Source organism: Phalacrocorax carbo, chromosome Z (genome assembly GCF_963921805.1).
Source record: "Phalacrocorax carbo chromosome Z, bPhaCar2.1, whole genome shotgun sequence".
NCBI classification, from domain to species: Eukaryota; Metazoa; Chordata; class Aves; order Suliformes; family Phalacrocoracidae; genus Phalacrocorax; species Phalacrocorax carbo.
In genome coordinates this window covers 48,958,279-49,023,325 of record NC_087548.1, presented here as the reverse complement: position 1 = coordinate 49,023,325, position 65,047 = coordinate 48,958,279, and the positions used below count along the sequence as shown (strand labels likewise).

General features: G+C 37.7%; 1 protein-coding gene across 1 annotated transcript; it reads left to right on the top strand.

The window, feature by feature from the left end:
- The first annotated feature begins 14,840 nt into the window (after window positions 1–14,840).
- Window positions 14,841–33,547, top strand: DIRAS2 (DIRAS family GTPase 2). Its single transcript, XM_064438682.1, has 2 exons — window positions 14,841–15,171; window positions 29,414–33,547. Exon 2 carries the CDS (start codon window positions 29,453–29,455, stop codon window positions 30,050–30,052), a length of 600 nt encoding a protein of 199 aa, XP_064294752.1. The 5' UTR covers window positions 14,841–15,171; window positions 29,414–29,452; the 3' UTR covers window positions 30,053–33,547.
- Window positions 33,548–65,047: the final 31,500 nt, after the last annotated feature.

Genomic DNA, 65,047 nt, shown 5'->3' with positions numbered 1-65,047 from the left:
CGCTTTCTTGGCTTTGTTTCTGATCTGTCACAATGTTGTTTCTGCAGAACATTGCAGGTTAATTTACACAACAACTAGAAGGCAGATCAAAAGAAGAAAAAATTCCTCTACTGACAAAATCAAAGGTTAACAGGGCACAAGTCCTGGTGATAGTATGGTGGCCTGGTGTCTAGCGATACCATCTTGGGGAAAGGTTGAAGGAGCTATTCCCTTAAGTGTTTTCTATATCTTATTAAACCTACCTCACAACTAGATTTTTTAAACAACTCTTAGTTATTTTAATTAGTATATTTTTATTCTATCATTTCTACTGGCTACGTAAATTCCTTTTTCCAAACTTTCACAAACATTCACCAGCATATTACTGTAGTACTTTATTACTATGACTTTGCACAGTACTGGAATTTCTACTAAACTAACAGACACTATAAGGTCATCAAAGTTCAGTGGAGAAGTGTTCATAATAATGACAACTGTTTGGTAAACCATTATATGACATATCACAGTCCAAGGAGACATCAAAAATATGTAATTCCAGCAATACATTTCTGTGCTTTTCTTATTCAAAGTAATTTTCTTAATTATGCGTCTGGTTAAACATTTATCTGATAGATTTCTAAGACAGCGTCAGTGCTTTCATTTTTGTCTATACAAGGTGAAAATTTACAAAAACAAACCCCAGAGTCTTTTTTTAAGCCACTAGAAGTTAAAGTTAGTCTTACTGATACTGAAAGTTTGATGAAAAGATAGACTGTAAAATGATCTGGATTTGCCTTTCGGATTCTGATTAATCCTTTGGATAATGGTAGATATTTTTAAAAATCTATTTAGGCAATATATCTTATAGGATAAATTCATTGTTGGAGTAAATAATTTTAACACCACTGGTTTCAACAGGGCTGCAAATGAACTGCTCTGTACATTGTCCTTTTAATCCTCCCTTGGAGAATTAGAACCAAAGTGAATATCTTCCCACATATAACTTAGCAATTTAAAAAAAAACCTATTCTCCCCCAGGCTTATTCTGTTTCAGGGTGGGATATTTTTAAATAGATTTTTTTTCACAGCTGCAGCAGCAGGGGACATACTAGGTTGCTATTATTGGCTAGTCAAGTGCTGAAGAAGTGCAGAAAATGGAACAGACAGCACAGTTTCAGTCTGAACTCCTAAGAAAGTGTAATCTAAAATATGGTATAAATCCTCCTTCACAGCTCTTTTGGGGGGGCCTGATGAGGCGGGAATCTATTCTGGTGACTAACCTCTCTCAGTATGGCTTTCTGTACTGGATTTCCAGATGGGCTGCTGAATAAAACGGCCCTGGGAATCTCACTGAGAAGCTTCCTCTTTCTGATTCCTGAGATAAATGCCTGGACACTCTTTCTGGAAATGCCTTTAACAGAAAATTTAAAATAACTTGTGTTGAACCATGTTGTGAAACCTGTCTAAAAGATTCAAGTAATCAGCAAAGTGAGGCCACCTTGACCATCACATCAAAAGCAGCTGTCCCTGAAGCGACTTCAATCAGTTGCTGGGGTCAGCTTTTCCCTGTTGTGAAAAGAAATATGTCATTTTCGTATAACGTTAGGGATCATGTAGGCCATTCACAGTATAACATTCATATCCTGAAAGCAGACCAACAGGTTGGGAGGGAAAGCTTTTCATCTGCTAAACTTACACTACTCTTGCACTGAGGATATAAGAAGTTTGTTGGATTTAATTGTAGAAGCTGTGTCTTAAACCCTTGTTTTCAGCTGTTGAAGAGCTGTGAAAAGCTCAGGCCATTTGTGGTGAAGCTTGTTTCCTTTGTATTGTACCAATGTTCACTACAGACCTCATCAGAACATTAGATCATGTAAAGGCTTCACTGAAGTGAAAGATGCAGGACTTTTGGGAAATGTACATCAAACATGCATGTCTTTTGCAGACTTATGCATGCTAATGATGTCGGGGTTTGGTGTGGGGTGCACAGACCCATCCAGAAGTAATCAATATAGGCGAGAGTAGTGAGCGTATGGTATCCTACCACTAGTAACACGAGGCCATGACATAAACACACAGAACATCTTGGTAAAAGATGCCAGCTGGTTAAAGACTGGAATGTTATTTGCAACTTGTTTTGATCAGTACAAACTCTTTGTTTCGTTACTGTAACCTCTTATTTTGGTCATTTCATATAATGACAGGTAAAAGAATATATAATTTTACTGGCTCAGGAGTTGGTTTTTTGGGGTTACTGCCATATTAGACTGAGGATGGAAGTCCTGTGCCTTGCTGATGAGAAATCAAAAATGCACTCCTGAACTGAGCTCCAGATCTTGCTGTGTGGAATAAGAGCAATGCCAGCACCTCCTGGCTGTTGGCACTGTGACAAGGTCTCCAAATCTGATGCTACTGGACTAAAGTTTAGTTAAAAAAAAATAATATATCATTAGGAAGGAAGAACTCTGGTGATAGCCAGGTAAACCTTTGTCAATACAGACTTAGTGAGGGATTCAACAGTTGTATTTCAGGTTATTTTGTATTGACTGAAGATGAGAAGGTCATGCTGATGTTTTGCAAAGTAATAATACTGCACCCAAACCAATAGAGAAAGAAGCAGGATATTGTATTTAGTCAAACTCCCCAAACCAAGCAGGCATATAGAAGTAAAATTTGGGGTTAACTGAAGTAACAAAGTGCACATCTATATAGTCTGCCATAATGAATCTCCTATTGCACACCTACGCAAATGAACCTTCAACCTCCACTTTGCAGCTCAACCTGGGACTTTCTGGTAATGGAAAGCATCAGTCTCTGCCCAGAGGAAATACCATGGTTGTCATGTTTGTTAGTAATACTTATAAAGTTCACTATAATCAAGTTCTTTTTAAAGAAGAATGTGAATCTCAGCACAGAGGCCTCTTGCAGTGAAATAAAAGCTATGGGAAGGATTGAACAGTTTCTCTCTTGCTTGGAGATAGGTAAAAGACTTGAATGAAATATCCTTCTTGCCTTCTTTTGTAGCTCTGTTCCCTAGGGAGAACCCTTTGTGGTTAACTGGAACAGATTATCAAACCATCTCTAAGCAAATCTTTTCTATCCATTAGTTTCCATCCAAAATTTGATTCAACAAACAGTTTGTCTGTTTCCAAACTGTGTGCATCTACATAGTTCTTCCTGAAATTTTATTGAGAATGTATTACAAAATGAAATATATAATGTCCACACAGGAATGAATTAGAATGATCAAGTTTATCTGTGAAAGGTCAGCAAATATAGCAGGGAAAGAACATTTGCTAGATTTAGTGAGATTGTGTTACTCACAGAAAGATGATGTGCTAGCAGTTAATGCAAGTGTATTCTCCTTGTCTATGCCAGCACAATTGATTTGGGCAGAATATACCTGCATTCATACTTGTTCCAGGACTGCAGCAGTGTTACAGAATGGAAAGGGCTCATTTATTTAGAACCCTCTTACACAGAAAGGTCCCAATTCTTAGCTCTGTAAAGTGGCACATCTTGAAGTCTAATTTCAGTGGAGCTAGATTTTCACCCACTGAGTATTTGGCTTAAGGCTGCTTACTTCTTACAAAAAATATACTCTGGAAAGGGCAACAGCATCAGCAGCCTTCTCTGAGCTACCCCTGGCGTATTTTACAAAACTGGCAAGAGATAAGGCACACAGGCTTTGCTATGCTATGTAAGAATATTCTATATAAAATGTCAGGGTTTTTTCTGAGAAATTCCATTCCTTCAGTACGTGCTATAACAGCAGAAATAAAAAAGTCTACTAGCCAAGTTCTGTCTTCAGCTGAAGTCTGCAAAGCCCCAGTGTAAAAATGATGAGAATCTGACCCCACAAGAATTATTATTATTATAGCCATGTCATAACTGTCTAATATTTAGGCGGGCTTTTCAGGAAAATTATTTTCTTGAATACAACATTTATGTATTTGAATGACTCCCTCAGCATGAATATGGTAGTGTTAGTGATTGCCTTGCTGCGCAGTAAATCAAGTTCTTTAGTCTTACCTCTGTCAATACAAACCGTTAATTTAATTTAAACCTTGGCCACTGTATAGGCTGTGGGGTCTTTGGACACATCTATATGACCATACATCTGTGCAGCACAGGATCCAGGTACTAGCAGAGGTCCCAGATGTACAGTCATCGTGTCTCTGAAGGCATCATGCTGCACTTTTCAGTAGAGCCAATTACTTTGAGAGAACTGCTGAGCCAAGAGGGTTGGTTTTGATTTTGGAGCTAGTCTATCTGGCACAGGCTCATGTATCTCTGCACAGTCCTCATTGTGATCTTTAGACATATTCTGAATGACCCAGAGCCTATATACAAAAGTCATACACCTTCTTGCATCCAAATCTACCACCTTTCCTCAAAACAAATGTTTAGAGGACTCAAGTTTTGATTTAACAGGTGTCTAGCTGGTTGTCTGCACAGAGAAACTTATGACCACAGTTAGTCCAGGTCTTCTGAGGCCTGTAATGCTTCAAACAAAACCATGTTCTTGCATATTAATAACCTACAGTACAGTAACAGTGGCAGAGAAAAGGGTAGAACTCACTTGTAGAAATGGTAAAATTTTTAAAGTTTTTCTTAATTTTTAAGAATTGATTTTTTTTGAAATAAACATGCTATTCTGAAAGCATTCTAGGTTAGCATTCCTCATGTCTTTTAGGGAAAGACTATATATTCCTTTTATGTTGCACAGTATAATAGCACACAGCCCACACTGCGGGTAATTTAAATGAACAGCAGGCCTTCAGATTACACTGAAAGGGCTGTTATATTTCAAGCAGGGAACATTTTTATTACAGTCACATTCCTGACATCCTACAGGATGCACACACTTTTTTTCTTCTTTCTTGATCTCAGACCAACAGGCAACCAGCTGGGATAAGTGGGCATCTCTGAGATACCCATGAACAGTTTATAAATACAGGTACCTCACCTTTTTGATGCTGGAATATTTTGTACTGAGGAAAACTGTGTTTTGTACTTTGGAACTGTAGCATGAATTGCATGCGGGAAGCCTCATCAGATACAATCAGCGATCCACAGTTTCACTGAGAGCAGACAGCTACTAATGGCATTATCCAGCCCAGTGAGCAGGGATTTGTGTCACAGGGCTTCCCAAAAGTATTAACACAGCAGCAAAGGAGGTATCAGCTCAATATTTTCTGTTTGTGTTTGACCTTTTATTATGCTTTGGACCTTGATACAGCCTTGGCTGCTTTACTCTTGGTTTCAAATGAGCCTGGTCATTTTTTTCTGTAGTTGCCCTAGGACTCCAACTGATGGTAGTCCTACCCCACAACTTTAATCTGTGTTTGTTTTCTCACCTCATTAGCTTCCTCCTTCCTCATCCTCACTGTCTCTTTCAATTTCAAGGCCACAGAAGCTGTAGTTCATTGTAATGAACTGTGGTTTATTAGTGGTGCTCTCCCAACTCTGAAAATTCCTCACCAATGAGCTGCCACCCAAATAAAGTGAACTAAAAGACTAGGAATTTTAGTGTTCAAATGACAGTTTTGCAAGATCTCTATCACCTCTAAAGGAAAATGGGCACATCTGGAGATTCATAAAAAATGCATACATTTTAATGCTACTAAACACAAGGGTGTATAGATGTCTAGGCATCAAAAAGGGAACTTAAATATTTTTGTTGATCTTTCCATGTGACTCATATTGTGTCTTTATTGCCCACTAATGTTCAGCATACAGATATCCAAGAGTGCTATCCATAACCTGCTGTAATTCTGGAAGCTGTCCAGTCAAAAGGACTCACAATTCCATATAAGCAGATTTGCCCTTGCCCATGCAGCCGTGGTAAGACTGCTTCTACCCCCTTGACTAGCAGTGATGGTGTATCATCAGAATCCAGTGAAAATCAGTGAAATTTATGCCTGTGAATGATCCAAGTACTTTTAAATACCCTGATCCATGAGACTACAGCCACATTCTCATAGAGAACATAAGGAACTAGCAGGAGGGGCTAGTGACGATAAAGCTGTGCTAAGACTCAGCAGAGTCTATTCTTAGCCCTGTTACTGCTAGACCAGATGACCTTGGATGCATGAATTCACCTCTCCAGGCCTCAGCTCCACCCACTGAAGTACAGTGATATTGTTCAGAAGGGTAAATAACTTCTGTCTCCCTCCAAATGAGGATTCACAATTTCTGCCAAGAAATTTTGCTTACCCAAAACTGTCCTTTGGAAGATTGTTCCTAATACCTTGGCTAATATTGTTTCCAAAGTGGCTTTGAATTTTGTAATGTCCACTAAACAACCTTCACTTTGCATTCCCTAAGGCAATTAATAACTAATAAACAAAAAAGTAAGGAATTTTTTTACCTGATCAAGTATTTAATACAATAATTCAGGCAAAAGAAATTCAGTCTATTTTGCTGTTGTTTTCCACTGTGGCGACTCCATATTTTTGTGTGGCTAACAAGCTTCATTCAAGATCATTTATTTTTAAGGATAAGCAGAGCCATTCGAGAAAGACTGTCTTTGTATGGAGGATAAATGTGTCTGACCTACTGGATTCTGCAGTGAGTCCACAGTGACAGGATGAACATGAAGCAAGGACAGTTGGAGAGAAGGATCAGTTGTTGATGCCAGGACATTTCATATAGCTCTGCAGATATGAGTAAGTCTGTAGATGCCAGCAAAGACCCTAAAATTTTTAAGATATTTGAAGAGAAATATGTAGCAAGAACCACAGAGAGAACTGAAAAGTCACCAAAAAGTAAAGGGCAGATAGAAATACTCCCATTGTTTACAAGGAGCCCCAATGAAAATTTGGGGAAGTGGTGACAAGGGGGAATCTGACAATAATATTATCAACAGGATTTCTTATTCCCATTGTTTACTCAGTTTTCATATCTGAAAATGAGTGCAACGTTTTTGCCTGACTTTGGTTGGTTGATGTAGGAAATCTTAGATGGGGGAGGAGGCAGATCCCTGTAACACAAGGTAGCACTAGGCTGCTGCCATTGCTGTTACAAGCCCTTCTGATCAATGGCAGGAGGAGGATGTGTGGAAGGGGCAGTCTGCTCAGCTTTCACTCTGACAAGCTGTGTCAGCTAAGCAAGCTGCCCTTCAGAAGCGGAGGAGAACACAACCTGATTTGTGCACGAGGTTGTCAGAGCTGCCATCGTAGGCTGCATGTCCCAGTCACCCCGGGGAGATTTTAGCAGACTCAGCCAGCCGTGCTGGAATGCAGGCAGGTGGCTGTGGCATTCAGTGCTCCTCCTTTAACCTTGACAGGTAAAGATGAATTTCAATGTTGGTCAGGTAAAAGGCAGCATTTCTCCCAGCTGAGAGGGAGAAACCTGTTAAATCCTTAGCTATTCTTGACAAGGTGATGGAACATTTCTTGTTAAAACATTGCCAGAGACACATAAGATCTCCGTGATGACAGAAATACTGATGAGAGGATTGAATCAACAGAGTAAAGGGCTGATGCAGTGGGACAGGGAAAGTGAAGCAGGTCAGTTTATCACTGTATTACATGACAATGAAAAAGAATAGACATGTTCTTAAACTTGCTTCATACCAGATATCTTATTCAGGAAGTAGATTCTGGTTGATATTGGTACCAAAAGGTTTGTACACTGTGTCAAATACCACTGTAGTATTTAACATTTCATGACAGGGTTAGAAGAACAAACCAGTTGGTGGTCAGGGACTTAAAGACCATAGGTCTCAACTTAGCAGAGTCCATTGGCAGATATATGGCTTTACTCCCTGCTGTGAACATCCCCAAGAAAGAGGCGAATAACAGCAGTGCACACCTCTGAATACATCAACCATGTGGAGAGTAGTGGAAAGGATTCTTGCTACACTAACTCTCTGCTTCAAATCTAGTTGGTAGAAGTGAGAGGTAATAAAAGACTTAGCCCAGGGTCAAGAGGAGAGCATGAAAAAGTCCTGCTGATTACTGTGTATACTGCAGAATCTGCAGAACTGCTAACAATGTGTGAATTTTGTGCATCTACACTATAGGGCTTCTAAGACAAACACCATTCTTGTCCTTGGACATTTCTGCAAAGGCATGAGATTAAACCACTGATACTAGGAAGAGTTTCAGATTAGTAGAATTCATTTCTAAATAGCAATTGGCTATTGTTTCCTGCATTGTTACCTTGATAGTACCCTTTATCTGGAAAAAAGTTTGCTAGTAATTGGAAGAAGCAACCTAGCAAATGATAGAGAGTGCTTTCCCCCTTACTACTCACATCTGATTATTGCTGCAATGAGGGATTTGAGCACCAATTAGATCTGTGATGTCAAGACAACCTATTATGAAAGTTTCCATTTCAAATAGGCAACAATAAAGTCTGAAGAGAAAATTGGGGATTGTGACTGCATAAATAATGTCATCTGCAAAAGGTGTAATACAATGTCTATAACTAAAATGGTATGACTGTTCTTGAAATGTTGGATGTAATCCAAATATTTGTTACAGAATACTTCTAGCTAACACTTCAACCATTTAGCCATAAATGCAAAAAGTAACAGCAAGTTTCAGACTCTGTTGCTTGTCAACAAATGGGCAGTTCATGACTGGGATGTTATGAGGTATTGAAAGTGCAAAATTAATATGATGATTGTATGGAATCACAGAATCATAGAATCATTTAAGTTGGAAAATACCTCTAAGATCATCAGGTCCAACTGTTACCCTAACACTGCCAAGTCCACTGCTAAACCATGTCCCTAGGCACCACATCTATACAACTTTTAAAAACCTCCAGAGATGGTGATTCCACCACTTCCCTGGGAAGCCTGTTCCAATGCCTGACAACCCTTTCAGTGAATAAATTTTTCTTAATATCCAATCTAAACTTCCCCTGGCACAACATGAGACCATTTCCTCTTGTCCTGTCACTTGTTACTTGGGAGAAGAGACCGACACGTACTTTGCTACAATTTCCTTTCACATAGTTCTAGAAGGAGATAAGGTCTCCCCTCAGCTTCCTTTTCTCCAGGCTAAACAATCCCAGTTCCCTCAGCTGCTCCTTAAAAGGCTTGCTCTCTAGACCCCTCAGCAGCTTCGTTGCTGCTTTTTGGACTCGCTGCAGAACCTCCATGCCTTTCTCGTAGTGAACACAGAACTCGAGGTGCGGCCTCACCAGTGCTGAGTACAGGGACACGATCTCTGCCATGCTCCTGCTGGCCACACTATTCCTGACACAAGGCAGGATGCTGTTGGCCTTCTTGGCCGCCTGAGCACACTCCCAGCTCAGGTTCAGCTGGCTGTCAGCCAGCGCCCCCAGGTCCTTCTCCGCCAGGCAGCTCTCCAGCCACTCCTCCCCAAGCCTGTAGCGTTGCATGGGGTTGTTGTGACCCAAGTGCAGGACCTGGCACTTGGCCTTGTTGAATCTCATACGGTTGACCTTGGCACATCAATCCAGCTTGTCCACGTCTTCTGTTATAATTTATACGAATAATAACAGGCAATATTTTTTATATTTATGTATATGTGTTATGTGTACTTACAGTGGTGTAAAATTAATGGCATTAATATATAAATGGTAAATAATTATATTTTCTTATAGAGCATGAGTTAACTTCTCTCTGGTAATGGTAAATGAAGGTCTTTCTGGATGATACTGAGTAAAGCAATTATAACTCTTTCACCAATCACTAAGTCTTTGGTTTATGCCTAAGATCTGCTGTAAAACCTGAATGGGGCTATCCTTCTTTTAAGGGATACAAGATAAAGGGATGAATTAAAAAAAATGATGGGCTGCAGAGTTATGGCATCTTGTCCTTTTTTAAATTTTATTTTCAGGTGCAATGCAAGTAGTTCACATAATGTGTGAATTTTTAAGGCATTATGCTCATAAGAATTTAAGTCTTTGACTACCTAAAGTATCAGTTGTCCTCCTGTGAGCTGTAATTACATTTGTAATAGCTTGGCTGTCTTTGCTGATTCTTAGTCCCATGTAAATGTTGAAGAAAAGGGTAATCCTAGTTCTGAAATTCTCTTCTCCTTTGTTTTCACTCATGTCTAAATGCTTGGTACAAAAACATTTATGCACAGTAATATATTGGCATCCATGAGTAGCAGAGTCAGGATCAATGAATGACTCTTCTGGTTAATGTCACTCATCTACATTTACCAAGTCACAAGTCTCTTAACCTTCCTCCTTCACAAAGGTTTCCTTCAGTATCCCTGGATGACTATGGGTGAAACACAGCATGGGGTTTAGGGTGAATATTGATCAGCAAATGGAAAGACTGTTCTTAATATACTAATTTATATCCAGTATATTGTGTGATGGGTGCTTATACAAATTAACGAAACCAGAATTTTTCTGTTTTGCTATGAACGGTTCTTACCAGTTTAGAAATTTTACAAAGTCTTCTTAATAGTATTAAATATTGTTTATGGATTCATAATACAGCATAGTCACTTTTCTGTATTTACAGTTCTATGCAATTTATTGATGTTGAGTCACTATTTTCTGTGTACATGTGTTTGTGTATGAGCGAGGTGTATCTCTGGAGAAAAAGGAAAAAAGGCCAGTTAAATGTGACCCTTTTTTCTTTTCACAACAAAGATATTTTTTTTTTCTGTTCTTCTTTGGCTACTATAAATGTTATCAGCATACTTTTTGGAAATGATCGTGTTAAATACTGAGCACTCTCTTCCCATTTCATGGAAAATCAGGTTAAATGCAGTTAGCTACAAATTTTCAGTGTCAATAACACTTTCCCCTGGGTACCTGGACAGATATTAGAGAATGGAGTCAATGGCCTATCTTCTTCCATCATCTCTGTGGTATCTGACATCCCAGAAGCTAGTGAGTATTAAACCCTATCTTGCTTTCCCTGTAAATCAACAGCAACCCCCTGCTTGCTCTCAAGTGTGCAGAAGTGAGCCCTGGAATTATGACCCTCACACAGACAATAAGACAAAAATGTCTTCTTGTGCCATTCCCTTCACCAGGAACCAGGTGAAAACCTGGAAGCGGTTTGTTCAGAGTAATAGAGCCAATAATGGAAATTGCTGGTCTGGAGGGTGTCTAAAGGCCACTGCATTCATCATATTACAGGTTTGAGTAAGAAAGCCTGGGCTGAAAACCACTAAAATCTAAAGGAGAAGAAAACTGCAGTCTGTGGGATCTGGCAATATTTTCTCCAAACTAACAATTCCATCTACGGTCTGTAGGAGTGACATGTCTTGCAATTTTGCTGGAATAGCTGCTTTCTTTTACTGCAAGCTAAGAGCTAGGCAGGGTTTTATTGCAACAATATTTTTTTTTGTTTATTTTTAACTTTTGTGTGCAGTACAATGTTACCTTGTAAAGTGATAAACTAAAAGGGCATAGTTAGCAATGCCAATATTTCATCTATGTACTCCCAGGGCCTGAAAATATTACAGCGGAACATAACCTCCTCCAGAATAATTGCAGTTTGAGCTTTTTCCACAACATTTTGCAGAACAACTCTGGCTGTCAGATGAGGCTCTACTGTTAAAATATATTAGATAAGGATCCATCTTTCCAACACCAATTGAATCAAAAGGTAGTCTGGAGTCCCTTCCACATAAGTGAGAACCTTAATTACACCCAGGAAGAATTTGGCCCCATCATCTCATGGCATTGGTGTAGACGACTAACTGCCTGATACACTATGTACGAGTTTTAATCACATTTGCTTTATATGTAATTCTATCAGAGAGTCACACGCTCCAATGCATTGTAAATGGGCTATGATGCACTTAGCCAAATTGTGAAAGTACAGTAAATAATTTTATTATTATATTTTAAAAATTATATGCAGTAGTGACTTGCTAGTTACCTACTACTTTTGAGTTTTCAGGTTCAAAGCAGTGTTTAGGCACTAAAAAGACCATTAACATTTTATGCTTCATTTACAAAATGGTGGGAATTGCCTAAGATTCAAATGTAGTGCCCAAATACAAAATACAGCCTTTGTGATAACCTGTCCTGTAGCTACAGTCATATCATATTCACAGAGTAGGAGTCTAACTACTGTACCAATTATAGAGTGTTAACAGATCCACTGCTGACCATCAGCTGTCCTGGAAAAAACACTCTTAATAACATTTTTTTCTTAAGGTTAATTTCTTCCTATGGGACAAAAATTGCGCTTTCTGAAAAGAATAGTATGCTAAGATCTTTTGTAATGTCCTAATACTGCTGATGAAGACAACCCTAGCTCATTTTTGAGCACAACTAGGAAATACAGTACAAGAAGATAACACAGTATTATAGATTTATGGTAACTATTAACCATTTTTAAGGATAGTTTTAAGGAAGAACTAGGTTTCTTTAAGACATCGCATAACTAAGACAATAGGCTTCCAAGTACGCAAGAGAAAAGGGATGTATTTTAGCCAGGGTGTGATTTAGTGAAAGCATTCCAGGAAAACAGGTTAACAAGAGGAAAACCATCCCAGGAAAGACAAAACAGAGCTTAGCCCTCCCTCTCTGCCAACCGCTCTTCATCAAGATTACATTCTGCCTTGCAGAGTGTAAATCTTTATAAGTAGGGAACTGTTTCACATCTTAAACTTTTACAGAGGCACTGAAGACTCCCTCATTTTTCCGTGCTGTATATGGGCCATGGAGTGAAATTTGGCTCAGAAGCTCTGCTTCCAGTGTACATGCAGGTTTGTGCTAAATGTGCATTCAAGCTTTAGGCAGCTCATATTTTGCTAAGGAGGTCTTTTGTTCCTTAAATGCCCTCTCTAGCTGGGGGTGCAGCACAGAAACCTAAAAATCATGTAGCTTGCCTAAGACTTTTCTTTGTGAGGGAAGATTGGGATAGAAATAGTCTTGTGGGCCTTTGTGCCTTTGCTGTCTGCACCTTCCCTTCCACTTGGCAACATGTGAAGCATACTGGGACATATTTTGGAGTTGCAGAGTGGAGGTCCTTCGTGCCCCTGGGAGAAGGGCAATTCTTCACTGTGAGCAGACCCTATCCACTCTGCCCCATGTTAACATCAGCATTCAGAGCCATGCAACCTCCCTGCAGCTTAGGACAGGAAAACCTTTACCCTGCTGTGCTGCTGCTGGCCTGTGTGAGACTGGCCTGGGTTTAGGTCTGTGGGATTGGCTGCTGGGACTATGTGCGAATAATCTGTACTTATGATGAGGCGACATGGGATTTTGGAAGACTGCCTTGTCTGGCACATCTGAACAACACCATTGAAAGCAGCAGCATTACAAAACCATTGCCATGATAGTAAGGTAAATCCCATACAAGTATCCTTTACAGTGTGTACAGTGTGATGACCCAGTACTGTGCTTCTACTCGTAAAGATCTCATGGTGATCTCAATGGGAGAAAGCCCAGGTGGAAGCTGTAGAACTGCACCTTGTTGGTGCAGGTACATATCGGTGACCTGTAAATGAAAGATTTCTGTTCTTTGGACAGATAAAGAAAGAGTTACAGTGGGCTATACTGATACTCATAATTGAAGTAAATTCAATTTTGGAAAGAATTAGGATTTTGAAAAGGTATGTTCTTAAAAGTTTGAACATCTGTCTTGTTGGAATAGGGTTCAACAACTAAAATATCCCAGACTTGTAGTGTAAACGGAGTGAGTAAAAGTTGTGGCAAATCATAACTGTACCAGAACCACACACTAGTAGAAATTACTTCCTTGGCTCATATTGGCCAGGTCATCATGTATCCTAATACACTTATACTTCTGTAAGACACATCTGTAGAGGAGAAACATTTTAACTTCTGTGTTCAGAAAAAAGTTAAGAGAGTGAACGAATCTTCCATAAAAAACATGTAAGACAAAGCCATCCTTTACCAAGAGTGGCATTTAATAAATCATAACAGCTTTTGAGAGATAGCTGCTTGACCCATGCTTCTCCCAGCAGTCCCAGCAACCCTAAAAACTGAGCACTTTTCATGCTGCAGTATCTGGGTGCTGAGTGCCACCTGTCCTCTGCAGGGCTGTGCTCCTCATGATGAGCCCTTCTATTTCATGACTCAACCCAGCTACATGTTGCAAACTTAGAGAAAATACGGTGCTACATACCCCTGCCAGTATGTTATGAAGATAGCATCTCCCCACACTTTCTCTGGGGATTCACAGAGAGACCCTGTACTTAGACTTGCTTTCTGCATTGGGAGTTCAAACATTTCCAGTGGACTACACTTCTAGTCTGGAAAGAAAAGCCCTTTCTGAGCATTTCTAGGAGTTGCTTTAAAAATAAGAGGCTGTAGGAGCATTAGAACTTGCCTTTGGATTTTTCACCAAAAAAAATCACCATTAAAGGTGGAAAAAACAATGTAGATTCTTAATTTATGTTTGCCCATAAAACTCAACAATCCTATTTTACACTCCTGTCAGAAAAAAAAAGTCTTATCTGTTTCAGATGAGTGAAATTCTGAGGGGCTGTTTTGGACAAAAACTATTTTCTGACACATTTTTTTTGTACTTGATATCTACTGTATTTTTGCAAATAAATATTAACCTAAAGGATGCATTTCTCAGCTAGTATAAATCAGCACAGCTCCACTGATTTGAACAGGGATATGCTGGTTTATGCCCACTGGGGATTAGCCTAACCAAAGGCTTTGTAAGCTTTTTAAAGTTAAAGGAACGGTCTTGTTCTGTGTTTAGGTGATGAAAGAGAGGGAGAATTATGAGCGCAGATTAATGTAAACTACAGCCTTAAATTATAAACTATGGAGTATTTTGAGGGCTTAAAGACTACTACATTTGTTGAGAAAGCCACAAAATTACAGCATATATTATATATATATACACATATTCCACAATTATTCAGTAGGTGGCAGTTAAAAGCCTAGTTGAGCTTTGCAGTCGCCATTTAGGCAGTAGCACCAGCAGAGGCTGGAGTCAGTCCATCCGTAAAAGCAGAAAGAAAGAGAGAGGCTGCGATAAAGCCAACAAAAGCATTAGCCACGGCCCAGGCACTGGGGAGAAAGCGGGAGAAGAGCAGAGCTGCCAGAGCATTGAGCCTCCGAGCACACAGCAGGCAGCAGCCACCACAGGGCGCAAAGGAAAGCAGCAGGCAACAGAGCTGCAGCCCCCTTGACCAAGACAGGGACTTCTTTCTGGTGGAGGAAACCCCGGGCAGAGAGGGTGAACAACTGGTGCGATGACAGAGAGAAACTGAAGAGTGCTTGGAGCTTTCTGTTCCTATACAGGTAAATTTTTTTCCATTGCTTTTCTACCTCACCTCATACAATGAACATATAGCTTCGCACTGAGATTAGAGATCTTTTTTTCCTTTGGCCAAAATCCACAGTCATCACTCAGGCAAAATTTCCACTGAAGTCAGAGTTTTGCATGAGTTATGACTGCAAGATTTGATCTAAGCATATATCTTATGTAGATAACATGGCATGCTATAAGCTGGGGCTGATGAGGAAGCCAGAAGCTGGTCACATGCGTACTGCCCAGTTAAACAACATCATTCTTCTGTGTGCTGGGATGGTAGTAATGGCATCATAACCTTTTATTTTAAACTGTCTTTCATTAAAACTCAATGTGCTGAATTTTGCCCTAGTTTATACTGCTGCCACCACAGTGGTTTAAGGAGCAATTGATTTTTTTTTTAAAATGAAAGCTACATTCTAACTTATGTGAAGAAAGAATACAAAAATGTTGAGTCTGAATAAAATAACATCAGATGTTGCTTTCTTTGAAACATATACAACTTTGCAGCATTCCACTGACAGGCGGACAATATTTTATTTGTTCGGTAGATTGTGCCTCTCTCAGTTGAATGAAAGAAAATAAATCATGAAAGGCCATTCTCAAGTGTCTGTGAGTGACATGAATTCAGAGTTGATAATACTTCCTCTCTTGCTATCTTCCCTGTGAAATGTGGGATGCTCTGTATGCTGCAGCACTCAGTCACAGCTGGGTGAGCCCAGAATGGAGCAGCAAGATTTGATGTATTTTATTCTTAAAGCATTTACTGAATGTCTTGTTTTCATGAGTATGTAGTCATACGTGAATACATATATGCCTGTTTATAAATGCACACAGGTGTAGGTATGTAATGTGCGCATCCCCATATCTTTCCATGTAGAGAAAGCTGTTGTAAATGATTGCTGTTATTTCTTTGTTAGGGTTACAGTTTACTGTATGGGGAATGTTTGCAGGACTCTCAATTTGTAATTCTGGGTCAGAGGGCTATTTTGGATTCCCCTGCCCCCACCCCCCCCTTTTACTTTTCTGACTGATGGACTTCACTCATGTTCTGGGGCTGCCCCCTGGGGTCCAGCTGTGCTTACTAAATGCAGTAGTGTCTAATTCTCACCAAAAGTCACCCGTGACATCCTTCAGTGGCTATGAAATGTGGTATCCATCCATGTTTCATGCTCTCTGTCATGCTGCACACCACATTCCTGAGGCTCTTGCATGACAAACTGTCCAAACATGGAACGGGTTCAAATACACAGCTGCAAATCAAGAACCCCATAGAACTGGGGCAATGTTTGCAATGTACAGATATTTATCTTCATCCCTGGGACTAGAGAAGGATGAATGGGTATAAATGGACAGTGAAAACACTTAGGCCGGAAGGTTTCAAACCATTACGGCAGCAAGTTTCTGAAGTAACCTTCTCATTGAAGTAGTAGAAAGAAAGGGCTCTAAATGCTTTTCAGTTAGAACTTGATGGAAAGGATTATGTGAAATGGTTGCCTGCAATGGCAAAGAATTGGATTTGATAATCCAGAAGGTCTCTTTCAGTACTAAATACCATTCTTATTCTTCACTGGGAGTTGCCTGCATTAAAAAGTCTCTTTGCAAATGGGTCAAGGTCTTTGGAAACACAGTTTTCCACACATCTCACATCAGAGCCAAATGAAAGCATATTTATCTTCTAGGTTGTGCTGCACTGTTGTTTACACCACTGTGGCCAAACAGCAGACACACACGCCCTGATGGTCATCAGTCTGAATAATACCCCCTTCTCACAGTGCAGAGCAGAGCTCTTTGGAAGATGATTGGAGTTCAGAGGCCTGGCTCTTTCTGGCCAAGTGGTCAAGATTATATTACACCAGCACTGCAGTCTGTAGTACCAACAGAAATAGTAGATAATATATAAACTGATAATGCTGCTCCTGAAGTTGTTACTAGTGCTGATTCTAGTTTCCTCTGAGGATCACCTGATAACTTTTCTTTGTGCCAACCATCACACCTGCCCATATAAAGACCCCACCGTCATGTGAAAAAGCAAAGGCTCACACTTTCATTGTGACAGTGTGCATTATTGCTTCAGACTTAGCTTATTTTAAAAACCTGCAATACACAGTATTCTGTTTCAAAGGTGCTCTTACAGAATGACAGCATTCAATCCCATGTTCCCTTTTCCTCTACTTCTTTCTTTTATAACCTGATCCTTTTCTTGCCCTCTTATGGTTTTGATCTACATACTACATTGGATTGTTTTCAATTCACAGTGTACCTCAGTAACTGTTCTGTAATACCTAATAAGCTGCATTTGAATGTTCCAGCTCCCAGATTGCATGTGAGATCAGGCAATCTGTACACGTAAACTGAAACAATATTCACTGTGGGAGATATGGTTTAGTATGTAGGGCTGATTCCAAATATTTGTTACTTCCCCTATAATGCTTTGTATAACTAGGCTTAATTGCGAAAATTTTAATATTACATACAAGAAGAAAAATGGCAATTGTGTGAAACACGAATATGTAATATTAGCAATATTAGTTTCCTTTTTAAATGATCAATTTCCTTAAATGTTGCAGGGAAAAAAAAATCTTGGAAAATTTTTTCCATTTATTATTTTTTACTTTCCTCTCAAAGGTTTTTAGCTATCATCAAAAAGATACTTTCAGTGCATTCTTATTGTTGCACTAAAATTAAAATGTGCATTAAATTATCTTATCTTAATGCCAGAAAGACATTGGAGAAGACCCACTGAGTGACAATGCAACTGTATGTATTAATTAAAATAGAAGACACTTTTTTTGCCTTTTTGAGAAACCAAATATTGATTTGTTTTCAACCACAAAATATTGATTACTGTATAATTCTTGAAATTATATCAATGGAAGACAAGAGCAAAATTTCAAAAAGAGTGTGTCAAGTCTGTGACAAACACACCTTCCCGCTCACGCTGAGATCAGGAGCACTTCCTCTCGAGCAAATAAATTTGAGTTAAATATTAGACTTCATCTGAACTGAAAATCAGTCTCTGATTTCTCTGACTGTGCAGGGCTGCAGTACACTATGGCAGCAAAATGCTGCATTACCTGACTGCAAGTAATGGAATTGATTTTAGCTGAATCTGAATAAGTTTCAATGAAGTTATGACAGCTTCTTAGTATCCTCATTTAAAATAGGTATGTAGAATAGCAACCATAATAAAAGAACAAATCCACTCCTGGACTGGAGATGTTTTCTTCCCAAAGTGTCCAGTAGTTCTGATTTAAAATTAATGCAAAGCTAAGAAAAGGCGACCTACCCTATTTTACTTATTGTGATGTATTTTCATATTCTCCTCTGAAAAACAGCTTTTATCTGTTCTGAAAAAGTTAGATATTTAAATAATCAAATATTAGCTAACATCAATAGCTAAATATTGTTGTGAACTCAACTAAAAATATTACAGCTTTCTCAATTTTTTTTTCTCTAACATTAAAATGCTACTATGTGTTACTGCAAAAGTAATTTTTAATCTTTAGAATACAGTCCTTATAATTTTGTCTACTGCAACAAGAAAAAGAAACATGAATCAAGAATAAACTACTCTAAAGGCTAAACCTACCTTTCTTACTTCAGAACAGAATGCACTGAAAGCTGAGGCAATGATGAAGAGTACTATGAAATTGCTTTCCTGTTTAAAATTTTTTTTAAAATTTCAGTAAGAAAAGTATTCAGTTTTGTGAAAGTCCTGAGATGCAGATTTGCAGACTAATTGTTAAAGAAAATGCACTTTAGAGTAAAAATATATATATATATATAATTTTCCCTCCAAACCAGATTGTGGTAAATTGCATATCATAGAAAGCAAATAGCTTCTTGTGAACATTTAGAAACTCCAATCAGAAAGCTGTCATTCCTGTATCATACCCCACAGTTATACTTTAATTGCTGGTTTTCAACTGTTTCCGATTTGCAGACAATCTTTAGTGGAAGCACAGGCTTCTTACTAGTGCCTGGAAGCATATCAACAATGGGATTGTATTACTTAATTACTTGTCAGGGATCCTTCTGGGTCCTGAAACCCACTGTATTAACCTCTTCACAAGTTATTGCCCAACAAACAACTTGCAAAATATATTGTATTGGCTGGTAGGGTGTTTGGAGGACTTAACATGCACAGCTAGGACAGCAAGACAGATATTGATATTATCAGTTTAAGCAACATTGTTTTGAATGGGCTATTATTTGGGCAGTGGAAGAGTGTTCTAGTGGTCAGGATAGCAACCAAGCTATCCTTTCCAGCCCAGCAAGGAAAAGTATCGATAGCAGTTATAAGAATAATTCAGAAGCCCTTAACATTTAATAATTCTGCTTCTGTAGAAGACTTGCTCAGATAGACTCAAATTAACATTACGGAGTTGAGGACTACAGTAGAAAGGCAAAAGGGCCACTAGCCTTTTACAGTTTCTACTGCTGAATTGAAACCAGTCTTCCACGGACGCGTGATCCTTCTGTGCAAATACACACATTTATAGGGAACTAGCTTGTTGCCTGTGCTGGGATTTTTAAAATGAATCTCACAATTACGCAATTTAGCATCCAAAGCCTCTAGAGCCAAATGATTATCTGGGGAACTTTCCTTCTTTGTTTGGGTTTTTGTAGTGTTTTGTATGTTTCTAACTTTCTCCATTCAGGAAAACTTAAAAGCAACGGAGATGCAGAGTAAAAAGTCACCTGTTTTGGCTAGTGGATATCTGGAGAAGCAGAGTTTCACTACAGTGTGTGAAGTCATAGCTAATTGCCATAAAAAGTATTCTGCTATTAAAAAACAGAGGGGCTGAAACATCACACTGTGCCTCTGATCCCACATTTATGAGAGTGACAAATTCCAGTTAATAACCCTGCTGCTCTACCCAGTAGCATAATGTCCTACATGTTGAAGGTGAACATATAACATTGAAAACTGATCTTTCCACCTTTACTCAGGTAAATTAAATCTATTGAAAACTGAGCAAAAACTACAGTATTTGGTCTGTTAAGCTGGGGAGAAAACTCTAAAGAATCAGTCCCATAGGTAGGTGAATATAATGCTGTTATCTTGACATTTTTATTTCTATAAGTGAATTCACAAATACTTAACTACACATATGCAAAGGCTTCTGAGTAGTTTCTCACTGAGTTTTGACCCTAAGCGCTTAAAAGATTAAGATACAAGTTTACCATAATGCTTGAATACATAAATAAGAGTAGTTCCATTTAAGTCAAAGAGGTATCTAACATGCCTAAAGTAAAGCCTGAATTTAAACAGGAACCGAGCCATGAAATTCTCCTTTTTTAATGTTAAGATTAGCTAATGCACTGAATAGGAAATGACAACCAGTAGGACACCTGTCCACCCTGAGTAAACAACCTATTACTGATGTTTCTGCATGAAAGGAATGGGTTTTTCTGTGTGGTAAGTGTGTTCAATGGTGGTGAATCTTGTTTTACGGTAACGGTTCATTAGTATATACATGCTACTCAAGGGTTAGTTCTGAAAGCTCTTGGATAACGACAGAGCAAATCATTTAAGTGTGCTCCTAATTCTAAAGCTCTTTGTTGGATCAGGTCCAGCGTCTTCTGCATTTTCTGCACATGAACCCCAGCAGAGAAGAGAATCAACAGACCCCTCTGCATCCTTCAGTATTCCATCACCAATCCTGCCTTCTTCTTCAACAATCAATGCCACTTTGGTTAAACCTGGTTTCAGAAATCTGTGACACCTATGGCCCCTGCAGAAAACTCACCTAATTCTCTCGCCTTTCTTTTACCAGTTCTTTCTTACCTAGTGAAACTATTTCTGCCAGGATGTCTGCTGGCTGTATCTTAGCCCAAGACCTAGTAAAGATTTTCTTACTGTGACAACTATGTGTTTGGTTTTTTTTTTTTTGTTTTACCAAGAGATCCATTTGGTATGATAATTTATAGGGCTTAAAACAATTTTGAAAATACATTGTTTTAGGAATGAGGTTTTTCAACTCAAATTCTAAAATTGATACCCTGGCTTAATACCTAGACCATATCTGTAGTACAGCAGATACATTTGTAATATAGTGAAGAATCTGTCTCAAAACGCAGGAAATGCTGCAGCCAACATTAAAAAGATTGAAAAAATGAATTTTTATTTTTCTTCCCTTTTCCTTTTCAGATACTTGAAAGCAAATGCTAAGATCATCTAGGCCAAACTCCCCCAAAGCACACCCTTTGTTTCCTGACAGTCTGGTCACACAGGACAGTTTTAGCTTTCTGCTCTGTCTCAGTCCCATCCGGTTTTGAACAGACGGAGCCACTACTTTCACTTCACTTAGAAAAGTAGTTAAATATACTAATTATATAATTAACTTAATTATATCTTTTAAAAAATAGTATAGAGCAATAGAAAATTCTAAGTGATTAATTTTCTATGCAAACGTCAGAGAAAAACAGCAGATTTATGACACTTACCTTTATTTATTTTTCATTTCCATAGAAGATGCCATTTTCTCTGTAACTCAGTCTGGTCTGCTTCCTTCTGGCTGTTGATATAAAATTTTAAGTTGGTATTGCTTTTCTGTAAAAGTATAGTTGAGAATAACTCTGTCATTTTCTGCCATGGCCTATTATGCCATCCAATTTTTGTATTGACTCTGCAAATAAATCTGGAACTCCAAAAGCCCGTGTTCATTCAGATCATTTTTTTAGCCACACTTGGTAAGTTTTACACAGGTCTTAAAGTTAGATCATTAAGTTGCTTTCAGTGTCCTATAGTTGAATGCGGTTTGGCCAACATGACTTATTATATTGAAAAATTCCCATGACATTTCTAACTGCTGCATCTACATCGACCTACCAAAAATCACCCATTTTCTTAGTCTTTCCTCCACTGTAAACAGCCTTTATACCACGACTGCTATATCCGCAGACTTTAAAAAAAATATTCGGTTAGGCCACAGTTAAGCCCAGATTGAAAAAACAGAGGAGAAATATGTACACTATTTAAGCACTTTCTTAAGGACTTTGCTGAACTGGGACCTACAGGTCACATGAACAGAGCCCATGTTCCTTTTCATGATAACAGTTGTTTACATGACACTAACCCAGCTTTCTTTTAGTAAAGCAGTATGTTAGTGCTTGGCCATTCCTTGCTGGGAATCTTGAAGTAGATTTAATCTTCACTGATCATGGAGTATTGTCATTATTTTGAAACACCATTCTTCACCATCCTCCAATGTTAACCGAAACCAATGTTAACATTGGGCAAAATTCAGTGAATAATTTTATAAACTTAGGTCTTAGAGGAACTCCTATCACAAGATTTTAGACTAATGCAAAAACCAAGCTATTACTATGAAAAAACCACAAAATTAGTGCTGCAGTCTGAGAAGTTTCTGGAAGAAACTGATTTGAGCAATTATCAGCACTTCAGCAACAGCAGCATAATCACCTTTCCTAAAGCAATGAGATGCTTTTCGGAGAGTTATCATTAGGTGGAACAGCTGCAGGCAAAGAATTCCTTTTAGGAATAAAAAAAAGATACTTTGTTCAAACTGCACTGGAGACAGTGAAAAATCCAGAGAAATCTTAAGTCAAATGGCTTAATGATCTCTGGCATTGCATAAATATGTTGGCCAAAATACAGTCAATTGCTATTTTCAAATCCCACTTCACACTATTATGCAAAGACTTTTTTTTTTGCATTTCAAGACTTCCTGTTTTCTTGTAGGGAGAAGGTATGATCCAAAATATCTGACACACCTCCCTATATTTTTGGCTTTTAAAGGAATCTAAAAAGTTATAACAATTATTAATAAATATTATTTTGCTAATATTTGTTATCCAACAATATCTGGATAGTATCTGCTAACAAAAGCATCAGAGACTTAAATTCAAGTGCAAGGAAGTCACCAATATATAGATAAACATTTTGAAAAGGCATGATGTCACAATTACTTCTCAAACTGAAATTTTGATATGGCAAAGAAAATTCAGGAAGCACTTTTACTCTAAGTGCATCAAATAATTTTAATTAGCCTCATTAGTACTGTCAATCCATGCATAGCTACTCATGTTGATGTGAATTGGCCAGTCTTCCTCTTATTTTATATAAACATGCAAAGCAAAAAGAGGAGGTATTTTGAACAGATACTTATCTCTGACCAAGGTTTTGCTCAAATATCAGTGACACAGGCATTAACACTATGAAAATACTCTCCTCTGTTAACAAAGATGGCAAGAACCACACCTGCATAAAAGCCAGAGCTGACATAAATCAAAATTGCTACAGCATTTATGCAGTGAAGAAGTCACTATTTACACTACGATCATCAAGAAGCAGATTTTCAAAGAATATTTTGTTCAGTATGAGAATAAAAAGAGTGCCTTCCACAGGGACTAGAACCTCATGTTGCAAGAAAAAGCTGGTTTAACTCTTATAATTTTGTCTTCAGACATGTCCAACTTTCTATTGATTTTAAAAGACCAACGCAAAGCAAGCAAAGAAAAAGAAAGAAAAAGAACAAAAAAGCAAGTCGTGTAGTAAAAGATGAAGACACTAGAAGTAGGAAAATCCCCATTCTTTAAGTCCATCTCCTTTGGCAGATATGGTGAAAGCACCCCCCAAGAAATGCCTGTTTATATAGACAATGGACAACAAATAAAAACTCCTTGTAGATACCTCTTTCCCTCTTGTATGTAAATAATATGTACCTTTTTCACTTTTGATATGGTAAAATGGCCATTAACCTTACAACCATTCTGAAATCCACCTTTTCTATTACTACATTTGGTGCTATTCTTCACCTTGCACCTTGTATCTTTGCATAATAGCGTCATCACTGGATAGCCTGATGGACTGTTAATTTAAATTGATGCAAACTTTTGAGCTAAAAGCATTACTTGTACTTTATTGGATTTTCATCATAACAATGACAATATAAACAGAGACATATCCTTAGACTTTAAAAAAAAACAAACCGTGGCTGACATGAGATGATTTCACCTGAGGAAAAATACCTTTCAGGAAATTAATGCACAGCATCTGACAATTGTTGCATTGCGTATCAGACTGACATCTCAGTAGGACGTCATAAACCCTCAAGAACTGAATCAGTTAAGACACAATCAAAGCCTCTGACTCCAGAGAGCAAAGGTAGTATCAGGTTGTTTTATAAAATGAATGCTACCCTAAAAGAAATCATCTAGCCAAACAATTTCATAGAAATTCGCAACCTGTTACATTTCATGTAAGTCTAACAACGCAAACGTGGTAAAAATCTTTTCGCAGCAAAACCAAAACTGTGAAAAGAGAGTGAACGATTTTTTCTATACCCACTTTAAAGTACCAACTGTAAGCGCTCACCAGCTATGAGATTCTAATCTCATGTTACTCTAAGGGTAAGTATTAAAGTAGATTAAATTTCTGCAGTTATTTTTTGGCCTCCCTATGCCTTTTGCCCTTTATTGCATTAACTATTAATGGCTTGAATACAAACATAAGACGCAAGTCATAAATACAGTTGATAGAAAAGTTAGACCATAAAAAATTATTAAGATAGGTCATAACTCTGGAGATCCAGTGGCTAAACAGAGGATCAGTAACATTGATTTAGTAAGTAGTGACACACCCACATGTAATTAGTCACCCAAAGAACATTAAGAGTTTGAACTGTTAAGTGTGTAATCTGTAATGCAAGGTACTTTGTTTAAACATTTTAAATGCATATTTTTATCATTATATAAGAAAATAACTGATTCTGTAAAAAATTACTCAGTGTCTAAACTGTATCCTCCTGTCAGAACAACCCTTCAGTTCTTTTACTTCCCGTGTCAGAAACAGCTGGGGAAAGAATACAGGCCAACGTAAAGATCTGTAGTTGAGGTTGAACTGGAGGCAGCCTTTTGTCCCAGTGACTAGCCAGCAAAACTCACCCGCAGCAGCTGAGGTAGATCAACTCAAGCCTGGTGCTAGTGGAGCATCTGCAGAAAACAGAGCTGAGTCAGCAGAGGTATACTGAGACTCATTAACTTGCTGAACTTCGCAACCAAGCAATTTAAAAATTGAGGTTATGGATGTATGTTACGGAAAGTGCTTTGCCTTTAGGTGAAGATAGTTTTGTTGAACCTGACACTTCAGAGGAAGAGAGTAAATTTTCACTGATGTAGTTTGTGAAAGCAGCAATGGCAGCAAATGAGGCTTTATTACACAAAAAACCCAGAATAAGTCAGTTCTAAAGTGTAAAAAGAAACTGCTGTTTTCTACGTGTAGATATGAAACAGGTTCTCAAAGTAAGAATCAGAGAGGATATTGTACATCTGAAAATTCAGGCTTCTTTCAAGTTAATTTTTCCATACCCACATTGGGCAGAATATCAAAAGCTGATGAAACAATATGGTACTTTATTTTGTCCTGTTGTATGTTTTATTTAAGGTATTTTAAGACAAAATAAAATCAGTATGCTAATAGGGCAGTACGAAAAGCATTAACAAATGTACAATTGGGTGCAAGTGCACCAGTCACACAGCATTATTTTCACTGCAGAAGAATCTCTGACCACATCCACACAGAGAATAAAACCACATGGTAAAAAATATTTAGGGAAGCCTTTCTCTAGTATAATTCTTGTTTTGTTTGCTTCCAGCTCCTAGGCAGGACAAAAAGTAAAATAATCTGTATTTTTTATCTTGGTAAAACTGAGGACCTTTTAGGACTAACAGACCTGCATGTGAGACAAACTAAACAGCAACTAAGGTTGCTGCTCCTTTGCAGCAGCCCGGGCTGGGGAGCAGCTCAGTGGAGAAGGCGCTGGGGCTGTGGTGGGCAGCGAGCTGGGCATGGCCAGCGGCGGCCTTGGCTGCAAGGAAGGCCCACCGTGTGCTGGGCCGCATGAAGAGGACCACGGCCAGTCGGCTGAGGGGGGTGACAGTCCCCCTCTGCTCAGCACTCATGGGACAACAGCTACGGGGTTTGTCCGGTTTTGGCACCCGCGGCAGAGGAAGCACATCAGTGAACTGGAGCAGGTGCAGATGAGGGCAGCGAGGTGTCGTCACTGCATCGCTGTCCTTCCCTGCAGGCTGAGGGACCAGGGCTGGTTCTGCCTGCAGAAGACACAGTTTGGGGGGCACCAAGCAGCAGCTCCCCAAAACCTACAGGAAAGCCACATAGAAGATGGGGTCAAACTTTTCACAGCAATGGATGGGAGGAGGAGAGAGAACAGGTATGAGTTGAAACACAAGTAGTTCAGACTAGATATAAGGGGGAAAAAATCATGCTGAGTGTAATTTAGCAGTGGAGCAGGTTGTCCAGAGAGGCTGTGGGAAATGTCGGAGGTTTTCAAACTCTGGCAGGACAGAACAACCTTGTCTGGTCTCTTGGTGACCATGCTGTGACCAGCAAGCTGGACCAGAGACCTCTTCAGGTTTGTTCCAGCCTGAATTACCCTGTGACTCTATGGTCATTTCTAAAGGCAGTCTGCAAAATCTCCCTAAGCAATAGATGTGCTCTTCTTACCACTGTAAAGTTTTCCCATTGTCTAAAGTGAATTTATTCTACAAATTAAGCCCGTTAATTCCAGTTTTTTCCACTACAAATATACACACTCTTTGCAACAAAATACTCTGTATCTGAGGACTGTTACCATGCCATTTTGTGTCCCTTTAGAAGCTTTTCAAATGCTTAATACTTCATGCCATCAAGTGCCACATTTCAATTTGTTCTAGCTTTTGGGCAACCATATGTGCCAGTTTTCTTGGAGACTTCTGAGTATACTTAAAGCATGAAGTTTAATATTGCAGGACTACACCCAGCTAGCTTTTAAAATTTTATTTCTGTACTCCGTATTTTGCTGATTTTCATGGTAAAAATTTTCATAGTGCATTTTTTCTCATCCTCCCATAGTTACTAGGCTATGTATTATCTCATTGTGCAACGCTTAAGCTGCTTCTGAGGTGAAATAGCCATGTTTTTCTCTCCTGCCTTTTTTCTCACAAAACTTATTAAATTAATTAAATTAATTAAATTAATTAAATTAAAAACTATAATTTTTATGGTAGCTCATACTTTGCGGTTACCCAGGACCCTAAGCTCTATGACTGTTCTGAATTTGCATGTTTGCAGCTCTTAGGTACAACTTTATTCTCAGTGGAACAGCATCCTGCTAGCTTCCTCTGTTCTCATTTCTTGCTAAATACTTTGGGGGTTTTTTTGCTTTCTCAACAGCATGAGCTTCTCGCCCATTTTCCTTGCTCCTCGGAGGGTTTTCCCTCTTACATAAACACATACACCAGTGTTTTCTGAGTCTACTTTTCTTTCCATTCCTTGATTTCTTCTGTCAGAGAGAAAAAATTATGCTTCAGTGCCTCAGGATGAACACTCTTATTTATCAGTCTTTCCTATATTTAAACAGGTCTCTGAGAATGACAGTGACTGCAGCGTAGGAGAGATGGAAGGGGCGCAGCTGCCTTTTGCCTGAAGCCAGGCTGGGTAGGCAGAGCTTTGACAGCTCACCACTTTGCCTCAGAATCAGCATCCCCTGTTGCGCTGGTTATTCTGCCTACAGTGTGGCAGATGTGGAAGTCCAACTCCTTCATCCAACACATTATGTAAAGACAAATGTTTTGAGCATACCCAGACATTAGAATTAGGACAGAATATGATGCCCTGGACAAGGAGGGTAACAAAATCAAGGTATGGTTGTCCAGCAAGATGAAGACATTAGTGCAGCATGGGTAGCCATAGCTTTAATCTAACTGGCACAGGCAGCAACAGCATCAAAGATGTAGAAGCACAAAATGCTTGTGGACTGGCAACTGTGATAAGGTCATCGGGGCTCCACTCATATCCATACCTCTACAGCATCACTGCTATTCTCCCCATGCTAGACAGGAAAAGGATGACTTAAAATCCTGTCCCACAATGCAATCACTCCTTCTGCTGCAGTGAAAATAGCTTGAAGGTTTTCCTTATTCAGCAAGAAATCCCTTTGGGTTGCTCTGGATTAGCTGCTACCCAGGTAACACTGACACGGGCAAATTCAATAGCCTGGCACCAGTAGGGCACTTGGGCAAGATTTCCTATCAAGCAGCCCATTTTCCTAAGAAAAAATATGGGTGCAGCAAATTTTGCAGTTTGTTCCACATGTACTTTTTACATATCTAGCTTTGGTCTGAAAAGTAACAATATCCTAGACTCTCTTCAACTTTTAGGTTCAATTTTTTAGTGTTTATTTGCTTAAATCTCACTCAATATATAAAAAGACTTGTACATGCTGTGTACCTAATGAACTGCTACTGATGGGAGGACAAATTAATCTTCAAGTTTATTTGGATGAATTCTAAACCAGCTACAGCTTGTAATCCTGTGAAAGCTTACCATTTCTGTTATTTAATAATGATTACAGTTTTTGTGGTCCTACTGTTTAGAGACAGGTTTTGTCAAGGAGAACTGACTTCAGGGATCACAGAGTTTTGTGACCTTCAACACGTGCATTTGTCAACCTCAACAATATAAGCCACTTTAAAATGTTGTGATTTGCCTGCACAACCTTTCTGATAAGTATAGCATGTCTCCGTTCAAATATCATCTGCTGTGAAATAAAGAGTCAGTTTACTAAAATGTACTCTCTGGCCTGAAATGCAAGTGGAAAAACACATTGAAGTGGGGCACGTGCTCCCAAAGAGTTAGAAACAAAGCATAGCTGGTGCTGTTACTGAATGACCTAGAAACAAATCTTAGGTGTCACTCAGGAGCGTTGTCCAGTTGTACTGGAGATAGTTTCCCTTACTACTGAAGAGGTATGTTTAGACTAATTGACTGTCATACACACGTATACCGGTATGTTTCAACAATGATTTGAGGAGGCTTGTTTTAGAGACAGAAGAATAATTCAGTTCCTGCAACTTGTTCAGGTCTTGGCCTTGCTGAAATGCCATTTCTCAGGTGCAGTTTTTATTTCTGGAGATATTAGCCCTGTAGGAAGAATACTTAAACTCACAATGTTAATTTAAAATAAGTCATGAAATGATAATGATGGTCTTTTGTTACCAGTCCAGGCTGGACTGCAAATCCTAAATTTACTACTGAAATAAATCACTCTGCAACCCACTGCAAGTCTTCTTAAATTATTACAACTAGCATGCCATCACTTACACCACATTAATTTCTCTTACTGGGAAAAATATCACAAAGTGCACTCCCCACATGTACCTGTATTAATGTCCGTCTTGTTGTTTTTGTATTTTCTTTCCCAGATTTTCCCCTCTAGCTGAGCAACAGACACACCAAGAAACATGCCTGAGCAAAGCAATGATTACAGGGTTGTTGTATTTGGAGCTGGAGGAGTGGGCAAAAGTTCTTTGGTCTTGAGATTTGTGAAGGGCACTTTCAGAGAGAGCTACATCCCTACCATTGAAGACACCTATCGGCAGGTGATCAGCTGTGATAAGAGCATATGCACTTTGCAGATAACTGACACTACAGGGAGCCATCAATTTCCAGCCATGCAACGTCTTTCTATTTCTAAAGGACATGCTTTCATTTTGGTTTACTCTATCACCAGCCGACAGTCCTTGGAGGAACTCAAACCGATCTATGAACAAATATGTCAGATTAAAGGAGACATAGAAAGCATTCCAATAATGCTCGTGGGGAACAAAAATGATGAGAACCAAAATCGAGAGGTGGACAGCAGTGAAGGAGAAGCCATGGCTAAGAAGTGGAAATGTGCCTTCATGGAGACCTCTGCCAAGCTGAACCACAACGTGAAAGAGTTATTCCAAGAATTGCTAAACCTAGAGAAACGCAGGACTGTGAGTTTACAAATTGACGGCAAAAAAAGCAAGCAGCAGAAAAGGAAAGAGAAGCTGAAAGGCAAATGCGTGGTGATGTGAAATTGCACTGGCAGGAGTCAGTCATACAGTCTCACCTGTTGACAATACCCATGTAAAACCGATAGACAGCAAACAACCATACAAGACCCTATTTATCAGTATCTGTTTTAAAAGAAATATTTGCGATTTAAAAAAATGAGTTACTGTGGTTACTATGAAAAAAAGCCAACAACTAAAAAAACATGTACTCTAACTATCAGCAAAAAAAAATCTGGAAGTAAAAGGTAGATGGACCAGGATATAATATTTTGTAGTTTACAGAAGAGAAGAAATTTCATCCTTAGCATAATGTGGAAGATTTGGGAAATCAACTTCATATTATTTATGTTTGCATATAAATGCAAGAGAAGGCAACATAAAATCTTAGAAGAAAAACATAGAAGTGGACAGGAAGAAACCTAGAATGTATAAATGCCTGCGGGGTGGCATTATCACACCCTTTAAGAACACTGTGGACAGACAATTCTGTGCAATTTTCTTCACCGACTGGTGGGGCAGTATGCATAAGGTAGTCTCTGATCTGCTGGATAAATGAACTATTTCAGACTAAAAGGAAGTACGGGGATAGCATATTTCATAGGAACAGATACTTTCTCTACCCTCCCAGCATGAGATTTCTTTCTACTATGATGGGGTGTTTGAACTGAAGGACGAGGAAAGGCCAGCCCCTGTAGGAGATATGGGGATCATCTTCTTTTATGGACCCACCACTTCAAGTATGACCTGTACTTATCACCCCAATATACTTCAGAAGAGCAGATGCGTGCCTGCAGAAAACATCAGACTGTATAAAAATGGTGTATATATACAAACAGAAATGTTCCTCAGGGAGGACTGGCTGGGGAGTCCCCTACAAAAGCCTCTATGGGAAAGCCTCAGTTCAAATGCTGCTGATGGTTAGAAGAACACATGGTGTGATTAGTGAATGAATGGAAAGTCTACTGAACTGGTGGTACTCTTGGAGAGGGGTCTGTGTAGTATACAAAATTTTAATCAAATTACAGATTAGCTGAGAGAAACTTCTTTACGGTACTATATTCCAAATAGAATGGTTTTGCATTCATGCACTACTAGATCTATTGCCTTTATATTGTGTGAAGTGTTTTCTATTTACCATTTAAACTCATTGTTTGAACTGCTGTAACTGTTTATAAAACCAAATCCTATATTTGGAGTTAAGGCCCACAGGAGTCTCTAAGATAAGATTTGCTGGGATAAGTACTACAGGATTTGGCATATTAAGAGTTGCAGTCAGTACTGCGTTATAATGCAATACAAAGTTCAGAATAGAAAAAAACTGGTTCAAACCGCTCTGTCAGGGGAAACTGCTCTTCTCAAAACCTTTGGAAGGGGAAAATGTGTACAAAATGTGAGATTTTCTGGATCTCCAAAGCTTTTTTAAATACAAATATGAATGAATAAAGTGTGTATCCGTCTGATAACAAAGACCATCTAAGATAAAAGAAGCACATACATTTTTTAAAGGACACATCAAAATTGTATAAGCTACAATTTGCACCTTAGGAACAGCTTTGAAATAATAAAAACAAACCACCATATTTTTGGTAAATGTTTATGTCAAAATCATACTATGGGAACATGCAGTCAAGTACTAGTATTATTAGTACACATGCTGTTGCATTAAAGGTATCTTCTAGGAGCTATTCAAATGCAGTATTTGCATTTAAAAATGTTACCTTTTTGCTCTTGGAGGTATTGCTTTCTTACGTTCCACCTTCCAAACAAAACTGCAGACATTTCACAGGTAATAGCTTTATTTGAGAAAGAATTGCTAGAAAGGAGCACAACTTTTGTCATTCACTCAGAAGAAATTCTGGTGTCATTAAAATCAAGTGTAAAGTTCCTACTGGTTTCAAAGAAGACAGAGTTTTATGTGTCTACTTCATTGCATTAGAAGAGAAAATTGGAGGGAGCATGAAAAAAAGTTAAGGCTTAGTAATAATTTCCTGGCTCTTATACAATGCTCTTTCTCCATAAATCTCAAAGCACTTTACAAAAAGGACAGCATCGTTCATTATCTTAACTTTGCAGGTGATGAAACTGAGGCACAAAGAGAGGAAGCAGCTGCACATAGATTACCCAGCAGGCTAGTGACAGACCCAGGAACAAAAGCAGATCTCCTCAGTCCCAGCTGAGTGCTCGCTCTGCGTTTGGTCAGACTGCCTCTTCACATTCTTAAATAGTTTCTAAAACACATAAAGAAACCTGGTATGGCTTATACAGCTAGGTGCATCTTTTTCTTGTCAGTCTGTCAATAGATCAAAGAGTATTTCCAGATCAGGGACGGAAAACAGTTAAAAGCACTATGTTTAGTAAGACTTTCATACATGTTTATACATCTACTCTGTTTGTAAGCTAGTGGCTGAAGATACTCATCTTCACAGCATGGGATTCCACTGTCGAAACTGGAAAATCAAAACACTGAGCACACTTAAGGAGTAATGGGTCACATGCAGAGATAAGCAGTACAGAGGCCTCCTGCTGATGTTAACACACCAGTTCCAAAGGTCATCATCCATGGCACATGCCTAAGCAGCCAGCATAGAATGATGAAAGAAACTCAGAATAAAAAAGGCCATATAAAGACAAAGATAATGTTAATATTTTTACTTTAACTGGAGGAATTATTTACCCAGTAAAGAATCTTGCAGAATTAGAACATAGGGGACCTGAATTAGACTCAGAAAGTTATGACTGCAAGGATATTACACGCTGAAATTTGGCCCTGGACATTTTTTGAATGTGCCTCATAGCAAGAAAATAGAATTGTATGGCAAAGGTGGAAATAAAACAAGTAACCACTAATTGTTAGGCTTGAGGATCTTCTCTAATTCACAGCTGATTCCTCATCTGCCACATAATAAGCCATGAATTATTTAATGAACTTGCATGTATCAAAGCAAGGCCAGTACAGAAACAATATTACTCATGGACCACAGACAAGAGAACATATTTTATACCCTTACATTGTCATCCTAGTTTATGCTACTAGATTTTACATAAGTTACATATTTGTGAGCTGGTTTAAAACATTTGTTTTGCTATTACTTATACAATCTTTTTTTCTGGTGGTTTTTTTTTTTTTTGTTTGTTTGTTTTTTAACACAGGGAAAAAACTGTAAGGTAAATAAAGAAAATACACAGCTTTATTACATTTTGTGTTTTCTTTGGGAATGTGATATCAGTGTAATAGAATCTTTAAAATGTACAGAAAAGATATGACATATTTAAAACATATAAGATCTACAGTGAATTTTAGCACCCAGAAAACATTATCTGGACAAAATTACTCTTTACAAAGCATGAATTTTTTAGGTATATATGAAATATTAAGATACATAGTTACCTTGAAAATGTGTTGTTGCGATTTCATTAGCAAATAATTTATTCAAAAACTCTGGATATGAAGTCATTTGTGCCTACAAGTTTCTATGTTTCTGGTGATGTTCTGAACATACAAAATAAAGTTTTAAATGGAAACACAGTTTGGAAGAAGCGTTTTTAGTGCCTGCATTGTGTTTGTTTCACAAGTATATTAAGTATATATTTTTTAGAAGTTTTAAAGGCAATTGTCTAAATCAAAATAGATTCTTACATGTTAGGCAGTGTCCTAAAGTCTTCAGCTATACAAATCAGACTCCTGAAAAGTCCTGAGAGAACTGAAGCAGTATTATCTTATTTAATATTTACTTTTCTTACATTATATTGTGGCAAACACCTACATTTTCAAAGAAATCTACCTTCACAAAACACAGATTACGAATGGGTGTTTCTTTTGGCCATCAAAAAGCAAAACAGTTCTGGAAGTTAGATTATATTTTATGATTTACTTTAAAATATGACAAATAAAACTCAGTGCTTGTGCAGAACTGAAACTTGTTATATGTATCCTGATATTCCTCCTCATTTCTACCAAATTCCTGATGTTTTTGTAAAATACCCTACTACTGCTTATTGTATTAACACCTGCTTCAAAAAACATCAAATATAATGCTTTAACACTTCTTGCAATTCAGAAGATGTAACAGTTGTTCAGTTGAATAATTTCTATATGTGAGCAGTAATTCATACTCAGCAAAGGGAGGTATCAACAAACAAGCTTGAATGTTTACACACATTTGTAGGCATTTGAACCAATGATTAAATATTGAGTATTGAATGCAAATTTCATGTCACTGTGAGGTAATTGGATATGGCAGTCCACAAAGCTTTTTATTTTTAGGAAAAGATATCCCCAAACTCCTCATAATTCCTATTATTAACTTTTTTCTTCTAATACACCATCATTTACTGTGCTTGGTCCTGATTCTGACACAGCCTACTGTGCCAAGTCAGTGTCCTGGGGTTTGCACAATATAGTGGGTAATTTTTTAATAGGTATTTACCCTACCATATTCCACAGAACCATCACAAGCATTATGAAATTTGCCTGCCTCTAAATTTTTTGTCATTAGTTACTACTCCTGCTTCCCACTGGAAAATATTTTCATTGTTAAAACATACCCTCCTTCAAAATTGTGAATGCATACTTGACACATTTAGTTCACTGGCATTTTAATTGGCCTTTTAAATGGCATGTCTCATGCACCTTTCTAATTAATCCTCAAGTTTATTTCACATAGTCAGGTCAATGGTGTCTAAAGTCCCAAACTGGGACTAACTTAGACATTAGACTAAGTCTAAAACTGGGAAGAGAGGGAGAGCAGAGCTTGAGCACCTTTGAAAGTATATACCTGGATGTTCATTGTGAAGGATAAAGACTCTGCTCTAAATTAACCAGAGGAATATGGAGTTTAGAGAAAGGATTAAGCCTCTTCTGTTTCATATAGCTTACCTTAGTTGAGCACTACTTCTTATAAGGAGTCATAGTGGACATATTGAAAATCATAATGGAACTGAAGTGCAAAGGAGCATTTGTTGTTCAGTCAGGTGTATTTGCTCCTCATTTAGATGCAGTTCCATCATAATGGAACTGAAGTGCAAAGGAGCATTTGTTGTTCAGTCAGGTGTATTTGCTCCTCATTTAGATGCTAAGAAATAGCCCACAATGGGTCCTACCTGTGCATCTCTATCCTAATGCTCTGAAAGCTGTGGATGACAGTGCCTGTCACATGGAAGGTGACATTGTATTTATATTCATTTCAGTAGAAAAAGCACGAAATAAAGAAGCAGAAGAGGTGTTTTTCCATAAGGTGTGTAAGGCAATATTTTTTCTTCATATATAAGAGGAGAAGGATCATTTTTCATTACCTTTCAGAGACGGGGAGAGCACTGAGATGCCAATCACTCTAACATATATCTGCGTTATAGCAGCTTTTGCTCAGTGCTGTTGTAAAGATCTTTTGACTCTGGTACTTCCCTCCCTTATTTGGTTCAGTTCCTGCTGCTGGTAGGCCTGATTCTTAAAAGAAACTGTTGGCCTATTTATTAATTTGTTCAGGGTTACACACTCTTAAAATCACAATATAATGGCACTGTATGCTTAGGTATATGAATTTAAATCCAGTTTTCGCCTGTGGGCCACCTGTCCCCTGAGCAGTTGGATCATTATAATAAAGAGGTAGGAGGAATATAATTGGGGGGGGGGGGGTGGGGACAGGAATGGAATGGGAGTATCAGAAGATTTTACATTAACTTACTCTTTCTCAGGAAATTGTGAGATCAGCGAGAACTAAATGTATTTTCAAAGGAAAAATCAATATTCAGTGGTCAAGATGAACTGCACTAATGAACAGTGCTGTTATGGGCATCACAACAGTAGGTTACACAAGGAGAGCAATTGCTGCTCCCTCTGATCTAGGCAAATCTGTAACTCCTTATAAAAGCAATTCTACAATGGATGGATAATTTATATGCATGTGTAGAAGAACACACTCTCTAGCCATAGGATTTTAGCTCTTTTCTTTCATCTTTAGTCCAGGGGGGCCTCAGTTCTTCAAAAGCAGAAGCTTCTGGTGGATGTTCAATAACACCATCCAGCCCTTCCCCAGGTTAAGTGGACAGGCACCTACTGAAAGCATCTGCAAAAAGCAGGGAAGGGGCTAAGCAGTTAGCTCAGCTGAGAGGCAGGTAAAAGGGAGGAGAAGGGTAAATGCGGTCCTCTTTCCCACCACATGGGAGGAGACAGATGTTCTCCTCAATGAGACGAGATGACCTCTACAGCCATGACCACCCTGCAGCACAAACACCAGTACTTTCCTTCCACAAACCTCACACTGATCAAGGCTTTTCTTTTAAGTGAAATTAAAATCTGACTGGAACAACAAAGTCTAATATAGCAGCAAAGGAGAACAATGTAGTTATATAGAAGCAAGTCTGTGTGTGTCCAAATAATAATCTCTTTATATATGCCTCTGTGAAGAGCATGTTCACAGCCAAAAAATGGTGAAGGGCTGTGTCAGAAGAATGAGGCAAGTGTATGGACAGTGACTTGTCTGGGGATGCTGAATATGGCGGGAAAGTGAATATGTATAATTTCAGTAGTAATATTTAGGAAAGATGAAATAAAGGAGGAAAAAAAGTCAACTGCATATTCTTGGAATTATCCCAATAATAAAATCCGTTAGGTCACAGAACAATCACTCAGAGCAAGTAGCAGTCAATATGAATGTTAAAAAACAGGTTAGGGTAAAAGAAACAATCCTAAACTCTGCTCTCCCTTTTTGCTGCCAAAACCATGTACGCCCACGGTTGTCCTCATGCTTCTTTTCAAACTCAAATCTGAATTTAAGGTTAGCCTCATTCTGAAAGTTTGAGTAACACCTGATCATTTCATGATCTTTTGCTTACTTAATGGCGAAGGTGAATGCCATTTTACGAAAGCCACCAAGTAATCTCACTATGGTAGAGAAATATTTTAATTTATTAATTATGTACTAACAAACAGTTCAAAATCATTTGACAAGCCCAGTAATCAGAGGGATACAGTAACTCTGTTAAATAATTTCCATGCAAAAAATAATAATACTAAAAAAAAATTGCTTCAGTTATGTAAGGGCACTTAAAGTGTGCCCAGATTGCAGAACTGCAAAATACCATCAAAACTAGATGGCTGTAAACACAAAATTTTATTGCTGGGAGAGTGGGGAAAAGAAGCAGCATTGCCTCTGTGTGGTGGCTTTCCCTGCCTCTCATCTCCCAGGGAAGAGCAGCCAGCCAGGCTGCCTTTGCTGCAGCCAAAGTGCTCCATTGTCTGCTGGAAATGGTTTTTAGAGCAGAGAAAAAAGCAAGAGCACCACTTGGCCAGAGGTGTTGATGTGCTTTCTCCCCTCCTCTAGAAGCAGGTGCTACTACATGTGCAGCCTTGTCTGAGAAAGGGGGGGGGGGGGAAAGCAGACCCCAGGACTCTCAGTGGGGCCCAGCGTTCCCTCCGGTGTAGTAGGTGGGAATGGGGACAGGGAGCACAGGCAATCATTTCTGCCCTGGCAGACACTGCCCATGCTGTGATGGTCATAGAGGAGGTGGTAACACTGAAAGCCTCTGCTTAGCAATTATGGTCCAGCTATAGTTTTGTGGAACTGTGCAGTTTAACAGGTACTTCAGCAGATGCAGATGCAAATGCCTTGAACAGAAGTAATGTAGCAGCTACTAGAAAAAGCAAAAACATCTCAGCAACAATTAACAGGTAAAGTATACGTGTTTACTTTAAATTGTATATTTCCTCAATACAAAAGGCACTTCTAGTATTCACCAGTGGATCCAGAGCTCCACTATTTCTCCCACTGATAAGTTTAGCCCAGACCAGGTTGAAATCTATAGAGTTGATGATGTGGGATAGGTATATATGGTATGTTAGTCCAGGGATATAAATAAGTGAAATTTCTCTATTGTGGGCTAGTATGGTGAAGTGAGGAGATTCAAAAAAGGTGTGACTCGAAAGTAATACCCTTTATGGTATGCCTCCGTTGTCCGTCTTTTTAGCTACAGCTCTGCATCTCTAGAAGTTACCATAGTCTAAACATTGTTGGGTCCTTTAGGTTTCACAGCACTGCTTTAAACTTCTTATGGTAGTTAGATTATTTAATTTAAAAAAATCAGTGTTACATTTCAGTCAAGAAAACATATTATTCTGTACTGTACATGTGTATGAAATAATGCATTTCTAAATGCAGGCTAGTAGATATAGCTGTATTCTGTTTATTGTTGTGATTTCTTCAGCCTGCCAGTTGTGTTTCCTCAGACACTTGAAATTAGTGCTCTTCTACTGGATCTTTTACTTTGGGTTAGCTTAGGAAAAGAGACATTGATATTAGGACTATTTTCAGCAAGAGATTCTTAAAGTGCATTCAATGGCAATTAGAATTTGAAGTTCAACAGAAATTTGTCATTTGTAGCGACAGTATTAGTCATCCATTTCCCACACAAATATGTTTTACGGTTTGAAATGTCACTAAAATTCATATTTTAGAACACAAAGCAGAAGCTTGAATAGGAACAGCTTGAGCTCCTTGTATTTTAACTTTCAAATACATGGAAGTATGTGCAAATTCAATTTTTTCTGAATGTCAGAAACCAAACTCATTCTTGTTTTAGTTTGCAATAAATTTGTTCTTGTTTTCCAGCTTGTTTTCAAGAACAATGTATTTGATGTGGTAACAATGGACTTGATGTGGTAACAAACAGCAGGTTTTTGGATTCTATGGTGGGGGGGTTTTGTTTGGCTTTTGGTGTTTTGGTTTTTTTTGGGGGGGGGATGGGGAAGTACCAAGCCAAAAGAAAGATAAATCTGTAAGTAAGTTACAGAAGACAACTTTCAGCAAATGTTTTCTGTTTCCTAAGTGAAACTTTGTTTAATCTTTAGCAAAATGACTATTACCCACATATCCAAATTCACTATGTATGAAACCGGAACAACCCTTCTTCTCAAAGATGCAGGAAACTTATGGAACATATGAAGTGAAAACTTCATTTCTCTGTGTTCTTTTAAAGGTGTTTTATAAAATAGCTGCCAATTTTTCAAAACCAAACTTACCACACAGAGTGAAAATCTGTTCCCTCTGACCACATCAGAATTTACCCCTTGGGTCTCATGCTCTCATTTCAAAGTACTCCAGTGTCAAAATAAAATAACTCTCTCCCTCCAGCTTCATTTGCTCAGCTCCTCAGCTGTTGATAATGACCGCAGCACGACCACAATGATGAGGCCACCACAGAGAAACCCACAGGAGATGTAGGGGGTGTGTGGAAGGGCTGTACTCCCAGTTCTCTGCGCCTGCTTGAGAAGAAATCTACAGCACCTCCTTAGTTCCTCTGAATTTGGTTGGTGGTAGGACAAAAATGCCAGGATCCAGCACAGGCCCCTACACAAGCACAGGCAGTTAGCTGGCAGTTCACACTGAGCATGCCAGGCACTGCTACATGTACCAGAGCTGGCATGGAGAGCATTCCCACCCCATCATACCTGCAGGGGATGATGATGTGCCTATTGATTTTGCTTTTAATCCTCCATCTGTGACATAAAAGGACAATATTCCCATTAGGATCTTTGAATTGTAAAGAATAGGTGTTCAACACCTGAGAGAATTTAGGGGGGGAACAGAACAAATTAAGTTCAGTTGGCTCTGGCTTGTATTTATCCATTGACCAGACATGTGCACTGAGTGACCAGCAGCTCATTTGGTCTTTGATCAAGACTGGCTGTTTTGAAATAAATAAATATATAGGTGCCACTCCACTTCTCCTGTCCTATGACTTTGGTCAGGATTAGAAAGAGAAATACCAAAAATTAGTGGGAACAGCTCGCTTCTCTGATTTTTCGAATACCAGTTTTCCAGGTAGCAAAAGTAGAAATTCCAAGATCTACTGGGAAAGCTTTCAGTGATTTTTTGACACATCGAGACAGTGTTCAAAGAAGGGCAATGAATGAATGTGAATGGGTGATCTGAGACTAACAGCGACCAATAACCTTCTGTGAAAATGATATTCTGAACTTCTTCCCTTTATTTTGTTCTTTTTGAATAATAAAAGAATCAGATACAAGCAATTTCTGTTGATATGGTTGAATGAGGTATGTACAGCATAATACTTTTATATGACTTTTTAAGTCAACAGACCAACAAGAAACTTTGTGCTATTTATTTCTTAGGGAAAATTTCACACAAAGACTTGGTTAGGGATTACAAACCAGTAAATGGTCAGATGTAATTCCGGTTTTCTCTCCCAGTTGAATGCTTTCTCTCCAGTGGAGAGAAAAATGTCTTGAAGACAACATCAATATGTAATTAATTCCTTGTTAAAAAACCAAAGGTGTAGTGTAAATCTGGAAGGATTGCCAATAAGTATTATTTGTTCCCTATTTACACTGCTCAAATTTCTAAGGATCATTCTTTTTCTTTTTGAAAGTAATTCTCATAAACTACTTCTTAAGTATTTGTTTTGAAGTACATTTACTTGTATAAGAAAGAAAGTAGGTTGGCAGGCTGAGTGGAAGGAAAATATTGCTCTTCATACTTCCCCAAGTGCCTGACCAAACAAAGAGAGTTTCTGAAACCCATTGCTGCCTGTTTGGATTAGGTGAATGCCAAAAGTAATGTACCATTCACAGTTCCAGCACCAAATGCTTGCAGTCATGCTCATTCCCTTGAGGTTAAAAGCAATAAGTGCATGTATATGGAATGTAACCATGAGGCAGGTTTTTGCTGAAAGAGCATATCTGAGTAGTTTAAGAGACGTCAGTGAAGGAAAAGCAGAATGCACCATGTGATGAACAGATTTGCACAGGCAGGAAAGACACCAACATGGAGAGATTAAGAACACAGGAATTCACAAGTGAATCAGAGACATAGACAGAGGAGGTGCATCTGTTCTTGTTCAAATCAGTGACACTGTTCTGGACTTGCACAGGTTAAACTAGAGCAAAATCTGACCTAGGAAGTAACACTGGTGAAAATGTATTTAATATTAAGTTAAATTGTTCAAATTTGATGGAATTTTGGGGGAAATATTCAAACATTTTCTGAATTTGTGGATTATGAATGAAAGCAGAGAGGTGTCTTCTGAATATGACATTTTAAAATTAACCTTTTGGAACTGAATGCTGTTTGAGGGGACTGGGTTTGAAATGTGGGGAAATTTACCTATAAATCACTTGGATTTGAAGGCTGGAGGTACGTGCTATCTTCTGGTTGTTAGTAGCTTATATGGACTGAGTCAAAGTGCCCAGGCTAGTTCAAACAATGAACAGATGTCCGCTTTTCAAGAGCTGTGTTATTTTCATTGGCTTTTTGACTAGCATGAATTCTCTTCACTAGTTAATTATGTTTTTGAAAATCCTGGAAAATTGTATCCTGCTTAAAAGTAAATACTGGCTGTACAGGAGTAGTGATTTTATGCATACTAATCTCTCTGTCTCTGATATTCATGCTTATCCATTTTCTCTTTAATTATAATTTAAAAAATTATAACCAGAGATTTCTCTGATGTTTGTGCAGATGGGATGCACAATAAAGGTTCGATTAGCGGAAAAAAGTAGAATAAAATTGGAGATTAGAGTTTGTTAAATCTTTTCTATTTGCAGCTGACTATTGTATTTCAAAAACAAACATTACATCTAAGATTTAGCACACTAACTCGGAGGTATGTTGACCAATGGTAGTCCTTCTATAGGTTAGAATTTTGTAATTTTTATGCATGTGGCTTTTTTTGGTTTTAATTTAGCTGTGGATATTAATAATTTATAAATGCAAGAACATCTTTGAACAGATATTACATTAAAATAAGACTCAATTTTAGTCACTTTTAGTGAGTTTAGACCTTTTCAGTTAAAGATTGAGGTGGGAGAATAAGTAATTCTGTACCTCTGATGCATTGCTTTACAACAGGCATACTGTACACTACTACTACTAGGAGGAAAGATGGTGGCAGTGGAATGGGTACAGTATGGTAATGCATGATATACAAAGTAGGTGCAACAGCACACAGTAGCAGGTGTGTGAAGCATCAGAAGACACCACCAGGAGGATTATTGGACTGCAAAACAATGTGATACAGTGACTGGAGAGTACATTAACTCCAGGTGTTGTGGTCAGCGGTTATGTTTTTGAATATATTTCTGAGGATACATGCATTGTTATTTAAAGGTTGTTACCTTTACATGGTGTCTATGCTATTTTAATTCCTTAAGAGGAGGAATGTCATTATAAATAGCTTAAGAAAGGCACTGGGTATCTTAACTTCTTTTATTGTTTCAAAAAAGCTCAGCTGAACTGCCAGGGGCATTCTCTCCCAGTACAGTTTAGACACTGCTAAAGATAAAAGACAGAAAGGCAACCCTAAGACTGGTATTTTAAATACTTCTTTTTTCTTTAAAACGGTTTGCATGTTGTTTAGTTGTTGCCTTTTTTTATTCCCCTCACCTAAAGAGAAGACTATTTTTGACTGGGACATCCTCATAACAGCTCTTCATTTTTTTTCTGTCTTTATTCACCTATTCCTATGGCTAAAAATTCTGGGAAAAATAACACAGATTAGCTTGCTTTCTTCAGGCATTATAGTTTCTCTGTTATATTGCTTTATATATGTCAGAAAAAAATCATGGTCTACCATTTTCTCATGGGTTTTTGTGTTTTATCAAGTAAGATTAACACTCTAAATATTACTTCTTATACTTATCCTGCTAAAAATATATGATCCAAGAAGAAAAACTAAAACCACTATATAATCATTAATGTAACCAGTTTTCTCTTATCCTAGCAATTTAAACATAAAAACATGTTGTAGAAAATCAAAACATTAGCAATTGGACATTCTAATAGTAGGGTTTGTGTATTCTCTTCTGTGAGCTCTACTTTAAAAAAATACTAAGCTGTTATAAATATTAGGATATATACTTGAAATTTCAGTACAGACTGATTAAGGACTTCCTTTGGCATTTTGACATAGTTACTGTGACGTAGGAGAAAAATCCCTGCCTAGCAAGAGAGGCTGCCACATTGGTAGCAGTGTGGGAAGGAAGAACCATGTTTCTCTGCATTTTTTGTCTTTCAGTTCATCATCCGCACAGAGAAATATATCTGGCATAGGATTACTTTTCAGGATTTTTTTTGTTATCTTCTGTATTTCCAGATATCAGGAAAAATAGGCTGACTTCAGTCATCTTATGAAACACAAATGTGCTTGCCAGAAAAAATGATGGCAGATTTATTTTATGAGAAATCTGAAGCATGGTCAAATAAGAATCTTAGTAGTCCGTAAATTACTTCAGTGCCATATGGACAATACGATTACTATAGAAAGCAATCTCAAAGGGAGATTAATCATGATAGATCCATTGAAAGAAAACCCAACCCAGCAAAAAACAAAAAAACACCAATCTAGTGAGTTGATCATCTGTCAAGATGTTTGATAACTGGGTGACTATTTTTCTTAAATTACTTTTTTGTTTTCAATTTTGTTCCTTACCACGTTTAAAACATCCTGGGAAGGGAACTATGCCTACAGGGAAGATCCCAATAGAATTAGAAGACATTATTATTATTATTATTATTATTATTGTTGTTGTTGTTGTTGTTTTGTTTTGTTGTTTTTATGTTTTATGTTTTATTTCTCTTAACTGCAAAAATAAATATTTTATTTAACTGTGTGTTTTTACAAAGGTTCTTTTTTTTTTCTCCTTTAAAGAAAAATTCTTGATGAACTTGAAAAGTACTAGTCTTAAATGCAATGCAGTTGCTTTAGCAGTATACTTCTTCCATGTTTGAATCAACATGTGCATTCAAACACATAATGTGATACTTTCAGATGTATATACTCCACTGCAGACTATACTAAACACTGCAGCATGTAATGTTGCAGATTAAGGACCATCAATTTTGTCAACAGCTTTGTTTTTTTCTTTACAGACAGTGATAAAAGCCAGAGTACATAAATTCTTTATCTGTTCCTATTGAAATTCTTCTGTGGCCTATATTTAATTACAGTGGGCTATTAAATATAATTATCTAGCAACTTCGAAAGTTAGTTTGTAATGAAAAAGTAATGTTTCTGTTATATCAACAATTTTTTATGTACAGATTTAAATGTATTTTCTAAGACTTTAGAAGAAAGAAAACTGTACTATCATTCCCTCAACATATGTTATACATGGGAAGCCTGCTATGTATTTGACATGGGATATTATTAGTACCTAAAGAGGCAGAATAATATTTATGTGAGGGTTTTGTTTCATTTCTGTGTGATTTCTTTTCAGAACCATTATAGTTGTTTTCTAACATCCACAGTGTTCTTCTGCGTAGGTGAAAGAAAGACGGTCAGATCACATTCAAAATTTGTATGTAACTACAAAGATGAGAAGATTTGCAGAACTCAGGGTGATATGGGGTAATTGTATTCACTAGATAAATTGTCTTCCTTAATTTAGATTGTTCTTTCTGCCTAGCATGGCATGTAATTGACATGTCTTACCACACGGAAGCATGTCATTTGTATATGGGGTGAATGACCTAAGTCGTATAGTCGTACAGTCTTCTGGGATTATTCTCAGTGACAGAGTACACATTGCTAAGAACTGTTGCTACTGTTGGAAGAATGCTATGTGGAAATCCTTTAAAATATTAGTTTTACCACAGATTCAAAAACAAATCCCGATTTTGTGTTAGGAATACAACACAGAGTATCACACCAACTCATCCTTGGTAAGAAGGAAGTGAGTATTTCTGTTGTTTAGCACCCCGTTTACACTGGGCACTGATGTTACTTTATGTTAGCTACTTGGCAGATTTCCTTCACAGTCTGAGATAAAGCCACTTTTCCTGTTGTGAGGGCTCCTGCCTCAACTCCTTCATGTTTCCTGGCGAGGTACGAACAGGAAGCCAAGGCATCACACAGTGCATGCTGGGTTTCACTTGAAGGTCTAACATTTTCTCCACATAAGGGACAACTTATCTTCAAAACTGAGGAAAAATACCAAGCCTATGAACCATTTGCTATCCAGATGTACTCAATGGGACATAGCTGATCCTGAGAACACAGCCAAAAGAAGGTAAGTTCAGGGATGCCTACAGCAATTACCAGGACAGCAAGTCCTTGCTGGAGGAGGGAAGTAGCCATGATTCTGGTGCAAGGGGCTTTACAGAGACTTCAGCTGGGAAACCATCTCACAGCCTCAGCTGTGGGTGCTGATGTCTTCAGGAAAGGAGGGGAAAAGAGAGGCAGCTGCACCAGAAATAAAACGTAAGGTATTCACAATATGCGGAAACTTTAAATCTGGTTATTTTCTAAGAGCCCATTTACTGACAGATGAATAAATTAATTTATAAAAAATTTGGCTGAAAAGTACTACCACTTCAAGTTATGTCCTATACAATTACATGCCATCAAATCAAGTGGAGAGCTGACAACATGTGACATATGCAGAAGGCTGTGGCCAGCAAAGCATAATGCTAAATGTCAGGAAAAAGATGCAATCAAACTGAAATCTGTTGTATCACACAGGAAGGCTCTATTAACACTCAAGGACATCCAGTTAGCTATTTGAAAAACTTTGGGAAATGTACTGTGTGAACATAACTCTTATCACCCACCTAAGTTATTTTTAGATGTATTTTTAGACAGCTGTTTTTAGTTTGTTGAGGCAAAGTGAGAGAATACAATTATTATGTTCCTTTAATTTGCATCTGTGTTTCCTATGTCCAAAGCAAAATAGTGGTGTCTGCTGTTATTGAAAGGTAACAGCAGCCATTGCTGTGTGGCAGAGCAGGCAGTTAGTTAAAATATTTTCTTTGCCATAAACAACATTGTAAAACAGTTGAAGTTGATGGTGGAGATTACATGAAACATGATGATCTATAGTGCAAAACCTGTAACTTTCATCATTGCCATATTATATTACTAAGGGTGTAATCCTTGCTCTGCTGTCAATGGACTTGAACATTCAAGTTGTCAGGGATATAAAGTCTTGTGATTAACTTTAGAAATAACTTCACACATGAAATTGCATGTAGAAATTGCAGAACAAATATAAAATTGTTGAACACAAAGATTGGATACACTCGTTGTTCATATCTTTTCACTGATGAGCGGGGACCTGATTAGTTCTAGCTGTGATTTTTCCTAATCTTTTTCACTTTATCTGAGCAGTTTAGAAACTGCTAGCAGCACTTGTCAAATATAATGGGAAAAGTTCAGTTTGTTTCCTCAGATGGATTATATTCGTTTTTTGCATTTCTGCTAACATCTTGGTGATGTTTTCCATTAACTGCAAACACTAAAATCAAAATCAAATTAACAATGAGAAGAAATACAAAGGGAACATTTCATTTAGACAGTACTTGCAAAATGTTTATTTTACAATGAATAAATTTGTATATAATCAAGATTAGAGTGAATAAGGACATCCTAGAGATTATTTGCTGTAGTAAAATCAGACATATTTTTGTCTAAAAATCTGAAAACAAACCAACTCATTAAAAGTTCACTTAGGTCTACAGTATTCCTGCTGTACTTAAAGGGTCTGACTAAAAGTTTTTAATCCTTAAACATGAGAAATAGCTCAGTAAAAGACAAGTTTCGTTTCCATTTTTACAGTTATACTAATTTTTGTGGTCCTTTTAACAGCCTCATTATAAGTGAGATATAAGAATCTAATAGCAAAATTAATTTTTATACATAGTCTGTTGGATAATCCAACATAGGTATTATCCCGGATCATTGATGATTGCAGAGTGCAGGGCTTTAGGTAAAACGAAGAAAAAAACCCAAAGGCACATTTTTTTATTAATAATACTATTCTATATATGCCAATAAATACATTTAAAATTTGTTATGACAGATAAACTTAGAATATTTTAATTCTACAATCTCTGCTTTTACCACTGCTTCAAGGCCAGCCTTATAAACTTTTCCTACACTTGAAATGGGTGACTTACTGCCTTTCTTCACAGATTGCTTTTATAAAAATACTCTAAAACCCACAGTGACAAATCACATAATAATCAGCTTAGTTTAGATTTTTGCCATATTTCAGAACAACTTATTTCTATATGCTTAATACAGATGATAAGATTTAATTTTTGAAACCAAAGAAGTCAGCTGCATCTTTAACAAAAATAATTTCTTTTTATATATTTCAGATTAACTTTTTCCTCTTAAAGGTCTTTCAGATTAAAATATGTTAGCATATGTGACACTACAACTTGTTCATACTGTTGACTGTCCAGGGACAAACTTAAAATTACAGTAATATAGGTACAAATTTTAACATAGAATTTGGAAGTATGTAATGTATATTGCCAGTAGACATTTATTCTTGAATCACCACAAGACCATAAGACTTGTACTAGAGTTACCAACTGAAGAAAAATCCAAGCAGTCTAACAAAATAACGCTTCAGAAACTTAGTGCTTTTCAGATAAAAACTACTTTATAGCGCAATGTTTTGTGTGTGTGTGTGCACTTTACATCTTTTTCCCACTTTCTGTTTATTTTTTCATGTTGTATACCATCTTTATCTTCAAATGTCTATAACAGAGATCAGAGAATTACTCTGTGGTGAAAAAAATCAGGCTTTTGATTCAATTCTGAGAGGAGAAAATAAAGACTGTAAAATAGAACTTGGCATACTTGTAAAAAAAATACTTTAGTATGCATCTGTTAGGGAAAAAGCAAGTGTATATATACCAAAGGTACATACATTGCATGTTACCACAGTATCCCTCTCATATTTAGGACTTTTTACTGCATGTAAACAGGATAGAGAAGTCCTATTACCATTCTTCACAAACAGTTATGAAGGGCAGAGACGGTCATAACAGAGAAAATCTGTAACAGAAGAATTACTTTTATTGAGGTAAAGTAGCTACTCTGCTAGTGCTCTGAACACTGACATTAATTATGCCAGGCTATAGAAAAAGATAGAAAAAATTTACAGCCATGGTCCAACTGTACCGGTTTAGTGCCACAATCATCTTATCTCCCCAAAAATGTGATACCTGGAGGTAGACTGCTTTGGGTTCTGTTTCTGAGGTGCACCTACAGACTCAGCTAGCCAGCACCCTCAGAGCACACTGATTCTGTGCAAGCTGCCTGGGTCATGCACAACCTGTCCTTCTGGACCTGTTGGCACTCAAGCAAATGGAAAAGGCCAGAAATATTAATTAAGGATTAGAGAAAAGAGCCAGTAAACTGCAACTGCAATTCAAGGTACAATTTACAGGTAAATGAAGACTTCTACTTTCAGGGCTTTTTTTTTTTTTTTAACCCTGGAAGTTCACATAGTTATACGAGTGTCTACTCAGAAATGGGTATCCTCTACTAAGAAGAATAGGACGACATGCTGGGCAGGTAATGGCTTCAGCTGTATATCGAACCTGCTGAAGTATGAAATATCATAATTAATAGTCCTGTTTGTATGTGAGAACTAGGTCTTGGCTGTTAGGAGCAGCTGGTTGCAGTTGCAGTGCTCAAGTAGGCAGTGGCGTGCAAGCAGTTACAGGGCTGTGAAAGTCAGTGAGATGGAGATGGTGGAAGAAGAGGGGGAGATGTTGATGCTATCAAAATTTTGGTCCATCCAGGCAGCTGCTGGATGTAACACCAGGAATGTGGTTTGGTTTGCAGTGCAAAATCACTGAAAACAGGTTAGTCGGCACTTCTGGAGGTCATCCAGTCACACCTTCTGTTAAAATCAAGGAAAAATTCAAAGGTATATCATGTTGCTCAAAATATTTTCCAGTCAAATCTTCCATATGTCTTAGGTTGGGAATTCCCCAGTGGCACCTGCTACAGTGGATAATTTTGATTTTTTCCTAGGATAATACTGGAAATTTTCCCTTGCTGCAACTTGAGCCTCCTACCTTTCATCCTATTGCTGTGTTCTGCTGCCTCCTGGCAAGTCTGGCTGTACACCCTCCCATACAGTAGCTGAAGACAGTAAGATCACCCCATTAACTTTCTTTTCTTAAGGCTGAACAAATCCAGTTCTTTCAGCCTCTCATAGTCACTCCAGTGCTCTGGTTCCCCAGCCATCTTGGTGGACATATTATAGTTAGTCAGTCTCGTTTGTACTGGGAGACCTGAAACTCACCATAGGAGCCCAGTGGAGGGCTTATGAATATTGAATAGAAGAAAGTAACCACTTCCTTAAATCTGCTTCTTATGCTTTGCCAATGCAGCCCAGTGTGCAGTTAACCTTCATTACTGCAAGGACACATTGCTGACCCATATTCAGCTTGTTCACTAGGACCTTCACAACTTTTCTTTGAACGTCCATTTCCAGTACTCACCCTAGAGTATTGAGTTTTTCCATCCCATGGGTGTGACTCCACATGTGTCTTTGCTTAATTTTGTGAGATTCCTGTATGCTTATTTCTTCAGATTATTGAAGTCCCTTTGACCTCAGTCGGTACGTTTGAGCAGCACTGTTGTCCAGTTTTTCAATGGCTCCCCACAGCATAGTCTCATTTGTAAACTTGCCAAGGAAGTACATCCCATCATGTGAGTTGTTAAAGATTAAACAGTATTGTTTTCAGGATCAGCCACTGAGGAATGCCACTAGTAACTGGTCTTCCAACTGTTGATGCTATTGTTTGAGCATGACAATCTAGCCAGGTTTTAACATACCTAGTAGTCCACTCACCCAGTCTGTACATCCCCAACTTGGCTATGAGGATGTTATGAGAGACCGTACTGAAAGCCTGACTAAAGTGAGGTAAACAATATCTACTGCTCTCCACTCATTGATGAAGACAGCTAACTCACCAGAGAGGGCAATCAGGTTGGTCAGGTGCAGCCTGCCCTTCATAAATCCAGATTGGCTCTTTGTAACCTTGTTCTTTTTGAATAAGGTCATTTTTGGATAGACATTTTTTGTCTATACTTTTGGGGGACAGGCAGTGTAGCATACCATTGAAATCCTGGCACCCTGATACTTCCTTATAGCATGCCAGCTAAGCTGTGTGCTTTGAGTATGCCCCAATAGCTTGGTGCACTGAGCAGCCAGGAAATACGGTGCTTTTTGCAGGGCAGTGAACGTTCATCCACTGGGTCAAGTAAGACCACATTGCTTAATTCAGCCAGGTGTGTATGACGAAGGAGTACTTATTTCAGTTTAGGTAGAAACAACATTCTTCCAAGTTACTTGGCTTGGCCCATGCAAACTGGATTCAGGCTATAAATCATGGAAGTGGTTATTTGTTGTGGGTTGTTTTTTTTTTATTTAAAACCTCTCTTTTCATTGCTGGAAAGAACTATACTGTCTTACTCTTCATTAAAAGATATCAGTAGTTATTTTGATATTCATATATTGTGCCATTCCAGTTGCCTCAAAGAGTGCATTATTATTATATGTCCGTGTGGAGATTTCACATTGTCTGTTTGGTTTTTTACTTCCTGACTGTTGGATGGTTAATTTTCAGCACAAAATTCAAAGCAAGACACACCATATAGACAACAATGTTTGCAAAGCATATAATGATTTTCAGACTTTCTTAAATGACACTTGGATCCCAGCCCAATTCCTGGAAATATAGAATTTTTTTGTCAAGATTAGATTCAATATACATCTTTTTCTTCCTTTTCAAATAATGCTGATTTTCCCATACTTGCTCTGAACAGGTTATCTTGCCCTAACGCTCTATAATTTTCAACCTGGACTAACACTGACCTCAGTTTAGTTACAAAATTGTTTACATGGGTCAATCTTTCCCAATTAGAATGTGCTGTTGGCATATACATTTCACATTTTGTTAGAATAATTTGGTTAGAATGTTTTTCAGGGTTAATGATTCGCACTGTTAAACAGAGTGTTTCTTTCCCTTTCTGCAATCTGTAACAGCTCACTAGAAAAACAGAAACTGAATTTCGCCTAGCAGTGGGATAACCCATCCATTAAAATAATCTTCCTAGAGACAGAAGTAGATGAAATGTGGGATTTCTAGTTTGCAAGGGATTTATTTCAGCATTTTGCAATTTTGTTTGATCCAATTTGGCAAAAAATATCATTTTTTATCTTTTATGGAATCCAGTCAAGGGAAATACCCTAGTAAGGAAGCTCTGTCCCAGGAATTAAAATTGTCTGGTTCTGCAAGAAGGATCCAGATCACTCAGGACTTCCAGGTAACCCACTGTAGCCCCAGAAGCCGAAATCCTGGAAGCCAGGCAGGGGTCTGAGGAGACCAGGGACCTCCCATGACAGTCCTTGCACAGCCAAGAGCACAAAGCCTCCCGGAAATTTCAGCCTGCTTGGTCCATAGCTGGAAGTCTTTGCAGGCAAAAGCGCCATGGAGCCAGCAGAAAAAAAAAATTGATAAGCTGATTTTCTGCTATTCAGTAACTGACCCAATATATTTCAGAGAACTATACTGTGTTTACCCAAAAATTGTTTTTTATTAAGTCCTTCTAATAGTGGAAAGTTGCCTAAGTGGCTCTGCCTGTAGCATCAAGTACGTCTAAGGCTGTTGCCCTTTCATCTAGTTGAGTCTTCCAAATTTGTAGTTAATTCTATTCAATGCTGTTGTTAGGCTAGAGCTTTGCCACTGTGTTTTGTGCTTTTCACATTCTGAGGCTGTTTCCCCAAAGAGTATCTGTCTTTCCATTCAAATCCCTGCCGACATCACCGTCACACCATTGCTACCTTGACTAAGTGATTTATTACTAATGAATGCAGCTGTGCTTCAAGATTTTATCTAGGTTTACATATCAGAAGAACAAAATATCACACAATGAGATTGTGCCTATGATATCTTTATGCTATGTCTAACATAACTGAAATGAAGTAGCGTGAGGGGAAAAAAAAGTCAGGAATATCTTACAGTTTCCCAGTTAATCTCCAGAACAAGGTGTGTACCTTACAGGGTAACTCTAAGTAACGGCCGTGGACTTGGAAATGGTTTGTTTGTTTGTTTAATTTTTTCATTTTTTCCTCTTTTCTTTTTTTCCTTTTTTCTTTTTCCTTCCCTCTTCCCTTCCCTTCCCTTCCCTTCCCCTCCCTTTTAAAATAAGGATTTCTGCAGTGTTTATATGCAACAGAATATTTACATTTTTTTGTAGTGTATCCAGCTAACACATACTCTTCCAGCACTGCAAAAGTGAGTGCATTATTTAGATAGATATGTTCTGGATGACAGGTGCCACATAGACACTTACAGGTAGAAAAAGGAAGCCTAGAAGATCTTTAAGTCCCATTCTGGGTGAACTTCAAGTGATCTAAATCTTACTGTCCTTCTCACAAGCTGCAGATGCTCCAGCTAAGAGCAATAATTTAAGAACGGTCCCCATAGGCCTTCTATGAGGCAGCACCAGAATCTCTGGGTTCTGAGAGCTTGAAATCATCTTCCAGTTTCTAGACTAAATATATTTACCATACTGCCAACTTCTCTTGCCCTTCTTCTGTTTTGAATTCATCTTTCTAAAATATGGATTTTCAGAACTGTACATTATACCAAAAGAAGTGTTACCAGCATTTAATGCAACAGCTTTCATTCCTTTTTATCTCCCCAAACCCAATGATTTACACATACTAAGATCTACATTTTCTCCCTACTGTCTCTCACAATCATCCATTGGTTGACTTTACAGCAAGGATGGAGTAAGCTCCATCAGTTCCGACAGATGAGCTATTACCTAACAGAATTACTTGTTATTAGCCTCTAAGAACTTGCTTCTTTTGTAACTGACTGCTAAAATCCTAAAACAGATGTATTGAAATCTCATGTATATAGTCCAACAATAACTCACAAAGGGAAACAGGATCTTTTTAGCTAATCCTATGATTCTAGTCACGTATACATCTCAGTATTGACTGACTACATACTCTTACTGTATGCATCAAATTTTAACTATTCTTAAACTGCTTTTTGGAAATTATAACCATCATAAGATACTAACTCAAAGAACCCCAGACAACTACCCAATTAAATTCTGGGACTTATGAAAACATACCCTCTACTAAATAGCTGGATCTAAATATTTAGGCCTTGTGTTAAGGTCCCTATCAACAACCATGAAAATGGTACATCAATGCTCGCAGTAATGTAGTGTTGTCTGCATTCACTAACAAAATTTTTACTGGAGACAACAGTCCAGCAAGACAATACTGATTTTCCTGAGGCAGCAATGTTAGGGGGAACATAGCAACTCAATGAACAACATGATAAGCTTTGGCATATATACCATGCATTTCACGAATGAGCTGTCCAAACCAGACAACTCTAAAGTAGGAACAGGCTAAAAAAGAGGAGAGGTGTAGCCAAGTGTAACAACCAGACAATCTTCTGCAAAATTGCTATTGAAGTCCTCTGCCAATAAGCAAAGAAATACTATTTTTAAAGATTTCATTTTTTTCATGAGACTGTGTACTGAAATGCAGAGACATATTTCTATTCCATGGGGGAAGCAGTTAACATACTGAAATGTGAGGAAGCACTGTAAATCTCCATTTAAATAAACCAAAGAAATAATGAATATGTGAATGTAAGACTGCAGGATATTAGAATAACAGGATATAATATAATTTCTAAATAAAGTTTCCCTCATATTTTTCTAGCTTTTATAATTTGTTGTTTTTATACAAGTAAAAAGTTTTCAGAAGGCAGAAAAAAAATACAAAAAAAGGGTTGAGGAGCAGAGTATTTTGATTTGCCCCTTAGAATTAGCAGCAGCTTGTCTAGAGAAGCAGGAAGAGATCATGTATTTATTTTTATTAGTCTAATCCAGAGTGGGGATAACAATTAGTCAAGTTTATAGTCACGCAAACCAAACAAATTCTTTTTGCGTCTGACTTCAGACGGAAGAACTATTTTGTGTACCCGAAATCTTATAAGTTTTAAAACAATTCTGTCTCTCCAAAAAAAAATAAAAGAGATAATTTCTCAGGGCAAACCTTTCCATTCATTATCTTTAAGCAAAACTGTTCATATAATACTTTTGTGCTACTAAAGAACTGTGGTACTAATTTAAAATTGTAATGTGAATGTCAGTTTGTAGCTGAAGTGAACCTTGTTCCACACCAGGACATTCATGCAATATATGACACAAGAAACAGAAAAATTGTTCTGACTGTATCATGGAAGTTACCCAGGTATTCATATCCAGGTATACTTAATTAACTCAAGTGAACTTATGTTTATGAACAGAAAGCTTGTGAACAGCAGAAATAAACAAGACAATAATTTTGAAACGTCATATAATTATACTTTCTCTGTGCAGCATGTCCTCAGCTCCTGAGCACTTTCTTTTATTAATACGATTGAGAACCTGTGTTGTACTTTTCTGTCCACCATTACTCATTTTGCCGTGTTTTTTTGAAATGCCACGGAGATATTTGTCCTGAGGCAGGGAGCATAAAAGCTCTACTTCTGACAGCAGAGCTGCTGGGGTAACTCTACAACGTGTCATTAGGAAGCCATCCCCTTTAAACCTGAAAAAAGCAGATAGCTCCAGCTAAGCTTGTGTGGTAACATAACATAATCCTGCTTCACGATCTAGAGAAAGCATTGCATGCAAATAAATGCCTCTTTGTACACTTGCTATGCTGACTCTGTTAGGAGCACTGGACATCTTGCTGCCACAAAAAGAAATAAGTCCTTAAAATTATAAAGTGAATAAATTACTGAGTGGAACAATAAACATATTCTATTAATAAAATAGTTCAACTATGTTTAAACATAGCAGAATCAAATACTCTATATTATTTTATCCCAGATGAAGTTCTTTAATTTCGTGTTTGCTGTTGATTTTACATCCTTTTCTAAGCTAAGTGTTGCCCTCAGGTTTGATAAGAATGAGAACACATTCATTTTGCATGCATTAGAAACCTGTCAGGGGGCTCCATTTTAGCTCAAATGAATAACATACTGTTCTTGTGCACCAGGCTACATTTCATTATCAAAAATCTTTCACTGTATTATGGAGGGGGGGAAATGGTTGGTGAAACTGAACATACAATTTCCTCTCTTCTTTTTTTTTTTTTAATAAATGATGCTTTATTCTTTGCTTCTATATGGTATTAAGACTGTGAAACAGAGATTTTTATGTCGTAGCTAATTTGCAAGGGAACAGCATTTCTACAGTTTTGCTTTACACTGGATGCAATACCGAGGAATGACATTTTAAGCAACCCAAGTGGTGAAACAGCTACTATCTTTAACTCAAGTGGCTGGGAAATCCTGCAACCATGGTGATACAAGATCACCAGCTAATACAGTTTCTCCTTTGACAAAAACCAAAAGACCTTTTTTACTAGTTACTAATTAGCCAGACTAAATAATGGCCTGAAATATCAATTTTGTTGTATTCTGGATGTCTACCAAAGCCAGCGCCAGCTTGAGAAGGTCTGTCCCATTTTTACTGTTTCACTTAATTATCAGTTCAGAATTAGGTTGCTGGTGTCCATTTTGCTAAAAGAATCGTCTAGATTTCAGAAGTTTTATATGGATATATGTTATAAAAAGGGAACACTGGGGTCAATGTTTTGACACGATTTTCATTTGCAAAATTATATCTTTTTCTGCTCTATTCAATTGCGCCAGGTGACTGAGGGGTTTTTGCAGCTTAGCAACTATTTTAAAAAAAAAGTTTCTACCTAGTGAGCTTTTACAAAGAATCAAACTAAGAAAACTCCACAATTCTGAAGTTAATGCATACAGCTCAAAATAAAGGTTTGTTTAAAGCTCTTTCTCCTCAGGCTGGGACAGTGCACAGTGTCCTTTCTCAGGATGTCCTTTCTCACTGCAAGACTCTCCCAGATCTTGGGGCAATGCCACCCAGCGTTTCCCATGGCACTGGCAGGAAAATTGCTGAGTGGGCTCTGCTGCAAGACCTCTTCTGCCTCTGCTTTCTTCCCACTTTTTCCCTAATCTTTCCCTTCCCCTTTTGCAGAGCAGCAGTTATAACTGCATGCTTCCTGACCTGTGGCTGTAAGTTTAAAAAAATGTCCCTGTGTCTCCTTGCAGTACCTAAGGCTCTGGTGCTCTGTACTTCAGAAAACAAGGAAAGGATATTTCTCTTATCAGAGTGCTATTTATTAATTAAATTGGAAAAAAGTATTCAACTTCTTCCTTAGCTGCAAGAAAAACAAGGAAAGAAAGACAGAATGTGAAAAGAAGAAAGTGGAAGAGAAAAACTAGAAACATCAATAAAGAGAAAGGATTTTTTTGAAACTTTTTAGATAGAAATTCACATAAAAATCTTGTATAAAACCGATGAAAATTGCCTAAAATAAAATAAAAAGTTAATACTTTCTCTCCTTATGCCACCTTCTGCTTGCAGACTCTGCAGTATCTTGTTTCAGTGTCAATCATCACAATTAATTATCCTTTACATACATGAGTGCACTCAGAGTATGTAGCAAATCTGGACATTCTTCTATAAAAGAACTATCAAAAATTACATCCTAAGAGATACAAGCCTAGGAAAATTCATTAAAAATAAATAAAAAATCTCCTGCTGAGCAGATGTAAAGCTTTCAGAGCAGAATTAGGAAAAATAATAATCCAGACTAATTAATTTCAGTATTTTTAAAATTTTCTTTTTAAGGAGTTTCACAAGCTAATAGATCATTCTAACTGAATCCTTCTTGCTATTTTCCTTCCTTATAAAGCAAGATTAAAATACTATATAAATCTTAATGATTTTTTTTTTTTATCTAGAAAGAACAGAGTGTAGACATATGGCAACCTCATAGAAATGCTAGCTTTGAGGTAAAGTGGTTCTTTCATGCAACTTTTCATTTTAATTTGAGTAGTAGGGATGCTTTATGACTATAAGAAAAACACTTTAAGTTTGATGGATATAGCAGGATTCAAAGTATTCTGCTGACAATTTTGTCTAGTTTAGAGATAATGAGGAAATGTATAATTTTCCTATAAAATAGAATTTCTGGTGTTATATTTTTGAGACATACATGTTTGTTAACCATTGGCAGCAATTTATATAGGTACAAAACTACCTTTTGAAAGTAAAGAAATACTATGATTAAAGCAATATTTATTTATGAGCTACCAGATAAGGTGGATTTGTAGCTGAATACACTTTAATTGCATAGTATGGTAGTATAACATTGTAATATTGAAATGTACATCTTATTTCCATTTCTTTATGGTTTTAATAAAATGGAATTAAAACTATTACTACCAATCCTGGAATTCCTATTCAATTTGCATTTGGAGTTGAGCTAAGTTGCGACTGTTTTGCATCAATGAGGAAAAAGAAATAGAAAAAAAGATATTATCTGTTAACATATTTTTGTTTCAAGAGTGAATCATTTGATAACAAGCTGTTCTGAGACAACTAGTTATGAATCACCACCCACCAGTATACTTCAGCGTGCTCTCTTCAACTCTATGTCCATTTGTCATTGTAGGGTAAGCTCAGAAATCACATCTGCGTGTATTAGAAGACTTTTATTTATGGATATTAAATTATATTTCTTAATTACAGTAGTCTGAATTGGAAACCCTTTAGAAGTTGGGCTTCTCATCAACTTTGACTATTCCTTGAAATATCTTGTTTATAAGTAACTGAAAGAAGCACTTTGGAGGAATCTATGGTGATTTTTTTTTCTAGCTTACTAATTAAATACCTGTGACTTAGATGGGTGAGCACCGGGGAAATACAAGCATTTCCACAAAATACAAACCGACGTTTTGTCTGCAAATGGCATGCCCCTCACTTTCTGGATGTCTTCTTTCAGTCAAAGGAGTACGTTTATATGTGTCTGAATGTTTAGTAAAGGGATCTTTCCATGTAAGTGGGACTTCTGGCATAAAAAAGCATCAGTGTATGCTCAAAGCAGTAGCTTGTTCTGCAAGGAGCTGGCATGTCCAGAGAGACTGGGTCAGGGCTGAACCCCTTAGCACATGCACAAGGCATCCTGAAGAGCCGAAGAAGGCAAAAAACCCCTCCATCACACAAAATGCCTCTGTCAGGCCAGTCCAACAGCTCTGCAGTTGGGTAACCATGAAAATGCCAGGCATCTTAAAGGCAAATACTCTCCCTGTCAATAAATTAGTTTTTTGTCCAGTACACTAAATAAATCAGGTTGAAGATACTGAAAAGTATTATAAATTTTCCTACTTGCTTGGTTTCTTTTCATTAAGGTATTTGGGTTGGTGGGATAAAAGAAACATTTCCTTAGTTCTGCTTCAAAGAAACACTGTGAAATGTAAAACATGAAATGTGAAAAGGCTTTTTTGTCTCTTTGTCCCCTGAAAATCCTTCTACCCTTTTGCATGGGAAACAGTGCTCTGAAAGGAGGCTGTTCCTCAAGCTTTTATGTTCAGTGACAGTGTGTGTACCCTTGTCATCTAACACTTCCAACCAGTCATAGGCACCACCTTTGGGCTGACACAGTTAATTAGGCTTTCTGAGTTAAACAGTGCTAGTCTGTCCCCCCAAACAGTTAAAATTCAAAAATATGATAAGGGATAATCCAGAACATAAAATCTGAAACAGTCATGTCAGAGAATACTGTCACACATGTCACACCTCAGCTACAAATTCAAGCAGGAGCAATTCATTAAATTCATGGCAGCTGTACAGCAAATTCATTATTGGAAGACTAGTTCTACTCAAATTTATTTTCCATACAGATCAACTTTATAATTTTTTTTCCTAAGTGCAGCACAGGTCTAGTTAAGAAAATGTCATAAAAAGCCTGGTCATGTAGAGGGCTTTGGGAATATAAGAGGCAGCATGGGCCTTTTGCTGTGTAAAAGACAGTGAGGATTTCTCTTTAGCACGAGAAAAAGGTCTGACTGTTCTTCCTCACAAAAGTTTTACATTGAAGCAACGTCACTGAAGTCAGCCAAGATCACATCTATGCACTAATAATTTATATGATGGAGAGAAATGTCTGGACACAGTTTTTAAAATACAGAAAAGACCTACAGATGGGAAGCTAGTATCTGTTAGAGAAGAAGAGAAAGGAAGGCAAAGAAGAGAAAAGAAATATTAAAAGCTTATCACACTGTTACTAGGTATAGCTCTATAAATCTAGAGGGATAGGCAGTCTTGGATAGAATAACTCCCTTACCGTATGACTCAGATTTAGATCAATCATATCTGAGAACTGAAAAAGTGTGGTTAACTTTTATTTCCTATCAATTTTTATTTTTTAAGCATCCCCAATTCTGGAATTTGTCCAGGCCCCATAGAGAAATGCCAAAATATCTCAATAGACTCTTCTCAAAACATTCCCAGAGCAAACAACTGGACAGAGAAAACCAATAAAAATGCTTTTGTTTTTTGTTATGTAATACCCAGCTTTTAAGGGTCTGTGTACCTCTGCTGAATCCATGAGCTCCTGAGAAGATGGGAGATGTGCCCTACCCCAGCTCTGAGTGCTGCTGCTTTACCATCAATTTAGGTTAAAGTCAGCACAAACATCCTTGCTTGTTCCTTTGTAACTCATGACCTGAGGTCAGCTTTACTGTTTGTGGCCAAAACTAGTTGCAAATGAATGACTGAATCTTCTCCTCTGCCCACTGTTTGAAACACAGATCACATGTATCAGCAGCATTTTAAAACCTAGTAGAGTGTCTTGTTAAAAAGTACTAAGGACTCTCAAAATCTTAGCAAGAAAAGGGCTCTTTGCCACTAGTTTTATTTCAATAAAAGCATCCAGAGAACTCAGAAAGCCTAGCTGCCTGGACAGCCCTGTATCATTTTACAAGACTGTGCTTAGATGTATTTTGTCAGTGCTGTAAGCTTTTGGCGTATCTTGAAAGTACAGCCAGCAACACCTTGAACACAGGGCTTACAGTCAGTTGGTGGGAATCAGTGAACCTAGATCTGGGCCTGTTGCAGAGAACAGACCTGGAGCCCTCATTAGGTTGTGGCATTAGTATCTGCTAGGAGGAATAAATGCATAAGACAGAGTGCTTCTGTTGGGTGAAAACTCTGAAATTGGAGACCTGGAGAATTTTAACTTCTACTACATGTTAGCATGAGAGGAAAAAAAGAAAGCTTTACAAGGTGCTGTAAAACAACATCTGTAGCAATAAATGGTTTTTAAAGAGTCTCTCTAAAAAATAAGAAGCCAAGAAAGGAGAGTATTAGGAGTTTGTTCTTGTAATGAACTACAATACAGGATCAGTTAATGTTTCACTGAAGAGGAATGAGTGAATGAAGTTGATTTCACAGTTACACTCCCTTGTGCAGATACGAAAACCAGTGTTTTCCCTAATATTCAAAAAAGGTTTAAAAAGTCTAATCCTTTCTTCCAAGGATGTCTATTTTACCAATAGAATAAACAATATTTTTAGTGCCAGCAACACTGTTGCTAAATTACCATAAATTAGACTGAATGAACAAGGTTGTACCACTATCACTATTGTAACATTACTGTATTGTGCTGCTATGTCTAATTTTGTGTTTAACACATTTTGTAAGTCAATGGTTAAATGTCCACAGATATTAATCTTCACAAAAAACCCAGATATTATTTTCAGAAAACAGGAAATGGCCGTATTTCTTTGGCAGAAGATGATCTGACTCTTTGGAAAAATATTTCCGAAGACCTTCCTCCTTCCTAAAAGAGTATCCTCACAACTTTGTAGGTGTACTATTTTTGCATGAGTTAGGGAAGCAGAATTAAATTATCGGACTGACTACACAGTGTGCAGGTCGTTTATTCCCAAATGTAAGGACAACATAGCTAGTTTTGTTGTGTTTTTTTTTTAAAAAAAGTAATGTGTTGTCCTTTAAAATCTATTGATATGTGCAGAATTCAGGCTGCTCCTAAAAGTTCTGTAGAGGAAGAGAACATATAATACTTTCCCATATTTGCATCATGGAGGATGTCATCATATTTCTATAACACCAGGAAGTCTTTTCTTCCCGTCTTTCACAAAATCCTGCTCCTTAGAAATGAAAACCAGTTTTGTTATCAACTCTGATCTACTTGAGACCCAACCTTGTATAAAGCTTCAGCTATGCATTAATTTGTTCATTCTTATCTCCTAAATTCTAAGAATCTTTTTTTTTTGTTCTGTTTATCCTACATTTACTAAACTGATAGTTATGATAAGATAAGGACAAAATGCCAATTAAGATTTTTCTTTTGCTAAGATTGCTGACACATTAAAACAGACAGTCACTAAAAGGATCAAATAATAAGACAAAATAGGTATCACGACAACACAGGTTTTTAGGAGATGCTGTACCTCATTACTTCTATTTGTGATGTTGTCATTACACACTCTCAGAAACAAGATCAGTCAGACCAATTGAACCAAAGCTCTTGCTAAAACCTCCCCCTCAAGGGTCGTCTTTCTCCCACTCTGCCTCAGATTTCACACTGGAAACAGAATGAGATCTCAGAGGATAACGGTGTGGTTCAGAAGATCACCTCTGGTCCTACTGACTGTTCTCATGTATCCATCATTTCACTTTCTGCAGATCTGTCACATTTGGTATGACCTTAATTCTGCTATCATCAGCTTAGGACATCAGCAACTCTGTAACTTGAGGATGACTACTGCCAGATAAAAGAAGCAAGTCACCTTAAACTGGATGTTTTACTGAAAACTTCTGTTTCATTATTCCTGTTTCATTTCCCCCTGCTCTGATTAAACCTCCAGTGCCTCAGGCTTAACTGATTAGGGAAAAACCATGCATGACGGCATATGTATAGCTCTGATATTTCTTTAAATTTTGCATTGTGTATAAGAAAAAAACAAAGACAGAGGCAAAAATCACTCAACTTTAAACAAACGGGTATGACACAGCACTTTCTAAACACTCTTTTCCATGGAAAAAAATCATTATGAATATTTCAGAGACACACGCGTACCTATTTTCCTAAAAGAAATAAAAGAAACTTCCAGAAAGGTGAGGGTAGACACACACAAAAAGACATGTAACTCTTTAAAGGAAACATATGGAAAAAAATCTCTCTTTTGTGTTGGTTTTATTTTTGTTGTTGTTGTTTTGTTGTTGTCGTTGGGTTTTTTCCCCATAAAAATCTGTTTGGTTTAGCCTGTGGTAAAACCAGTAGAAAAAGTACTTTTGAGTATGTCATCTTTCAATGACCTTTGAATGCAGTCATATGCTTGATCAGTCATATGCTTTGGACTCAGGTCCAACTTGTGGAACCACAAGTATCATGGTGTGTGCAACCTACAGCAATACATTACCACTACCATGCATCATCCACTTTGCTTCTACTACGTAACCACTGTATTCTTGTCTCAGCGCAACACCTGACAGCATTTGCTAAGCTCATTTGTGCTACCCTGTCTATACTCCTATCTGAAACACAGAAGCTGTCTTTACTAAAAGTTACAGTGAGATTAGTAACCAAAGAGGCAAAGACTAAGTGGAAGAAAAAGATGCTCAGAGGTGCTTAGTGACATGTGAAATGCACATGTTATTTATTCATTGCCCTCTAGTTCTGTACACCTTAACAGCCATGCATCGGTAGATACTATGCTGAAGGTCATTTTGGAATAAAGGCAAAATTAAAAATGTGCTTTATGTTGTCATTTTACATCCCCCTTTTGTATTATTTTCATTAAATGCAAAGACTGTCTAGCATTTAATGTTGAATTATTCATGTATTACATAGTTTTAATTTATCACTCGTTTAAGTAGTTACATTTAGTGCAATGGTTATCAGAGGTTTAAATGTGATGTTTGTGAATATAGAGTTACAATTCATCTGAGTGCAACTGCAATTAAGGTAGCATTATGTGCTTCTGCCTGTACAGCTTTAAAAATATGGGCAGATCTTATGAGACTGAGAATAGGGTTTCTCTGTACTGTGCATATTTTAATTACATATTCCTGTCCTGAGAATGTATAATAGACAAAGAATGTAGTGAAGAGCATGCATTCCACTTCCAAATGAAGAGTGGAAACTCCTATATTTCCAAATTACTTTTGCATATGATTAATCATACATGAAAAAATCAAAACCCCTCAGTGGAAATTTGATGCTAGATGGTGTTCAGAGCATCTTATAGGAAAATGAAAGAAAGGAAAAGTGAAAGGAAAATCATGTAGTATGTGGCACAGAAAATGGAGTAAGTGGAGAAGGAAGTGGTAGCATATGTAACCAGTAGGGAAGAGCTGAGCCAGTCCCTGAGAGGAGTCTGGCACGTCATCAAAAGATAGAATCAGTGCAATAAGGAATAGCTCAAGCCAAACACCTCTGGTGTCCCTCCTTTCCGATAACTGCTCAGCCTGCACACCTCAAGGTTGGCAGCAGACAGAGTTTTAAGGTAAGCATTGGGCACTTCTGTCAGACCATGGTCACTGTACCTCCTGTCCCTCTCTGAAGCAAAACTATGGTTGAAATAACAGGCAGACACGACCACACTGTCCTCACGTTTTAAGGATACAGGACAAAGAGGAAAGAAGGGGTACATCACATGCTGCTAGTGACTGTGGTAGCTGTAACTGAACTAGCTTTCCAGCAGGACGTAAGTCGAAGCAAACAGAGATGGCACACTTATGAGTTCTATAAATAACTGACTACTGATGAAGTGATTTCATCTGACTATCTCACTTGACAACAAGCATGGCACATTATCTTGGTAAATATTTCATTAGATGTTGCAGGAGGAACCCAGATGGGCAAGAGAAAGGGAATACCTGTTACTGTTGAAATACTGTATACAGCATAATGTACCCTGCGGACACCATGGTTTTCCATACATCCTCACTATTTCTTATCACAGCATCTACTTCTGTGAAATAAGTAAATTAATTACATTTATAAAATAGAAAATAAAATTTAAAATATTAAAACATTCAATTAATTAAATTTAGTAAATAATTTTTTTAAACCCACGCAAAACCGTGAGGCAGGTAAGTGCAGCTCTAGCCCTCTCCTTTCATACTCTGATTTCTACTGCATTCCATGAAAACCTTCAACTTGCCATGCTAAGTCACATCCCTGAATACATATCTACGTCTCAAAAGAATTGAACTGGACGTCAACCCATAATTACCAAAAATTCAGCAAAAAGTACAGAAGAAATATCTCCTGATAAGACACCATACATGCCTGACTGTGACGCAGTCTTCCACAGCATCTGACCAATCTCTGTATCAGCTATCAGCTCAGAGTAAGGTTTCACTGTTTTTAGGGCTATTTTATATGTCAGGGAGGGGAAAGCTTAAAACTCCACTAAGACAATATGCCATAAAAGAGTCCAGACACCTGGATCTCAATTTCTGACTCTCCATCTTGTGCCTTAGATAGATGGCACCCATGCTGTCACATCTAGTTACTCTTCAAGTTATGCTTTTATTTCATAAGGACTTTATCCTTCACATGTTGTTGTAGTAAGAGATGGCAGCTGAAACTCCTTAGTGCTTTCTGGACTTTTCTGGGGAGTGGTGGGTTCTGTTCTTCATTATGCTGATTGTATTTTGTGACATTTCTTACTAAGGAAATAAAAATAAAAGTGGAATTTGGTATTCCTGAGGACTGTATGGAAAATGCAGAGCGGGATTTTGAAAGCTGATTTCATTTGGAATAGAAGCAAGCGTTTTAAACTTATTCAGAGGGAAAATTCTGCAAAAAATGTAACTATGTCAGCTAAAACATTTCATTTTGATAAAATTTGATTTGACACTGTTTCATACTGTTGGGATTTTCCCACGTCCTTCATAGGTACTATTATCATAACACTGCAGCATTGTCCTTTTACAAAACCTTTACATTTCAGCAAAACTTGGTTCAAGAATAAATCCACTGAACCTTCTCAGATCGAGCTCCAATATCCTTCAGTCTACAGACTCAGCTTTTCAATCACCCTTTGGAATCAATTTCCTTTCACGGGGGATACTGAGAGAAGCCATGAACTCTATAGGAGAAAGCTTATGGAAAGAAGTAGGAGGGGAAGGATTGATTCCAGTAGAACTGGAAAAAATAAGATTTGTCACAGCAAGCGTGAATGTTGTGTGAAGGAAGAAACTGACTTCAGCAGAAAAAGTTACATGCAGAATTTTAAGTTTAAAATAAGTTTCTCCAGAAGAACATGTCTGCATTATTTCATGTTTGGAAGGACTTTTCAAGCACAAGCTTAGGTTATGTCA

Bases quoted from the DNA above. Each gene is read 5' to 3' on its own strand.
- DIRAS2 (XM_064438682.1), top strand. From the start codon at position 29,453: ATGCCTGAGCAAAGCAATGATTACAGGGTTGTTGTATTTGGAGCTGGA.